We start from the raw sequence: 72,089 nt of genomic DNA, 5'->3' as shown, positions 1-72,089 counted from the left end.
ATACACAGGTACAGTATAGGTGGTACCTTGCTTAATAGTAGCAACTGTGAGAGGGATCTTGGAGTCCTAGTGGACAAGCATTTAAATATGAGCCAGCAGTGTGCAGCAGCTGCTAAAAAAGCCAACACAGTTCTAGGCTGCATCAACAGAGGGATAGAATCAAGATCACGTGAAGGGTTAATACCACTTTATAATGCCTTGGTAAGGCCACTCTTGGAATACTGCATTCAGTTTTGGTCGCCACGATGTAGAAAAAATGTGAAGACTCTAGAAAGAGTGCAGAGAAGAGCAACGATGTTTAGGGGACTGGAGACTAAAACATGTGAAGAACGGTAGCAGGAACTGGGTATGTCTAGTTTAATTAAAAGAAGGACGAGGGGAGACATGATAGCAATGTTCCAATATTTCAGGGGTTGCCACAAAGAAGAGGGAGTCAAACTATTCTCCAAGGCACCTGAGGGTAGAAGAAGAAGCAATGGGTGGAAACTAATCAAGGAGAGAAGCAACTTAGAACTGAGGAGAGATTTCCTGACAGTTAGAACAATTCATCAGTGGAACAGCTTGCCTCCAGAAGTTGTGAATGCCCCAACACTGGAAGTCTTTAATAAGATGTTGGATAGCCATTTGTATAGGTATAGGGTATCCTACCTAGGCAGGGGGTTGGACTAGAAGACCTCCAAAATCCCTTCCAACTCTACTATTGTATTTAGAGAGACATCACAACTATTTGTGGTATATTAGTATGGGTTATTTTTTGTTCAGAATCCCCAAATTATTCAGAGTGCAAAAAATAGGGGAGAATTTCACACCCTTAAAAGTGGGGTGGTGGTGGTTACCTCCCTACGGATTGTACCTCTTCCTCCAAGGTGATTCCTCACAATTATTTTCAGTGCTATGTTATACTGAGGTATCATGATGGAATCAATCTAATTCATTTACTAGATGATTGGTGTCATACAGTATTCAGAAGTAGACACCTTTCAATGGCCAGAGTGGGGTCAGCTGAGTATATAGATGCAATGGGAGTAAGATTAGGATTTTCTGGCTTTAGGGGGGCATTGGGAGGTATTCTTAAAAAAGACATTGTTAGGTTACATTACAGGTTCTGAGTATCTCAAAAATGAAAGGAAACTATGTCATCAGTTTTCGACAGTGGTGGCCAATGGTGACTGTCATGAGCAATGTGATTTTTAAAATTTGAGATGATTATATCATATAATAATTACTTTGCAATTTATAGAACAAATCATAACTAAAAAGTCCAAAATCTATGAATCTGAATGCAGAGCAAAGATTTAAACTTGGAACTTCCTAATTCTCATCTAATATCTAGTCATATATTTTTGCGTCGGGGAACACAAAGTGTCTTTTTCAAATCACACTTAAAATCTTTCTGATACTGCAAACTGTGGCAGCATAGACGTAATTCTTAACAGTAATACTGAAATTTTCCAAACCTGCGCAATATGCATGTATGAGACTTTGAAGACCATACAAACCACACCAGCAGAAATTATTAATTGCAAATTAATTTTTAGAGCCTTGTTTGGGAGATAAAAGGATAGATTCTGTTATTTAATTATTCATTTAAACAGAGTCGCTTGTTTCCTGATGATGTCTATATATGAATAAGCTGGTAATCATCCTGTATTATTGGTTCACTCAAAACAGGAAGCCTAAACTTTGGTTTTTTAAGTACAATTCCTAGGTTACACAACACACTAAAGAACATTATGGCTTAGCCACACTGTAAAACAGCCAGTAGCTAGATAGATATCATAGTTATGTCACATCACATAAGTTTACTTAACTGTGTTTTATTGAACAGACTAGAATAGATTGGATTAGTGTATAGTAAATCATAACTATGATTTACAAGCTATGGTGGTTATTTCTTTATTTATTTGCTATGGCTGTCCATTCCAGCATATCTTGCAACATTTTGAAAAATAATAAAAACAATAAAAGAGCACAGACAGCCTGGACTAAAATAATCATGACCAGGTTGGGATGACACCCATGGAAAGATATTTTATAATCCTCCATAATGGAGTTAGTGGTGTAAGAAAATAAGCATTGCAAAAGATGAAGGGAGACACAGAAGAGCTACTATATGAAAAACAATGATTTGTGCCCTTCAAAAGAGCACCATTTAGCTGACTTGGTAATACAAATTTCATCTTTCCCAGACACTAACCCTACTAGCTGGGTGAGGGGAATTAATGTCCCATATAGTTTGAGAACCCCAAGTTGGGGAAAGCTGAGCTAGATTCCCTGAAACATTTCATAATTGAGGCAGGATAACTCAAAAGTAAAATCTCCACTGGCTATATCCCCCAAAATGCATTCATGTTTTCTATATAGCCTGTCCAATTCATGAAATCTGTGTCAAAATTTTGGAGGAAGGCAAAAGATAATAATTTGTCCAAGCAAGAAAAGGGAAATTTTACCTGCTTTATTAGCCAAGTGTTCAGGCGTTTAATTTAAATAAACTGCTTCTGCTCCAGACTAAGATAAGGGGCAAAATCAATTAGCAACATATAAGTTCCCCTGAAATAAATGGGAGTATAATCCTAAAGTAAAATTGAATCAAGATAACAGGACTTGTGCTCAAACCCCATTTCAGTGGGATTATTTCTGCCTGATACGGTAAACATCCCTATCATCTGTGCCTATTGCTTGCAACACGAAAAAGGAAGAGAGAAAAAAGGGCTTACCAAAGCACAGACCACATTCAGAAAGGAGAAACAAAAAGCAACTCTTAGGAAGCTGCTTAGCTGGGTCATATCCTCCATCCTTCTCAGAATCCTGGTGCCATCCAAAGTGGGGAAAATATTTTTTTTTATTGTCCAGTTCGATGCTTTCTTGAAGGAAGGGGAAAGTATTCTTCAGTACGTAAATCCAAACTGAAGTTCCATGGATCTAGCAATGTTGGCACGCAAGTTCATTTCTTCATCCACAGATTAAACTTCTTCAGCAGCCTTCTTCAGCAACAAAACAGCCTGGTCTCCAAATTTCTGGGACATCAGCATTCATTTAACTGATAGATGGTGCTGAGGCTGCTGCTTAATTATGTTCAATGTTCCCTTTGCTTGGTGATTTAGCCTGCCCTCTCTGCTTATTTGGGGTGTATTTATGACTTCTCCTGTCAGCCACTCCTTTTCTGCACGAGAAAGAGACACAGAGTAGGTAAAGAGTTTCACTGTGCTGGAAAGGGAAAACCACCCACCCAAGCTGAATCCTCGGTCCTTCTTTCTTAGCCTTTGCAAGCGTTTGGCTGGCTAGCTGGCTTTTCCCTTTCCAATCCGATGAAGCTCTTTACTTACTCTCTACTCATATGCATATCTTACTCTTTCTCATATGCACTCAGGGGAAAAAAAAGAGTTGCTACGTGGGGTTTCCTGGTTTAGAATTAGAGGCAGAGATTTCTGCCTGTTGATATGTGAAATGCAATGGAGATGCGCTTCAGCTGAATGTCTATGGAGATTCTCAATCATCGGCGTCATGGTTATCCCAAAAGTGCTTTTCCCAAAAGCAATTGGACTTCCTTGGGGTTTTTTTTCTTTGAAAACGTTTTGCTTCTCATCTAAGAAGCTTCTTCCATTCCAGAAAATGAAGAAATTTCTTGGATGAGAAGTTAAATATATGAAAAAAACCAAGAAAGTCCAATTGTTGTTGGAAAAAGCACTTTTGGTGTGTACTTCAGCCTTTCCAAATTCCAGAAATCATCAGATTACAAAGCCTATATCTCCAGGCATCCCAGCCAGAATACAGTAATGATAGATGTAGTCCAGTAAACGCTCAGAAAAGGCAATATTAAATACAGTGTAACTGTAGCATTATGAAGCTATGGTCTGCCTAAATGTTAATACAATAATACAATAGTAGTGTTGGAAGGGACCTTGGAGGTCTTCTAGTCCAACCCCCTGCCTAGGCAGGAAACCCTATACCATTTCAGACAAATAGCTATCCAACATCTTCTTAAAGACTTCCAGTGTTGGGGCATTCACAACTTCTGGAGGCAAGCTGTTCCACTGATTAATTGTTCTCACTGTCAGGAAATTTCTCCTCAGTTCTAAGTTGCTTCTCTCCTTGATTAGTTTCCACCCATTGCTTCTTGTTCTACCCTCAGGTGCTTTGGAGAATAGTTTGACTCCCTCTTCTTTGTGGCAACCTCTGAGATATTGGAATAATGTATCATGTCTCCCCTAGTCCTTCTTTCTCTTAAGCTAAACATACCCAGTTCCTGCAACCGTTCTTCATATGTTTTAGTCTCCAGTCCCCTAATCATCTTTGTTGCTCTTCTCTGCACTCTTTCTAGAGTCTCCACATCTTTTTTACATCGTGGCGACCAGAACTGAATGCAGTATTCCAAGTGTGGCCTTACCAAGGCATTATAAAGTGGTATTAACACTTCACGTGATCTTGATTCTATCCCTCTGTTGATGCAGCCTAGAACTGTGTTGGCTTTTTTGGCAGCTGCTGCACACTGCTGGCTCATATTTAAATGGTTGTCCACTAGGACTCCAAGATCCCTTTCACAGTTACTACTACTGAGTAAGGTATCACCTATACTGTACCTGTGCATTCCGTTTTTGTTGCCTAAATGTAGAACCTTACTCTTTTCACCATTGAATTTCATTTTATTAGATAGTGCCCAATGTTCAAGTTTGTCAAGATCCTTCTGTATCTTAAGCCTATCTTCTGGAGTGTTGGCTATTCCTGCCAGCTTGGTATCATCTGCAAATTTGATGAGTTCCCCATTTATTCCCTCATCCAAATCATTGATGAAGATGTTGAAGAGTACTGGGCCTAAAACAGAGCCTTGGGGTACTCCACTGCATACTTCCCTCCATGTAGATGCAGTTCCATTGAGAACTACACGTTGAGTGCGGTTGGTCAGCCAGTTACCAATCCATCTGGTGGTGATGCTGTCTAACCCACATTCTTCTACTTTATCTAGTAGTAGGTTATGGTCTACCTTATCAAAAGCCTTACTGAAGTCCAAGTAAACTATATCAACGGCATTCCTCTGGTCCACTAATTTTGTCACATTATCAAAGAATGCAATAAGATTAGTCTGGCATGATCTGTTTTTGACAAATCCATGTTGGCTTTTGGCTATTACTTTGTTTGCTTCTAGGTGTTCGCAAATTCGTTGCTTGATTATTTTTTCCAGAATCTTTCCTGGTATTGAGGTTAGGCTGATAGGTCTGTAGTTTCCTGGATCTAATTTTTTCCCTTTTTTGAAGATGGGAACCACATCAGCTCTTTTCCAGTCCTCTGGTAGTTCCCCGGTGTTCCAGGATCTCTGAAAGATATAATTCAGTGGTTCTGAGATCTCGTCTGCTAGTTCCTTCAGAACTCTGGGGTGTAATCCATCCGGTCCTGGTGATTTGAACTCATCTAGGGTAGACAGGTGCTCACTTACCATTTTCTTCCCTATTTCAATTTGTGTTCCTAATTTTGTGGTGCTGCTTTTGATAGGTTGGACTGTTTTATCCCTTTGTGTAAAGACAGATGCAAAACATGAGTTAAATAGTTCTGCTTTCTCCCTGTTGCTTGTCACCTTCTTGCCACTTTCTCCTAGCAATGGACCAATTGTTTCCTTAACTTTTTTCTTGTTTTTAACATGTTGGAAGAAGCTTTTTTTGTTAATTTTTACTTTTGTGGCAAGCCTTTCTTCATTGTGAGCCTTAGCTTTCCTCACTTCATCTTTACAGGCTCGGGCTATTTGCTGATATTCTGCCTTAGTTATGTCCCCCTCCTTCCACTTTTTATACTTACTTTTTTTGTCTTTCAGTTTGTCAGATAGTTGTTTATGCAGCCATGCTGGTTTCTTTTGGGAGCTGTTGTTTTTCTTCTTCATTGGTATTGTGTTAGACTGGGCTTTTCTAATCTCATTTTTCAAAATTTCCCAAGCTTCTTGAGTTGTTTTCCCCTCGAGGATTCTCATCCATGGAATTTTTCCCAAGCTCTCTCTAAGTTTATTGAAATTAGCTTTCTTAAAGTCCAAGACTCTAGTTTGACTTTGTTCTACTACTTGTGTTTGGATAATGTTGAATTCCAATATTGCATGGTCACTTGCCCCCAGGGTTCCTATGGCTTCAACACCTTCTATCATTTCCTCTCTGTTAGTGAGAATTAAGTCCAGTATGGCTGATCCCCTTGTTTCCTTCTCTACTTTTTGGAAAACAAAGTTGTCTGCTAGGTTTGTTAGGAACCTGTTGGATCTTCCACTTGGTGCAGAGTTTGTTTCCCAGTTGATGTCAGGGTAGTTAAAATCTCCCATTACTATTGTGGTGTGCTTTAAAGATGTTAACTGAGGTCCTTCAATTATTCGTGTTCTAACAGTCACTCACACATGTGAACTATTGCAATGCACTCCAAAGCTGCAGCTGGTACCAAATGCAGCAATGCAGGGAATTATGGGCATGCCATAATATGCCTCTTTTTCGTGAGCTTCACTGGTTAGCATCTGGCTGCTGGATACAATTCAGGATCCTGGTTATCATCTATAAAGTTCACCATGATGTGGACCTGGCTCTCTGATGGACAGCTGCTCTCTATCATTTCTGCCCATCCTGTACAGTTGGACAGAAGTGCCATGCTTTGGACTGCATTAATTAAATGAAGTCATCTGAAGGAACACAGGAAGGGCACCTTCTCTTTTGCAGTGCCTTCTTCCTGGAACGGCATTGACCCACGCGGTCTGTGTCTTGTTTAAATGCAGTCTTGGCTAGTATGTGTGGTTGCATCTTATACGATTTTTTTCTGTTCAAATTATGTGTTTTATTGCTCTACCAGAACACTTACCATTCTTCTTTAACTGTTATATTGTTTTGAACAGTTTAATGTTGTATGCCTATTGTGGGAGTATTCAGTGGGCTTAGAAATGTGATAAATATTGTTTGAATAAGTTACAAGTAGTTGGACCATATTAACATTCTAAATCTGAAATAAATCTGATCATATTTCAGTGTGTTGTGCAAACACAACCTCAGAGTTACACCTGCTATCTTGACCCCAGAAATGTCTAATCTTTTTTTATCATTCTTGATGTCACTCAGTCCAATATCCCTGGTCTGAAAACAGTCCAATGAAAAATACCCATCTTTTCTGCCTTTTTACTGCTTCTAGCAAAAAGTAGCAGTAAATGTGTTGAATGTGTTCCCTATGGACCACTACTTATAAACAGGTTAGCCCTTCTTCATCTAAGGATCCATTTGTCCTGTTATGAACCTTCCTGGTTTTAAAGATTTGAAAACTCCAGAACTCCTTTATCCAACACCTCAGAAAAAATACACGCAACTCAGTGGAGAAATTCATTTTTTTTACTACTGGTTCTGTGAGCGTGGCTTGGTGGGCATGGCAGGGGAAGGATACTGCAAAATCCCCATTCCCTCCCCACTCCTGGGGGAAGGATATTGCAAAATCTTCATTCCCACCCCATTCTTAGGCCAGCCAGAGGTGGTATTTGCCGGTTCTCCTAACTACACAAAATTTCCGCTACAGAACCTGTTAGAACCTGCTGAATTCACCTGCTGATGCAACTCCCTTCTGAACTAAAATAATACATATGCATTATTTTGATCTCATATTTTACATTTTTGTTTTATGTGTTCCCTTGATCATATCTAGAATGATTTTGTTGTTGGGTTTGATTTCTTGCAATGTTGGTCTTCATTTTCTAACCAGTGCCTCTGTAGGAAGTTATCACCCAGCCCTCTCCCAGAAAAATGAAATATCCTAGGAAATATTGATTAGGCAGAATATTATATTTTCTTGGATGTGAAAAAGGGAGAAACACATTTTAAACACAAAGTAAATTCCTGCAGCTTCCTGTCCATCCTCACTTTATCAATGGGCCATTAAGAAGGCCAAGCTAGTCCACTTTACATAATAAAGAGTTCTCCCCTTCAGCTCCAGGGGGATGGGAATGAAGGCATGATAATATAAGCCTTTACTCAACTGACCACATGGCATCTGAGAATTCAACCAAACCTGGATTCAAAACTCAGCCTAGAGGGTTGCCCTTGCATGGGCCCATGTGAGTCTGACAACCAATCAGAATACATTTCTTACACAGGAACAGGAAACAGATAGGTGGGGCTGAACAGATTATAAAAAAGCCCTGCATGCCCTTCTTCAGCCCCTTTTCTCTTCCAACACCTCTTTATTTGTTACCTCAGAGTAACACTGAAAGCAATAATGATGATGATTATTATAATCGATTTCTAATACATTTTAATAACACTCTGATTTCTTCCATTTGCATGTACTTGGATCTTATAATATTCACCTACAGCCTTATTCTCACTAAGCTACTCTTCTACTGAATTCAGTGTGACTGTCTCTCCAGGGAAATATGCCCATTACTGAAATGCGCCATTCCAAAATGATTTGCTTGAGCTCTCTCTCCCTCCTCCAGCTTCCCTTTCTCAGATGCCCATGACCCTAGCTTAGAATCAGGCTGTTGGTTCTAATTGCAACCGCCTATTCCCAAGCATTTATTACCCCAAATCCAGGCTGCAAACTTTCCATCACCAAATTAAGTCAGGCCCACCAACACAAAACTGGATTTACGTCAATATAAACTAGTTTAAGCCAAAGCATAAATGCATATCTTAAAAAAAAAATAACAAAAGGAATTTGTGTAAGGGAACCGTCCCACTCTATTTTCTGTTTCCATTTAAAACAGGCAGCATGGTCTGTCTTGTTCTGGATTGGGATCCCAAGCCTGCTGTCTTCTAATTCTGTAGATATTGGAAGTCAGTTCACATGCCCCCTCTCCCCCCTCCCTCTCTATCCACTGAAGCAGACAGTCGCCCTCTTTGTTGGCTTGAAGAAAATGCATCTTTAGGAGTGAGGGCCTCTTGGTCTCACTCCTGCAGGTTAGACTAGCCCTGATTCAACCAGATTCATCCCTGATTTAAGCTTTTGATTTGAATTGAACTTTCAAAGGCGGCCTTTAAATATTACATTCTTCTTGATTCCTTGGAATCAAGTTATAAGGTTCATGCTGATACGTGAAATCTCGTGAATAATTAAAATGCCCCAGTGACCCTGGAAAAATCTAGCTATATGGTCGCTGAGAATCAGCACCAACTTAATGGCACATAATCAATTAATTAATCCCTTCCCAAACTGCTATTTGTAACCCTGAGATGCAATCATTTTAAGCAGCTTAACAAACTGGGGGAAAATAGAGTAAACACATTCCTCTCTTTCTCAATAGATTGCGTCTCTCCAAACAAATTTAAAAATCTTGTTAATTGTAATCAGAATGTGAATAACATGTAGCATAGTTTGAATAATAGAATCTGGGTCTCATCCATCTGATAAAACAAACGCTGGCAGAAGTAAAAAAAAAAACACTAGTTTAACACACCACATTGTTTGCTAACATTGTCAACATCTTACTTTTTATAAATAAAACGTAATTAACGTTGCAATCTTCAGACTAATTGTAGGTTTGTTTAAAATGCTTATTTGAGGAATTGCCAGATTTGAACCACAGATACGTTAAACTATTGTGAAAGGTTCTCTTACTGAGCCAAAACCTTTCCCTGTATTTTTTTTCTTTCATGAAGGATCTTTAATGTCTCCCATCATAATTCTAACACCGTTTGCTCAAAAAAATTGTGAGACAAAATGTTCCTTCCTAAACAAGGATAAATTGATTGTTTGTAAAATTAGCAAGATCTGAGAAGCAACAGGAATTGTTGACAATAATATATAAACAGTGCTGAATTGTAAGTTAAAGAAATAACAAGAAGTAGAATAGATCAAACCAGTTTTCCAAATTCAAGTAATATTAGTGCCTTCCTGCCTTCCTTCCTTTTTTCTATGTATATACAATACTTCTAAGAGAGAAATTAGAAAATCTACTTCTCAAAACTAATTTTATTATTATTATTAGGGACAATAGCCTGATTCATGTAACTCCTCAAACTATAATTTCTTTGGTTCTGGCTAAACCATTGCAATTTGGAGATCATGGTTTATGGCTAGTATTTGTAGTTTCTGACCTGGCTTCCTGGCAGCTGTTTGAGTTTTATATAGGATGTGGCCACTTTGCAGGTGTCCAACAATGCAGGCTTCCAGGCCAAGCTTTGTCTGTGAATGTACAAGTGGATAGCTTTCAAATTTATTGGCTCTATTTTCGTACACTGGAATAGTCCTAAAACCTATCAGTGTAAAATATAGCAGTGACAAAATGAGATGTCTCTGAAGACACATGGAGCCTAGTCATTTGAATTTGTTGTACATAGTTCCAAGGTGCTGCATATGCATAACTGTATCAGCTCCAATCTTCAGCCTTTTGGGTTGTAGAGTCCTTTAGATTCCCTAATGCAAGAACCCCCAGACTTCATTTCCCAGGCCCTTCCTTAGCTCTTTCCCTGTAATCATCCACGGGGGAAGAATGCACGGACCTCTTTTCCCTCTCCTGGGCTTGAGCAAGGAACAACTCAGATTTTCAAAGTTTGCACCTCTTCCTATTTGTATATATGTACAGGAAGAGGTGCAAACTTTGAAAATCTGACTTGTTCCTTGCTCAATAATTGGCTCATATATCATGCTACTACACCTAAACATAGTTTGTTGGGGGGGGGGGTTGGTTTAATATTGGAGCTTCACAAGGACCTTGTGTGACTTCAACCATTTGTAATTTATTTGATAAACCAATGAATAAGTAACCACCCTATATGTTGGATTACTGGATTCACTGAACCAATTATTTTTCACCCAGGCTTTAGCCTATTATATTGTGCAAACCCATATGATTTACTTGATGGTTCAATGCATCATGGACACCCGGAAAACTGACTTACTTAAATAAAGTACTGTTGAGATTACCATGAATTATGTGTCGTGCCTTTGCATTCTTAGCATGATGTATGTGGAATGAACAGTCACAGCCATTAGCAGTTAAATGAGCATAGGACAGCTTTTTGTAAAGCTTACAAGGTTATGTAATTTTATTGAATTATAGACTCCATTCTATTGTTTTCCTAACTGTCCTCAAGACAAGCATTTCTATGGAGATAATTTTTCTAGATAAAGCACCATACTCCGATGCATGTGTCTGTGCACGCATTACAAATTTTCTTTTGTGTCTGATTCATTTAAATACCATTTAATTGGTTTCATACCAACCAGTTTTTTTTTTTTTAGTGGGACTACATAATTTATTACTTTTGAAAGCAGCAGACACGTCTGTTTCCAGCCCTGAAGGAATGCTAGAATGTCTTGCTGGCCATAAAAACACTCCTGGCTTTCTGACTGTTTAAGAAATACATGTGTGTGTCTGTGTCCATGCACATGCCACAGACATATGCACACTGTTTTCACTATGGTACAAGTCTTGTGGAAGATATGCTCAGGAAATCTCAGAGGAATCCATTCTGAGTGGCTCCAGGAAAGCAGAGCTCCTATTTTTGCTTATTTGTCCAAAGCTGCTATAATCCTTTTCCCAGCTGGGCCAAACTGTCCAAGGGAGAAAATGCTAAACACATCAGGAAGGTAAATACCCCTTTTGCAACTCCATTAAGGAAGGTGCTAAAACCACCACTGGGAGGAGATGAGTGTGGGAGAGGGGTTTAAAACTGGATAAACATTCACACATTTATCTAAAAACATACACACTACCCAGCAACGGAATTTGCATTTCCATGGAACAGCTCATGAAATCCTGTTTCATAAAAATCCAATAATCTTTAAGGGATTTTGCTTGTTTATCGTGTTCACTATCAATAACAATATATCTAGAAATGGGGTCTGACAGGTTGCCAATAGCAGAATGCGAGATGATGATTGGTGGATCTCAGCTAAAGACATAAACTGATCATTTAAATTGCTGGCACAGAATAGGCAAGGAAATGAGTAAGTTTGATTAGTGATAACAATAACTTGTCTGCATAACTTGACAGCTCCCATAATTTGGGAATCCTGTGAGAACTGCCCTCCAATATACATGTTTGCCATCATCTTAGCCAACGAGGAATTAAATTACTGTAAAATCACTGAAAGACACTTAATAGAAAATATCTATAAATGAAAACAAAAATCCACCACTGTTTTGAATTTCCTCATCTTCCTTCTCTTGTGCATTTTTCATATATGAAAATTTTCTTGAGTACATATGTGGCAAATTGTCATCAGTTTTGTATAGTCCGAAAACATTTCCCATTGAAGTTTCCACACTATGAAACCCTATTAACTGCAGAAATAAATGGGCTGTGTGCAAGGTGATGTAGGAGACACATAGCTGGACTCATAGTTGCCTCACATAAGTTTAATGCAGTAGTCTGGAAGTCAATTATTTTTTCCCCTAAAGATGATTGTTTGAATTTTTTAATGGTGTTCTGCTTTTTCTCCAGGAATTCAAAGCAGCCTGCAAGCAGAGCAAACCCTCTTCCAATTTCTCACAATAAGCCTGAGGATAAGTTAGACTAGAAAAGAATGACGGGTTCAAAGTCAGCCAGGAATTTTTGTGGCTAATTGTAGATCTGAACCTGGGCCTTCTCATTCCTAGTCCAACTTCTTAAGACCCATGCTGTATATCTAGGAATTTGAGACATACTTAGCATAAGATCCAGGGATAAGTTCTATACATAAGAAGCCATATATTCAGCAGATAAGCATACATTCTGTGTTAGTTCCTAGCATTCCACCAACTAGTAATGGAAAGGATGCCGAAATTCATGGAAAACTATTGCTAGTCATATCATGAGTCCAAGAGGTCTGTCAAATTATGCATTGACTCTGACTGGAGATGTGCAGCCTTATGCAGACTTAAAGGTGGAAATCTTTGGATATGTCACATTTTAATGCCCACATCTGTGGTTCTTTGATCTTGCTAGGGTTCAGTTGAAAGCTATTCTCCCTCAGCCAAAGCCTAGGCACTAGGAAACAACTTCAACAGCCTCACTTAGTTGGTCCAGATGACAGATGTACAGCTGGGGAACAACAGATGGTGGCTTACTATGCATATCCCCATTCCCAGTGATTTCATGTAAATATAAAATAAAAATAGGGAGAAAATAGAACCCTGAGATACTCCATAAAATAGAGGTCTAGGGGCAAAGTTCTAGCACAGACCTGGCAAACTTTTGGTTTATCAGATTTGGAATAGAATTTGCTTTTACTGTATTGTATTATTCTATTGTACTGCATTTGAAACTTAGAATTTACCAATTGCAAATTATATATGTATATCTCCACTCCTGATTTAAAATAAGACTAAAGTGCCCCTAGAATATTCTGACCCAAGGAATTTATTTTTAATTTTCCAAATTAAACCAACAGTTTAAGAGAAGAAAATTTGATCTGCACCCTAGAAAAGTTGATCTCCATTTAGATCTGAAACTTGGACTTCCATAACCAATAGTCAGAAAACACACAATATATCACTAACTTATTTCTTCTTCAAATCCATGCATCCATCAGGCATCCCCCGTACCAGAACCAGAATGATTTCGAACTGTGGGCGTCTTTTGAAATCCTCTGAACCTTAATTAAAGAAGTGGTTACCAAATGCAATTGATAGGAATTTGGGGTGCAAGAAAGACAGTGGAATTGTTAACACTGAAGGCATAAAGTTTGCACGCCTCACCAAGATGTTGTTTATATTTTCATTAAAAAGGGTTTAAGAGTACCAGCATAGTTTGGAAAGAAGGAAGAATAATGTGTTTATGTGTGCCTGCATAGTATAAATTAACAAATAAAATGACATTATAAAATAGATGCCAACATTTCAGCTGTAAATTATAAGTCTGTCTGCTTCTCTTCGCCCCCCCCCCTTCCTCCTCGCCCCATTACTCTTGATTTAGGATGTTGACTCTCCTTTCCATATTTAATGCTGCTGATGGAATAGTTTCCAAAATGGAGATAGAAACTATTCCCTTTCCTCCAGGGAGCCATGGGGGTTTCTTTTGCTCCTGAAGTGGCACCCCCTAAGTCATTATGCTAAGCTCCTTACTCCTGATTACCACCACCTCCTCCTCCTACCCATTAGATTGGCAAACAGCTATCACAGCAGGGGTTGAGATAGGATAGGCTATATAAACTTTCCCAGACTTGCTTGAGAGTATCTCCATCCTTGCTGACTGCTTTAACCAAGGCTGCTGTAATGATGGAGTATCAGGTTTGCCTTCTTGCTTTTCTCTGCTTCTTGCCCACAACGCATAGCTACATATGGGCCTGGATATATACTTTGCCTGGCCACAGTGCCAATGAAGTCGCATCTCTTACGGATCCTGGACCTTCATCCAGCCTAGAGCTAATGGTAAGTAGAAGCCTGCATCTCATCCTGTCAGTGTTATTTTCCAGTCTCATGTCCTGAAGAAGCATTGCATTATGTCTTCCATCAGCTTAATCTCCAGGACTATTGGTAATGCTAGTAAGGAAATAGTATGGGATTGTAATCCAATTCATTGTTTGTTAATCATAGCAATTTTCAGATGTGTGGGTTTTAATTCCCAGAATTTATCAGCTAGCATGAGACTTAGAAACATTGCACTAAGAAGATATCAAGCTAGGAAGGGCTGCTCAAGTTCCTGTTTTTGTGCCACTTAGTCTAATGAATATTTCTGGAGTTCTCAAAAACTTCCACATGTTTTATAACTCTGTGGTCCCAACAGAGTTATAATCCAATTGTTTTCTCTCCTCAGGAACCAATCATTGTTTTTTATAGGAAATGCGACTTGATTTATGCACTTGCTAAACTTTAGCATAGTTTTCTTGGTTAGGCCTTACTGTATTGCAGGTACTCAGGTATTAGGACTTGTAAAACATGATTTGTGGTTTAGCATGGTGTTGGAATCTAAGCAATTACTACTTTCAACCAACAAATTATTTTAATTGAATTTGCTCTGGTTTTTCATAATTTGTTACTCTTAAGGGTTAGGATATACTATACTTCAAATCCCAGCCATCATTGCCTAATTGGAGGACTGTATATGAAGTAATTTTCGATTTTATTTGACGTTATTGATCTAAGTGTTTGTTCTAAGAACTACTTGAACTGAAACCAGTTTGAAACCACAGTTATGACAAAAATAGATTTCCTAAATCTGAGCGTTTTTTTTTTTTTTTTTTTTTGGGTGACTAGCTTTGGTCTCCTTACCGAATAATATTTCCTGTCCCAGTCATTCGTGACTTTGAAACTGATTCTAAAGCGGAGCAGTTCCATATTAGTGGCGCACCTAACTGAGTTTTTCTCCTCATCTTTTGTACATAGTCAAATGTGTGCAGTCTTGAAATTGAGTGTCCACTGGGGTTCTTCTGTGACCTCCACTTCGAGATCTGCAGGCCACTTAAGCAAGAAGGAGAATACTGTCGTCACGATACCCATTGTGCCAGCAATCTGACTTGTATGTTTGGAAAATGCCTCCAGAGTGCACCTAAAGGTCATGAAGGTAAGCCATAGTAGAGTGGAGTATTCACCAGAGGTAGAGGAAGTCTAAATAGCCTAGGCAAAAATGTTGTTACTGCAAATGTTAAAAGTGCTATCCTTACAACCATCCTCCTTTTTAAACTTTTCCTGACCTGGAACTTTCCAGAGCTATTGAGACTATAGTTCCCAAGTTTCCCTTTTCACGCATTTTAATGGTCACCTTGCTTTTGAAATCAGTTTGCTTTTCTTCTTCTGTCAGTCTGCCTATGGACTTCTGCCCTCATATAGGCATCATATAGTCATCATATGATGAGCCATCATATAGCCCACCTATTTATGCATCAGTAGTTGGGCCAGCTCAGTGTATTTCAGCACATCATATTTAGACAATTATTGCTTAGCCCAATGCACAATACAATATTGGATTAGGCTTTCAAACTGTTTTTTTCACCCCCTCAGAATGTACTTTATCTGATAAATTCTGTCCATGCTACTGTAATCAAGATGCTCCTTAAGGACTACCTAATTGTTCAGACTATGCTTTTTAATTTTCTTTTATGCTGTTTTCCTTAATCTCCCATGCCCAGCAGTCATAGACATCAGGTTAGAGAGACCTGACCTAAATATATCTTTTTATTATTTGAAGTGCTAAGCAGGCCTTTTATTTTGATTCTTATCCTGTATCCATACATATATATTATCAAGCCACAAACATTAAGGAATTGGATGTAAAAAAATTAAAAATTAAACTTAATTTAGGAAGGGGGATTCTCAGATTCTTACAAGCTTCCAAATATAGTGGAGAATGCTTGATAACGTGTGAATATTTGTTTCATTTTCTGATGAGAAACTTATCTTGACTATGGAAATTCTTACACTCTTTAGTTTTCACTTAAAAAAAATATTTTATCCATATCTAAATGGTGCCAATATTTATGCTAGTTTTAGTTTGAAACCATTGCTGAAGTCAACTTCACTGAATTTACAATGGTTTCAAAATTCTTTTCTCTCCCCCCACTCACTCCAGTTCAGCTGGATTCCCACATTTATGCTTCCTTGTTTGCCTCTTGTAGGTGCCCGCTGTCATCACAATGAAGACTGTTCTCCAGGCTTCTGCTGTGCCCGTATCCATGGGGAAATGGTTTGCAAGAAAAGGCTGATTTTAGATGAGATGTGCCATATCCCCCAAGGAGGGATTGCATTCAGCATGAACCAGGTGTGCCCCTGTTTAGAAGGACTCGTATGCAGACGGATGCAGCCCAAGAGAGAGTGAGTATTGGTGTCACCTGGGAATAGGTACATTTCCCCCCACACAAGCAAAGTGTCCCCATTTTCAGTTGGGATTGCTGACTCCCTGTTGCAAACCAGCAATATTGTTGCACAAAAACAGTGGGGAAGGGAGGTCAAAGCCCCATCCTACCTGCCATGATTGATTCATAGCTGAAATTGCCAGCAATGGGGAAACTGTCATTTTGGCTGCATGGTAGGATCAGGATGTTACTTTTACCTTCTTCCAGAAATCTTGATGCAGCTGAGATTACTAGCAATGGAAACAAATCTCGTAGCAATTGCAATGCAGTTGATTTTGGGTGTATCACTATTTTTGGGAGGAGAGCGGGAGACTGTCTTAATGCAACACAGTTTATTGGTCAGAAATAAACTCTGGGCTCTCACGATGGGCCACCCCAAAGACCTTTGTACTCCAATATCCACTGCATACATATTTCCCTTTAACAAACCTTACTGGCATGTGGCATTCAAACAAGGATGAGCAACTGCAGAACATCTTCCGCAGGTAGCATCGAGGCAAGGGAATGATGGGAAATGAAATATAAAACCAATGGCAAGCATACGTTTGCCCACACTGTATTGGTTGAAATCTTATTCCTCTTTTTTCTCTTTTTGCAGGAAATCATTTGAGTACGAGGTGAAAAAAGATGACTGGAGATGCAAAAAAAAATAGACAACTATGAAACAGTGTTTTTTTTAAATAGCTGTATTATTCCTTGTAAATAGCGTTGTACACAGTTGTTTACCATCTAATTTGATTGTATATTTGCGAATAAACATATCTGAGATGTGTAATTCATGAAAAGATGGAGCTACTCTTAAAATAATAAATGGATTGATGTAAACAACTTTTTTGGGGGATCACGGACTGTTTTTTCCTTGTAGATGTGAATTCATCTACAAGATAATATCTAAAGACATACTACTATCTGACTGTGTGTGTGTCTGTGTGTGCATGTGCATGTGTGTTTTATTTCATTCATCAAACAATACTGTAAACATTATACCTCTGAAAATCAGTGGTACAATCCATAGTATCTGGAGGAATGGACTGTACATAGCCTATTATGGGTTGCCCACCCTTGTCTGGCTGGCTGGGGAATTCTGGGAGTTGAAGTCCACACATCTTCAAGATTGAAAAACACTGGCCTGCCCTCTACCATATTAGGGCTTCTGACATTTTTTTGGAGAGCAAAAAGATCAGTTAACCCTAGCTTGGACACTAGATGTGACCTCTGCAGCTACAATTCATAATAAGTAAGTCTTCCACCACCACTATTTATGTATCAACCTCCATATACCTTCGTCTCCATGAAAATGACCTATTTTTAAGGAGATACAAGGTGATTTTTAATCTATTATATACTGGATATACTATCTTTCATTTAAGTGCTAGTTTATCATATACATTTTTGTGTGTTGTTTTAAATAGGTCTTTCAATCTGCTGACTTCCTATATCTTGGATTACCAATAATGTCCAGCTAATGTAGCTTTTTATTAGAGGAGTTAAATCCCATATCTGGAGAGGATGCAATTTATTATTTTAAAATATGAATAACCATTCTTAAGACCTAGTAACTTGAGAAAAAAATTAATGAAACACTTGTTATTTAGTTGCTCCTTTTAGAGAAAAACATTCTTACCTCACATAAAAAACTAACAGAATTCACAGAAAAATCTTCTTTCAATACAATGAACAAATACCACAAAGTGGTAGTGCCAGTAACAAAAATACTAGAGAGCTGGGGGTGTAGCTCAGTGGTAGAGCATTTGACTGCAGATCAAGAGGTCTCTGGTTCAACTCCAGATGCCCCCTTCTCATTTAAAAAAAAAGTCTCAGGTAGCAAATGGAACCGCTACTCAAAAATTAAACATTTTGCATACTACAAATAACATTGTTAACTCCCTTCAGAAACATGAGTCAGACAGGAGGTACCATTACTCAATTTTAAAAGCTTATATTGTAAGTAGCTGACTGAAAGATAGGATGATTTAAGTGGCATAATAGGGCTTAACCTTCCAACCCAAGATATATTACTTTTCAATAATATGTTCAATTTCCTGAAAAATGTATAATGCTGTCTTTAGGTAGCCATCACCTCACTGCAAAGCATTTGATCAGATAGCAAAAATATCTGCTGAAAATTATATTTCAAGAGCACCAGGAACAAAGAAGCAACGAGATTCAAATCCAGAATTTCAGCCATGCATGTCCACTGAATGGCAATCTTACATGGTAAACTAATCCCTCCCACTCTTTAAAAATCTATTTTTACAAGAAAAATAGATATAAACAATAGAATTAACCAAGTCTAAAGCAGCCAAATCAAAATGACTTGGTCTTTTCAGGTTTTAAAAACTGCAATGTAAGTTTTGGAAAATAAAAAGTTATGTTTCTTACAAGGACAAGGTGTTTATATCTTGTAACTTGGGCCTTAAATCAATATATGTGGGTTGTGTGAACATAGCCATTTGAGGGACCATGGTTAAACAAACTATATCTAGTGCATCTGCAATTACATTTCTCCACTGGATCACAGGGAATGGAATGCTGGTTTGCGATCATTTAGATCACTTCCCCTACTTTCAATAGCCCTCCTCAAAGTAGCACATGCTATTAGACAAGTGAAGGTGGTCATAAAACACTGGGAAAGGGCCAATATACTTCCCGCTACAATATTGGGAGAAAGTGTTAGATCTCCCCACTTTCCTGCCTCTTCCTCCCTCTTCTGCTTTAAGAGAAACAATTGCAGGGGAAGAAGTAATACAACAGGTCAAGGTAGGAAAATATTCCTGGATTTAACAGAAGCTATCTTGCCAATGCACTCAGCAATCTTCAGATCTGTTTTTGCTCAGAGATATTTCACAAATCCTTGACTGGAGCATTTAAATCCCTAACTCAAATCAACACCCTGACCTATAGCTTATATTTAGCCATGCTTTATTGAATTAGCCCTATTGCCTGGATCCAGACTGCAAAACACTGAACCATAAACTAACTACGTTGATGATTAGGACTCTTTCACATAGACATGTTAATGTCTCTTTCTCTGGTTTTCTCTGAGTCGGAAGAAAGATATGCAAGCCCAATTTGCACTTCCCTGATAGCCAAGAACAATTTGCCTCAGTAACTAGGCTTACAAGTGAACCTATCCTTACCAATTTACTGTGGGAAAATTTAAGCCACTACTAGGTTCCTGTGGCTTTGTTTTCCCACTCATCCTAAGTCACCAGCCATTGGGAGAAGAAATCATCACCAGTGGGCTGGTGAAGTGCTTGAAGTGCTGTGAGATACTGCAGACTTAGGTAAGTCTGAATGAGTGTGTGGGACCAAGAGTTTACCCATCTTCTAAGGTGACTGAGTAACAGGTTGCTGGAGCAAAGATGCTTCACATTGATAACTGTCACACATGTCATTTTTTAACATGGACTACTGATCACCCAGAAGACTAATACATCTGTGTAAAAAAACCGGCTCAGTTGACAAGTCAGTGAGGCAGACATGGATTGTGGGGTGAACTCATATGTGCCATTCAGAAAGTCCCCTCCATCTCAATCCCTAACCCCACAGTGTTTGGACAAACTTTCCTGTATTCATCTTGTAGAGAATTAGTTGACAGGTCTGCTAGTCTTCCAGTCACTTGCCTAGGGTGGGCAGGAGAACTGGCAGAGCTCTTATCAATTTTTTCCCCAGCTCCCAAATATTCAAATTTATATATCCTGCTGAAAACTGTAATGCACTAATCTGGGGCAAAATTAGCACTGCCTCTTTTTTCCCCTTTAAATATTTTTTCCCCACAGGCAAGTCTTGCAGTTCTGACAAACATTAAATACATGTTCAATAAGGTCTAGTAGCCTTAAAGCAGTATATAGCAACATTTGCAAGAAACCCCTTGATGTGATGCCTCTGTGGAAACCGAGCTCCTAGTTTCCCCAGCAACTCAAGTCAAATTGGACCTGGAGAGTAATCTGGAAGTCTTCCTAGATTCACATGCCTAAGGAGTGTTTTGCACAATTACACCTGGGCCCCCAGCTAGGCCAATTCTAGGGCTGCAAGGCCTTCCTTACAGCTTCCAGGGGCTTAATCGCCTCCTATTTGGATGCAACCTACAGTACACAACTGTCCTTGGAACTTCCATTAGTCCAGAATGCAGAGTTGTGATGGGAGTGTGGAAATTCTTCCCTGTAAAATACCTCTACTTTGAGCGCTGTTCTACTTGCCAGTTTGCTTCTGGTTGCAAATGAAGGTGCTGACTGTCACCTTCAAAACCTAATATGGTTCAGGATCTGGTCACGGAGAAGATCTCCAGTGGCAGCTGTCCATCCTAAAACTAGCCTCAAGAGCTGCTCCAGCATCCCTAAAGCAGCCCCTGCTGACCATTTACCCATGTCTCAAATACTGTAAGCTCTACACCCAGCTCCCAAGCCAGACAGCACCCCGCTTGTCCCCCTCAGCTCCTTTTCAATACAATAGCAGAGTTGGAAGGGATCTTGGTCCAACCCCCTGCCTAGGCAGGAAACCCTATACTGTTTCAGACAAATGGCTATCCAAAATCTTCTTAAAGACTTCCAGTGTTGGGGCATTCACAACTTCTGGAGGCAAGCTGTTCCACTGATTAATTGTTCTAACTGTCAGGAAATTTCTCCTCAGTTCTAAATTGCTTCTCTCCTTGATTAGTTTCCACCCATTGCTTCTTGTTCTACACTCAGTTGCTTTGGAGAATAGTTTGACTCCCTCTTCTTTGTGGCGACTCCTGAGATATTGGAACACTGCTATCAAGTCTCCCCATGATGCAACACATAGCTCCTCTGGAGTTTCTTGGAGGGAGAGAATGTGTCCTACAGTCCCAACCCTGTATTGTCCCCACGTCTTCCTGCCCAATTTCTACCCCCCGTTTCCACCACGTATTCTGACGTCACTCAAGGGTTCCGCGGAGTCCCTCATGTCCGCAGCGAGAGAGTTTTGCAGCGAGAGGGAGGAGCTCGGCGGGGGTGGACTTAGCTTCTGACGCGGCACCTGCGGAGTCTATAAAGAGGGGCGGGGGCGAAGGCGCTTGCTTCTGAAGCTGTGAAGCTCGGGATGGGTCAGTTTTTTGCTAAACTCCTGAATATTTTTGGAAGTCGCGGTAAGATGTCTTTGAGCGCGGCGCGCCCGCATTTCCTCCCTTTTTATGACACAATTCCCGGAATGCTAAGTGTGGATGTCAATCAGATCGTGTTTACCTTTTAGGAAGTTGTCCACCAACTTTCCCCTAGTTTTTTCGTCTCCTCTCTTTCTTTCTCTTTAAGTCCCAGTTTTACTTTGTTTCTTATTTTGCACGGATCATGCGTTCACGCACTGCATCTTTGTCTCTCCTTTCTTTTGTTTCTCGTTTGTCTCTCATTTTTAAATTTCATGTATTGTCTTTCTTTTCATATGCGATTCCTTTTTTCATTCCTCCCCCCCCCCTTTTCTTCCTCTCACCCGGCAGCATTTCCATTTGATTTCCAACCTTATTTTAATTTTTTTTTTCATTTTCATTTTTCTTTCTCTCCCTTCCTCTCTTTTTACATCTTTTCGGGTTTTTTTTTGTTCACTCTTGTGTTTCTAACCTTAACAATTTTCTACTTGTCCCTTTCCCCTTTTCTTCTTTTATTGTTTTATTTGGAATTCTTGGAATTTGTGCTTTCCTTGCTTTGTGTGATTTCACTCCCTGTTTTTCCTACTATTTTCCTGTTTCTATTTTCTTTTTCATTCTCTCTTTTCGTTTCCTTCCCCCCCCCCCCCCCAAGGACTTTAGTACCATGTTCTAGTGTTAAATTTTGGGTGTGGAGCCATGACCTTTTCAGCATATCAACTAGTAGCTGGTGAGGAAAGCTTTTGTTCAACTAACCAGAATTTGCAGTTGTTGTGCCAGCACTCAGCCTGTAGCATGTAGCATTTGAGTGCATGTGTGCTTTAGAATGACAGGGATGATGTGCCTGTTGAGGAGGACTGAAACAATGAGGGAAGGAAAATAATTGATTTTTCCTGAAAGTCTTTTAGAAAGGACTAAATCAGTTGTGAATTATAATGCTTCTTTTACTACAGAGTCTGTAATGTGATATTTGTGTTTTAATTTTAATGACCTTGCATTTTGTATTAGGGCATTGAAGATGATGTAAAAAGTCAGTCTGGAAAATGTCTTCTGTGTGCACTTGCTTGGTGAAGTGAGTGAACTGTCATTATTTGTTATTTCAAGGAGTCCTAATAAAGACAAAAGGGCATGGCTGGGTATCTGATGTTGAAGGGCTTCTTGTGGCAAGCGGTATGTGCTTGGGTGTGAGAACAAATGAACAAATGTGTGTGTGTTTGGAGTGGGAGAGTGGTGGAAGAGTTAGGTTGTAAAGCAGCAATGGATGAGAACAAAATGTTAAAAGCAGAGGAAATTAAAGTGGGCAATAGCAGAAAGCTTAAACTGCTATATTTAAAGGAATCGGCTAGCAGATAAATCTTCAAATCCTTGTGGGAAACTTTTTGTTTTCAGTTTCTCCTATATATTTGTATCTGAGACAGTGACAATTTAGTCAGAGCAAAGTTTTCTATAAGTTGGTCTAAATTTGTCCCTTCCATTGTTCTCTGGGAGTCTGGGAATAGCAAAAGTTTTTAAGTGGGTGAGAGTATTTGGGGTGTTTACATGGAAACTTCTGCCTTTCTTTGGCATGGTTTGTTAGCTTAGGCAAATGTTTGGCTAGAAGAATAGTTTCCATCTTTTTTTCTAACTCTTATATGTTGGCATGGCCTCCCCCCCCCCCCCCGCACCTTTTCTAAGCAAGATGGTTTACATTCCTTAAAGCCTGGAACTATAATGACCTATGGATATTTGTCCTCCTAGTTTATTGCCAGTTTTAGACTAACTTTTTCTCCTCGGCCTGCATGTTCAGAAGATGCTTATATATATAAACATGATTGAGAACCAATGCTGAAGCTATAAACATGTCTGCATGTTCAAATGAACATATTATATTCATGTGAGTTTCTTCCATTCTAGAGGCAAAACTCCCAAGACCAAGAAAGGAACCCCTATATTTCAACAATGTTATGTATCCTGATTTCAAACTCCTAAACATTGCTGAAATATATATTAGGAGTTTCTTGGTCTTGGAGTTTTGCCTCCAAGAAAGAAATAAAGTCACACGAATACAATATGTACATTTGACATGTACATAATGTCAGCACTGGTTCTCAATCATGTTTTCATGATAAGAAGTAAATACAATGAAAGTTGCCAATATATTATAAAGCCCCTGTTGAAATACCCTTTGCTCTATGCCCTATGATTTCAACATACCAAAATGCACAGGATGGTCTGCAAACATCCAGGAAATCACTTGGTGCCAGGCTAGATCTAGAGTTTTCTATACTTTGATGTTGCAATGTGAACCACATTCTTTAGATTTGTGCACCCTTGGCATTGCATCCCATGCCTGGGTTCCCAATAAGAGCTGTAGCTATAGACTGGGGAAGGAGAGAAAGGAGAAGAGAGGAGGAGGGGGAGGCAGGCACGCAGGAAGGAAGGAAGCCCAGGGAGTGATGGGTTCTTATTTACCATTCAGCAGTGATGCTTGGTGGGCAAGGAAATGAAGTTCAGGGAATCCACCAATAGGTTTCATTGTTTTGTCACATATTACAACAATCAGGACAACAGACCAGGCATATTACCCCAGTGGAGGGATTGGAAAATATTCTGTTAGCATGTTGGGTAATGTTGTGGTTCAGATTTAATGACCATGGTATACGTCAGGGGTCCCCAACCTCCAGTCCATGGATCAATCCATGGCACGCCACCAAATGTCACAAACAAGCAAAGCCCCATCTGTGGGATGCAATCAATACACAAAAACACACCCCCTCTGGTTCGCAGAAAAATTTCTGTCCAACAGAACTGGTCCCTGTTGCCAAAAGATTGGGGACCGCTGGTCTAGGCTACAGATGTCCTGACATTTCGCCCGCAACTGTGCATCTTCAAAGGCAACATATTATCAAGGATTGACTGAGCACCTGTCTTTACAACCAGGTGACTTGCTTGGGTTTTTCTTTAGCTGAATCGATTTCTGATTGGTGCAGGATCACTAAACCCTGAAGCTCAGTATTGCCCAACAGATACTGCCTGTGGAAACCTACATATTATGCCAGTGTGTTTTTCTGTCACACACAGAGGCTGTCGAAGAAAACTTTCATATGGACAACTGGCTATGACCTAAGATAGAAAGATTTTCAGAAAGCCAAAGGGGAAGTGATCTGAGAAGAGAGGATGCCATATGTAGGGACGATACAAGGAGTATGCCCACAATTGAGCCCAAAATTTATGTTGCAAAGTGAGAAATTTGCTCAGGGAATTTTGTTCCATTTTCTTGCCACATTTGTTAAGTGAATCATTGCAGTTGTTAAATTAGTAACACGGTTGTTAAGTGAATCTGGTTTCCTCGTTGACTTTCCTTGTCAGAAGGTCGCAAAAGGGGATCCCCTGACCATAGGATACTGCAATCATCGCAAATGTGAATCAGTTGTCAAGCATCCAAATGTAAATCATGTAACGATGAGGATGATGCCATAGTCATAAGTGTGAAAAATTGTCATAAAAATTGTCCCTTTCATTGCTGTGGTAACTTTGAACGGCCACTAAATGAATTGTTGTAAGTCGAGGACTACCTGAGTCCACTTGAATGCCCATTCTGACCGCTGCATGCAGTATGAAAAAACAGGTTTCAACTACAAGCAGGCTATTCCAAATACTGTCCCTTGTGGATTCTGATGTGACTGAGCTTGCATATTTAACTCTGTAATATATGGACATTCCTTCGTTACTTCCAAAGTTTTCTCATTATGTTTCAGTCTGGAATACAGCACCAAACCTCTGCATTTCCCAATACATATGCTATAAAAATGCCAAAAGTTTGGCAGATTTCCACAAAGAAATGATCATCCTTAAAAATTAGCTACCGTAAGTACCACGCAGGTGTGTTTTGTTGTTCATGTTGTTTTTTTGGTATGTTCATATGTGCTAAGATGAGGCTTAGTCCAATGAACACAAATGGGAACAAGGAAAATCAACTTTGAGTTCGTGTGTTTTTCTTCTCATCCTCCCGTTGGGCCTAGAAGAGAGCCTTGGAAGCCTTCATTTCTACATTTACAATGGACCAAAACTGTAATAACATTAATTATGGTTTGTTTAAATTAGCGATCTTCCAATTTCAATTTGAATGTTTTCACTAATTTAAAAATATGGCTACTTGTATCGAAAGTTGCTCCAGATAATAAACTAGGTTTCCACAAGTGAGGCTCTTCCCCAGTGTGTAGGTTTTTCCCCCAGTTGCAATGTATGGCTGTGAAAGTTGGACCATAAGAAAGTCTGAGCACCCAAAAATTGAGGCCTTTGAACGATGGTGCTGGAGAAGATTCCTGCGAGTCCCTTGGACTGCAAGGCAATCAAACCGATCAGTCCTAGAGGAGATCAACCCTGACTGCTCTTTAGAAGGCCAGGTCCTGAAGATGAAACTCAAATACTTTGGCCACCTAATGAGAAGGAAGGATTCACCGGAGAAGAGCTTAATGCTGGGAAAGATTGAGGGCAAAAGAAGAAGGACCACAGAGAATGAGGTGGCTGAATGGAGTCACAGAAGCAGTAGGCATGAGCTTAAATGGACTCCAGTGGTTGGTAGAGGACAGGAAGGCCTGGAGGAATGTTGTCCATGGGATTTCAATGAGTCGACACAATTTCACAACTAACAACAACAGGCTTTAACTCCCAGAACTCCAGACTATTATGGCTACTGACGACCATGGGTGAGAATCTGGCACCAATGGAAAGTGATAGAAATATTTACTTTTGAACAGGACTCACAATGAAGATTCATTGAGTCTTAGCGTTGTCTATCTTACAACATAAAATATAATATGTATGCAGTCAGAAGTTGTGTTTGGACATTGGTTGTAGGCGCTTCCTCACTAGAGGTTTTCAAAAAAAAAATACTGGACAACCATTTGACTGGGATGGTATGAAACTACTGGCTTAAGCTTGGTTGGATTAGAAGATCTTTGAGGTTCCTTCCCAGCCCTATGACTCTATGTTCTATGTGACTGGTTGGGCGTGGCCAACTTGTAAAATGTGGTGAAACTCACTTAACAACGCTCTTGCTTAGCAACCAAAATGTTGGCTCAGAAACTCTGGCATTTGAAGCACGCAAGTCTTAAAGCTGTCAAGTTACAAGACCCTTGCACCCCTAACCCTTTAGAAAAAAACCCCAGGGGTGTTCAAAGTTGACAGCTTTAAGACTTGTGGGCTTCAACTCCCAGAATTCCTCCTCTCGCTCTTCATCTTGATGATGTGCGGACGGGCGGGGAGAGGGAGCTGGAACCGGTTCTAAACGGCACTGTAGATTTGTGGAACCTCTTCTATAGAAGAGGTTAGAACCGACTGGAACCCACCCCTGGTAGGATCCCTTCCCATTTTTAAAAATTATGGCAGATCCCAAAAGAGCTTTTGTTTGTACTGGTTATATTTATCAATGTATACTGGATTAAAATTTTAAATTGTTGCATTCATTGAATATTTATTGAACGCTGTAAAAATAACAGTATTAAATCCATTAGATATTAAATATTTTCATGAAAAAATATTTTTAACAAATAGAACTATAATGAGAAGAGTGACATTGTTTTAAACTTTTGAAAATATTTTCAATATTGGGCAAGTAATTTTGATTTCGCAGACCCCTGAAATGGTCCTGGGGGAACTCCAAGGTCCTTGGACCACATTTTAAGAAACATGGTTCTAACAGAGAGATTAATGTCTCTATCTTATTCTAGGCAGAGGGCTGTAGCCCAGAAAGCAGAAGATAGAACTGGATGAAAATCCAACATGATTATATTTAATGTTGAATTTAAATTACATATAATTAATATAACTGCAATATTTGAAATGCAGCTGGATAGTTAACCATTTCTCCTTTTGTATCATGATACAAATTATAATTTGCACCAAAGTTTTCATCAGCCTCAGGCTGCATTTTTCTGTCATAAATTACACATTATAAATTACAAGACTTCATTCATATAGAATAAGGCAAAAATGATGCGTATCCACGCACACACACTATTTGAGTCCATGTATGGAATTTGAAACAATGCTTGCTAGAATATCTTGGGATTTGTCTGTATTTAGACAGAACAAATTATGCCATTGTGTTGTTTCTTTATGTTTAAGTAGTGCTTCCTTCCTACTCTGCAAAGCAAGTAAGTTTCATGTAATGTCGCTGCCAGTCTTGAAAAACAGATTATTTTTTAAAATAGGGCTGCTTGCCAATCGAAAAGGTAATCTTGTTATCTTGTTTTGCCATATATGGAATTCTTAGACTACCATAGAAAAGGAGGGGTTGTGATGTACAGCTTGCAATTTGAAACAGTTTTTCTGAACCTTTACATGAATTTAAACAACTATGTCTCAGAGGAAAAACGTCATTCATATGTCCTGGTTATAATCTGTGTTTAAATCAAGTCCGCTTATCAGCTTTTTGGTTTTTGATTTCTTCTATATACAAGTAAACCTCCATTTACTCTGGTTGTTTAATGACTGTTTCAAGTTGCAGTAGCACTGAAAAAAAGAGTAACTTTCAACTAGTCCTCGCACTTATGACTGCCGTATCATCCTCATGATCAAATGATCAAAATTCGGGCACTTGGCAGCTGGCATCTATTTACAGTGGTTGCAATGTGTGGGGATCTTGTGATTGCCATCTCAGCTTCCCAGTCAGCACCTGAGAAACAAAACCAGAAGGGGAAGTTGGAGTAACATGTTTCACTTAACAAATGCAGAGATTCTTTTAACAACCATGGCAATAAAGGTTGCAAAGTAGGTGCAATTCACTTAATAACCACTTGGTTCACCAATGGTAGCACTGGTCACAATTGTGGTTGTAAGTCAAGTATTGGGACAAAATTCCTCCAGGGAGAAGTGTAGGAGAAGGAAAGTCCCATTTCTTTAACATGAAATGAAACGGAAGAATGCTTCGTGATCTGTTGTTGTTTTTTCATTCCAAACTGCTCTCTATTCTTTGTTCTGTTGGCTTGAGGTCAGGGGGAATGCAAAAATAATAATAATGTTTGTTTGTGAATTTTGCTTTTATCTAGCTTTGAGGTGCTTTTTGTTTCAGATTCCTGATGTCTGTGCTCAAAGGGCATGCATCAGTATGGGAACAAATAGCACAATGAGCATAGCCATTCTCCATAGTGAGGGGAGGAGTATCCAGGGTTGACCTTGTCCTCTCATTGATTGGGCTGAGTCAAATAAACTCTTTGGGCCACGCCCTGGTCACCAGGTACCACCCAGTTATCGACTCAGCCCCTCAACGGGAGGCTGTGATCATCCCAAGCTCCTGGAAAATTTTAAAGAAAGGATTGAACTCGCTGTTTAATTGATTGCATTCACTGCCTCCCTGCCTGAGTGAGTAACTGGCTCTTGGCTGAGAAGGCTCTTCCCTTCTCCTGGCAGGGAAGAGAGAGAGAGAGCATGCGCAGCAAGCCCTACAAGGCAACGTGCAGCCCAAGTCATTAAGAGACACCTAGGGCACTAATCGGGACTGCGGGCAAGGGGACGCTCCCTGGAAGCCCCAGGAAGGCAGTCACATCGGAGATGCTCAGCCGACTCCGGAGCGTTCCGCCCCCCCCGGAGGTTGAGCGGCGAACCACAGTGTTTTTAAATGCAGCGGAGTGCCTCCACCTGCCAGCGAGTGCTGGAGAGAGATAGCAGCCCACAGGAGCTTGCAAAGCTCGGAAGAGAGCAGAGGAAGCGAGAGAGAGAGCTCTCCAGCGGCAGCGGAAGCCGCGTGACAGCCCTAAAGGCACGAGCTGTTTCCACATGTTCCCAGGAAGAGGAAGTTTTTGAATTTGGAGCCGGTGGCCATTTTGGAACCACATGATCCAAGATGGCGGCACCCAGTAGCACAGAGGATGCCGGCAGGACTCAAGCCTCCAGCCCAGCAGCCAGCAGCCCCACCGGAGGAGCGGAGGAGCGGAGGAGCAGCTAACCAGGTCAGAGATTGCTACAGAGGCTGCTAAGGGAAGAGGAGGAGGCAAATACGAAAGGTGGAGGCACCGAGCTTTGGAGCGCATTTGCCACAAGGCCAGCAGCAAGAGGGCTATCCAGGAACCTGGGGAAGGATTTCCAGGGATTCTTTCTCCTGGCAGGACTGCAGATGGGGAAACCCCCTCCCCCAGGTGAGGATTCCCTTTAATACTTCGGGCATCTGGGGGGCTGCACAAGGATGGCAATCACCCCCACGCCTCACAGCAGTGGGACCCTCGCCACAGCCCTTCCCGTCCACACCTGCTGGCGCAGCGGCAGGAATACCACCCACATCAGGGATGCCCAACTTCCAGGATATGATGATGCGGGCCTTCCAGCAGTGCATGGCAGCAACCTTTCAGCAGCCACAGATACAGACCTAGGCAGCCCCCATGCCTAGGGTCTCAGAAGGGCTAGAGACTTGGGAGGAAGATTTTCCAGAATCACCAGCCTCCTCCCAAGGGGACAGCGATTCGGATTCTGAAGAAGGCGAAATCAGAGAGGATAGACTTTCTGAGGATGAAGGCATGCCTCCTCCCAAACCTACCTTCTCCGGATTGTTCCAGCCCTCTTTGTACAAATCCCTTCTGTTCAAGGCCAAGACATCTGCCAAGCTTGGCAACAGGCCAACAGAAGCCCCGGTACAACCCCAGGGGTTTTCAGCGGAAAACATTTTTGAGGAGCAGGCCATCGAAGCAGATACAGTGCCCACACCCAAGTCTTTCCTAGACATGATCAAGCGGCAATGGGCCTCTCCCACGGCAGGCCCCATGCCCACTTCCATGGACAATACCTTCTTCAACGTGGACAGGGACATGGCCCAGGTGCTTTTGCAACCCACCATCAATGCGCCTGCATACACCGACTAACATGCCAGGGAAACCAGAGGATGCCCTGAAGGCGGAAGACCTCACCTTACAGAGGATGCATCAAGGAGCGGCCTGGGCAGTGAGAGCAGCCACCACCACCTCCTTCTTCAACCAGTCTTCTCTGCTGTGGCTGCAAGACCTGCAGCAGCAAATCCCCATTTCGGATGGCAGGGCCCACCAAGACATCAACAAGCTGGTGGCCACTATCCAATTGTCCTCAGATGCTATCTTAGCTGCACAGAGACCCACCTGCATATACCCATAGCCCCGGAACACCGTAAACATCTCAGGTTCTGCTACTAGGGCACCACTTCCAGTATCGAGCCCTGCCTTTCAGGTTGTCGGCCGCCCCTCGAGTTTTCATGAAGGTAATGGCGGCATTGGCAGCTCACCTGAGGCAGGTTCCTGTTCGAATTCAATGTTACTTAGATGACTTGCTGTTGCAGTCGTTCTCCTTCAAGGGTGTGCTACGGGATCTAGACACTACTATGGCAGTCCTGAGAGACCACGGGTTTCGGCAAACCTGGCCAAAAGCCACCTTCACCCCTCCACTAGTCTGGTCCACCTAGGAGCCCTGATAGATACAGAGGCAAGCATGGTTTCTCTGTCATCAGAAAGACAGCTCTCTCTTAAGCATCTAGCCACTCAGGTAGCCAGGGGGTGTAGGGTATCCTTAGCCACACTGCCCAAGCTGCTTGGCACCATGCTGTCTGTCATTGGCATTGTCCCTTGGGCTCGGTTCCACACCAGAGACCTCCAATGGTTCCTTTTGCCTTTCCAGCGAAGGCGCATGAGCTGTTCCCAGGCCAAGGTTCTTCTGCCCACAGAAGTATCCCGCTCACTGACTTGGTGGACGTCCCCGGCAACCTCCAAGGACAAGATCTTCAGAATGCCAGACAGGCTGACAGTAACAATGGACGCAAGCCTGTTCGGATGGGGCACCCATCTGCGGGCTCAGATGGCACAAGGACAATGGAACCAGCCGGAACTGACTCACAACATAAACTGGTTGGAGTTCAGGGCGGTCCGCTGGGCCCTGCTTCAATTTCATCACCTTGTCAGGGGCAGCCATATCTTAGTCCTCACAGACAACATCACCACCAAGGCTCATATAAACAGACAGGGCGGGACCAGATTGAAGGCCCTCATGAAGGAGGCCAAATGACTGGGGCAATGGGCCAAAAGGAACATTCTGTCATTGACTGCGGAACATATAGCGGGGGTGGACAACATCAGAACCAACTGGCTCAGCCGGACTGAGGTGGACAATTCAGAGTGGAGCCTGCAGCCGGCGATATTCAAAGCAGTGGCAAGGCACTTTGGACGGCCGGAGGTCGACCTATTCACCACCCCTCTCAACGCCCAGCTCCCAAGGTTTAATTCCAGCTATCAGACACGGGGGGCAGAGGGGGTGGACACTCTCTGATGCCCATGGCCCCAGGGGCTCCTCTATGCCTATCCACCATTACCCCTCATTCCCAAGGTGATATAGAAAATCCTGCGGGAGGGGGCGAAGGTGGTGGCGATTTCCCCACACTGGCTCCGGAGGCCTTGGTTTGCTGATCTCCAATCTCTCTTGGTGGACAGGCCCTGGAGGATCCCCCAGGAGAGGATCTCCCTCAGCCAGGGATCGCTGGAGCACCTGGACCCTCAGTGGCTTCAGTTGACTGCTTGGCACTTGAGTGGAGCATCCCGAGGGAAGGCCACTTCTCCCCCAGGGTGATACAGACTATTCAAGCAGCTCGTAGACCTTCCACAGAGCGTATTTACATGGAGTGCCTTTTCAACATCGTGCAGCTCCAGGGGCCACGATCCGGTTCGAGCCACAATCCCGCAGGTTCTGGACTTCCTTCAGGTGGGCCTGGACAGAGGGTTAGCTCCCAACACGATTAGAAGACAGATTTCGGGGATCATATAGGTACTTCTGTGCGATAGGTCTCAGATCTTGACTCACCACCCTGTGGTCAGGCAATTCTCAAGGATGCATCCAATCTTCAGCCACCTACGGTACACAGGTATCCCTCCTGGGACTTGCATAAGGTGTTGGACGCTCTGACAGGCCCTCTTTTCGAACCCTTGTGAACTGTGTCTCTTAGGTTTTTGACTCTTAAAGTGGCCTTTCACCTCAACCAGGCGGATATCTGAACTACAGGCTCTGTCGGCCAGGGTGGATCTCTGCGTGTTCCACCAGGACAGGGTGGTACTAAGGTTGGACCCCTCCTTCATCCCTAAGGTGTGCTCCTGCTTCCACTGCTCGCAGGAATTGATATCCTCCAATTTCTGCCCGGACCCCTCTCACCTGTTAGAGAGGAAGTGGCACACCCTAGATGTAAGGAGGGCTCTGAGAATTTACCTCAGAAGAACCCGGCCGAACAGGAAGTCTGAAGCCCTGTTTGTCTCTTTCCAGCCGGGATCCCTGAGGAACAAGGTGACATCCACCACCATAGGCAGGTGGTTAGAAGCCTGTATTGTTACCGCCTACTAAGCATGGGGTCTGCAAACACCAAGCTCTATTACAGCGCATTCCACATGAAGCGCAGCCACCTCAATGGCCTGGGCCATCCAGGCCTCATTGACTGAGATCTGTAGGGCAGCTATGTGGTCTTCCCCCTCACCATTCGTGAGGAACTACAAACTGGACTCCTTTGCCTCTGCAGAGGCTTCATTCGGGCATAGGGTGTTGCAGGTTGTGCACAGGGAGGAGGTGACACCTCACCAGGCATAAGGTTTGTGCGAGCTCTTAACATGGGTAACCCTTCCTAGGGACATGTAAGCTTTGGTACGTCCCATCCTGGATACTCCTCCCCTCACTATGGAGAAAGGGTATTGGTACTTATCTGATAAGCCTCTTCTCATAGTGGGGGAGGAGTATCCAGCCCCTCCCTGATATGGTTATGTAACATGAGCATTATGTTTGATGGTTGAGCTGTTCTGTTGAAGAAATAAATAAAGGTTGAAACTAAGATAAAGTCTGGAGTGGATGACACAGTGAGTTGGATAAGGTTGTTCACTGATAACTGGGTGGTACCTGGTGACAGGGCATGGCCCAAAGAGCTTATCTGACTCAGCCCAATCAATGAGAGGACAAGGTCAACCCATCCTGGATACTCCTCCCCCACTATGAGAAGAGGCATATCAGGTAAGTAGCAACGCCCTTTTCAGTCTGTACAACAGCAGTGGAGGAGCACAACTCGTAGTGGCCAACTTGGCATGGCCAGCTCACTGCCGCCAGCTTGTCACTGCAAAGTTGCCTTTGTTAACTCGAAGCCACCAAGTCATTGCAGGACAACTCAACATGGGCAGCCAGAGGGAGAACTGGTTGGCGGGCGAGAAACTGCTGGTTTGCTCGTGTGCGTGCTGTGCATGCTTGATGCACGCAGTGCGCGCATGCCCAATGCGACATGAGGGGGGACACACACTGGATCTTATTTTTGTCTCTGGCCAATGGAGGAGTGATCTGGGAGTAGGGGTTTTAGCTATCACCCCCCTGTCATGGTCTGATCACTCACTTCTCCGGCTCGACTTTCCAGCCGCTACTCCCCACCGCAGGGAGGCGGAACCGGATTGTCCAAGATGGTTCCGCCCCAGGCGCCTGATGGAACCTGACAGGTTCCAGATGGAGCTCGGGCCATTTCCTGTAGCCCTGACCCACACCCGGTTGGAGGACCTAGTGTCTGCATGGAACAGTGCGGCCACTGGGGCCTTGGACCGGGTGGCGCCTTTGTGGCCTCTCTTGCGGCAGCAAACCACCCAGGCCCCTTGGTTTACCGAGGAGCTGAGGGTGATGAAGTGCCCCAAGAGACGCCTAGAGAGCAGATGGAGATCGTCACGCTCTGAATCTGACCGAACTCAGGTGAGAGCCCATTTACGGACTTACCTTGTGGCGTTAAGAGTGGCCAAGCGTCAGTATTGTGCCACTCTTATTGCGTCCGCAGATAACCGCCCTGCCACCCTGTTTGGGGTGACCCGCTCCCTCCTCCAACAGAGGCCGCGGGAAGCCCCTCTGCAGGGCAGAGCAGAGGAATTTGGGGAGCATCTGCAGGACAAAATCGCTCAGATTCGAAGCGAGTTGGTCCCTGCTAGTGGTCTGGAAGGGACGTCGGAGGCGGGTCGTGAGGTTCCATTCTGGGATGAGTTTGACTTTGTTACTTCTGATGATATGGACAGGCTGCGTAAGTGACTGGGAGCCACCACATGTTTATTGGACCCGTGTCCCTCCTGGCTTGTACTGGCATCCTGGGAGGTCACACGAGGCTGGCTCCAGGAGTTAGTCAACGCTTCTTTGAGTGAAGGGTTCCTGCCGGCCGCCCTGAAAGAGGCGGTGGTGAGGCCCCTCCTCAAGAAGCCTTCCCTGGACCCAGCTTTATTAGCCAACTACCGTCCCATCTCCAACCTTTGCTTCCTTGCGAAGGTTGTAGAGAGTGTGGTGGTACAACAGTTTCCACGCCACCTGGAGGAAACTGATTATCTGGACCTGCACCAGTCCGGTTTCCAGCCTGGCCACAGCACGGAGACTGCATTGGTCGCATTGGTGGATGATCTCTGGAGGGCCAGAGATGGGGGCTGCTCCTCCATCCTGGTCCTATTAGACCTCTCGGCGGCTTTCGATACCATCGACCATGGTATCTTATTGCATCGATTGGAGGGGTTGGGGGTGAGGGGCACCTGGTTCCAGCGACCCAGGTCTCCAAATTACTGCTGGTTCAGTCAAACCAGTCTGAACTGGTAGGAACCCACCACTGGTGCAAATTAGCCTGAGGTTTACAATGGAGCGAGACTGAGAGGGTGAGCAAAGCATAGAGCAACAGCAGCCAGAAGTTTCACATTTTCACAATCTTGCTGCCACTGCTGCCGCCATTACATTGAACTCTGGTTCATTTGGAGTTTGGGTCATTTGACAGCAGTGGTGGTCTTCAGCCATCCGGTGGCAGTGCCAGTGGGCAGGGCAAGTGGCAAGGAGGCAGCAAAGAATGGATGCATCACATTTTCACATCCTCTACCCCTGTACTGAGCTTCCACTACTGCTGTTGCATGGCCCAAACCCTGCAGCCATCCCTGAATGGCCCACAGCAATGATGGCGGTAGGAGTATGAAAATGAGACGTGCATGGTCTCCACCGCCTGTCCTGCCCACTGCCACCACTGCTGAACTAGCAGTGAATTTGAATACTGCCAAATGGCCCAAACTCTAAATGGCCTGCAGCTCAGCACAGTGGCGACAATGGTGGCAGCAGTGTGTGTGAAAATGGGAATCCTCCAGCTGCCACTGCTGTGCACTCTACCTACCCAACTGGCTCTCATTCCAGTGTGAGTTGGCAGAGGTGAGCTAGCTGTGCCAAAATGGCCGTTCTAAGTTGTCCTAGACCAGGGGTGTCCAAACTTGGGAACTTTAAGACTTGTGGACTTCAACTCCCAGAATTCCCCAGCCAGCATGGGAGTTGAAAAGTTTCCAAGTTTGGACTATGCTGGCTGGGGAATTCTGGGAGTTGAAGTCCACAAGTCTTATAGTTCCCAAGTTTGGACACCCCTGTCCTAGACCCTACAATGTTTGATGTCTGTCTGTCTCTCTTTCTCCCTCCCTCCATCCCACCCACCCCACTGGCTTTTAGATATTTGACAGCAATCATTGTGCATTCCTGGGGTCTCCCAGTGCACACCCAGCAATGGTGCCTTTTTCACCTGCAACATAAATCTTTCATTGGTAATTCCTGCTGAATACTTTTATTAAGATATTTTCATTAAGAATTTTAATCACAATAGTAAAACCTGAACTTAGATAAAGAGGAGAGTAGGAAAAAAAGAATAAAAAGTAAGAGGAAAAAAAAATAAAAGTACATAAAGAAGAGATTTCTAATCTTCGTGACAAGTATAAGTGCATAGAACTCCGGAGCCTGGGGAAGGCGAAAACGTCCCCCCCCTGCTGTGGTGCAGGAGGGGACTAGACCACGCCCACCCAGCAACTGGGCAGAGAACCCGTTGCTAAAAATTTTGAAGCTCAACCCTGCTGTCCACCCTACCTTCCCCAGGAGTCAGCAATTCCTTTGGTATTCCGAAGCAAAGTTCAGTAAGCATACTAGGAAAAATTAGAACGAGTCCAGTGATAGCTTCAGACGAGAAATTTCAAGGCTGTTGTTAGAATCAGAGAGTATTGTCAGCTCTGATGTGATGCCAGGTTTAATTTTGAATGGGATAAATTGAAATGGAAAGTACCAGCAGCTATATCTCAGGGGTGTCCAAACTTGGCAACTTTAAGACTTGTGGACTTCAACTCCCAGAATTCCCCAGCCAGCTCTGCTGGCTGGGGAATTCTGGGAATTGAAGTCCACAAGTCTTAAAGTTGTCAAGTTTGGACACCCCTGCTATATGTATTAATTATGATGGTTGTAAAGTGGGTCATTATGTGACCAACCCAATTTTATAGTCTATTTTGTGGCCATAGTCATTAATTGAACATGATGGTTGTTTTAAAAAATCCATTGCTTGTTGTGGTGTTTTTGCCCCAAAAAACGGAAGTTAATGCTAGGTTTTAGCAAAAGCATCATAAATTGTGGTCATGTGACCATTGGATATGCAAATGGCCCTAAATGCAGGGGGTGTTGCCAAATGCCCGAAATGCAGTCACATGACCCTCAGAACCAGTCTTAAGCATCTTTTCAGATAACTTTTCTAATTTTGAATGATTGCTGATAACAGTCTATATATGTATGTATATATCTGTGTCTCTACTTTCTTAAAATCTGGACTGAGTCTTAACTCCTATTACTTTGTAAATTTACTTATGGTAATAAAGGAGTTCTATGTGAAGCATGGAGTACTTTTCACTTAAGTACTGAGTATGAAAAATGAAAATTCAAAATTCCCTAAAGCAATGCGGCAGATTGGTATTTAGGATATTTAATCAAGAACCTAAGTAGCAATATTTTATTTTTTATTTATTTTTATTTATTTGTTTTGTCAAGAGTGTGTAAGACAATAGATATAAGTATAAGCATGATTATGAATACATGAAATGGGGACAGTAGGACAGGGACGGTAGGCACGTTGGTGTGCTTATGCACGCTTCTTACAGACCTCGTAGGAATGGGGTGAGGTCAACAGTAGACAGTCTAAGGTTAAAGTTTTGGGGGTTTGGGGAAGAAACCACAGAGTCAGATAGTGCATTCCAGGCATTGACCACTCTGTTGCTGAAGTCGTATTTTCTGCAATCGAGTTTGGTACGGTTTACCTTTAAGTTTGTATCTATAGTGTGCTCGTGTATTGTTATGGTTGAAGCTGAAATAGTCATTGACAGGTAGAACATTGTAGTAGATAATTTTATGTACTTACGTTTAAGGTGAGACCGAAGGCGGCTTAGTTCTAAATTGTCTAAGGCCAAAATTTCAAGTCTGGTGGCATAAGGTATTCTGTTGCAAGCAGTGCAGTAGAGGACTCTCCTCATGAAATATGTCTGGCCTCGCTCAATTATGTTTTTTTTTTAACAAAGTTTTATTGGTTTTTTTAAAATTTACAGGGAAAAAGGTAGTGGAAAAAGTATACAAATTTTGGCAGTTGCGAAGTGCGGTAGGTGCCCCCTCCCTCCATACTCATAATATACATCTAAACAAAAATCATTAATACAGAGTAGTATATAGACAGTATATTAATTCAATTGGTAATTTCGATCAGTTTATGTCAAAAAGATTTTCTTATTCATTTTTGTGATCTGAGCTTTCTTGGTATTGCCCCATCTCCCCCCGCCGACAGATCTCCGGCCCCTCCCGTGTCCTGCGTGTCTGTTGTAGGATCATCTGATTTTTCTAGGTGTGCTTTGTTTTTTTCCATAAAGGCCTGCACCTCTATGGGTGTATTAATTCGAACTCTTGTCTCCTCCCAGAATATTAACAAACCTTCAGGCATCAACCATCTGAACCACACCCCCTTCTGGTATAATTTATTCGCTAATTGCGAATAACTTTTTCTTTTTCCCCTCACTTTCTTGGGGATCTGCTTCAGAATGGTTATTTCCCTATCTTGGTATGTCAAGGCTTGCCCCCTTTGTGCACTCAGAATTTCATCTCTTGTACTTTTTCTGAGAAATTTAATGTGTACCTCCCTGGGTGCGTTGTGTGTTCTAGCATAGGCTGAATTCACTCTATAAACCAGGTCTATCTCCCACCCCATCTGTTGTTTTTCTTTCTGAATGTATTCAGCCAGAATACTTGTCATGATGTCCCTTATGTTTTCATCATCAGCCTCCATCACGTTTTGGAATCTAAGGTAAAAGGACATTCTCTCAAACTCTATTTTCATCTGCTGGGTATCAAGTTCCTTGTTTCCCTTCTGCACCCCTTCCACCCCCTCCCTCATCTCAGTCGTCCCACCATCCAAAAGATCCAGTCTCTGTGAGTTCTTATTGATTTGAGCCTGATTCTCTTTAATTTCTTCTTTCATCTCCTTTAGTTGTTTCTTTATTTCCTCTTGTCCCTGTAAAAGTTGCTGGAACATTTGTTGAAACTCCGTCTCTGTACTTTTAGGTTGCATCAAAGCTGTTATTGTTGATTGTGTACTAGGACTGGAGGTTGCAGATGTCGGGGCAGAGGTAGCAAAGCCAGGCTTTCCAGGAGGTGGTCTTTTAGGAGACATTGTTTATAGAATAAAGAGTTCAGTCAGTGTAGAGAATGGTCAGTCAGAGCGGCAGAGCAGCCAGAAGAGTCCAGAGGGCAGAGGGTCCAGGCAGAAGAGAGTTTCTCTAATCACCCTGGCAATAGAGCAAAGTTTTTCACTCCAGGGAGTTCAAAAGGTAGCAATCAACAAGAGATTTGTCTGAGTAGCACGGAGACAAAGACCGGAAGCCTGAAGTTTTAAAGGTGGAGTCAGGTTTCACCGTTCATAAAGACAACGGAAGTGTGCCATCTTGCCCTGCCAGCTTCGGATTTAGAGGCATAACAAAGTTTTCAAAAGTTCAAAGTTCCCAAAGTTCCCAGATCATCAATATATTATGGGGTTAAGTCCGAGAAAATCACTTTTAGTAAGGGCGTGACATCATTGGTTGGCTCTCCCCCCTCCTCCTTCCCCTGGGGCTGAGAGCAGAATTGTTCCAAGCCGCCTGTCCGAGGGAGGGGGGGAAATCCCCCTCCCTCCAGCCGCACCTCTCCAAATCAGCCGAAAGGAAAAGTTTTGAGCTGCTGGCAGTTTCTCCAAGTTAGTAAGGGGAATGGAAAGGAGTCTACGCCTCACCGCACCACAGCCGTGTCCTTCTGCTTGCTCATTCTCCGCACAGCCTTGCAGCAAAGACGCCGGGGCGTCTCCCCATCATACTCCCCAGTGCCTGGAGCGAGGAGGGGGGGCCCCCACCGGCCGCAGATCCCGGGGATCCTCCACAGTGCCGCCCCTCCAGCAGGAGCCTCTACGGGGTGTCCTGTGCCCCCCAAGGAGTGGGGAGCCCACCGGGGAAGCGCGGGGCAAGCAAAGCTTGCCCGTCGCCGTCAGCCGCCGGAACCGGAAGCCTCGCTCAATTATGTTAATGTCTGATATGCAGTGCGGGTTCCAGACAGATGAGCTGTATTCGAGAATTGGTCTAGCAAATGTTTTGCACTGGTTAATAGTACAGTGTTACCAGAGAAGAAGCTACACAGGATTAGGTTAACAACTCTTAATGCCTTTTTGGCAATGTTGTTAGGGTGGGCTCTGGCACTTAGATCATTAGAGATGAGTACTCCAAGGTCCTTGACAGGGTGGAGATCGTCTACAAGGTCATATCTGCAGGAGTATATGCTGGATGCTTAACAGGTTTCTTCAAATAGGGATAAAGAAGAATATGAGTAACATTATCTTTTTCTTCTTTCCTCTCCCAATACCACTTATAGATGATAAGGGGGTTAATTTTCCTTCTCTGACAATTGTCTCTTTGCCAAATCATAGATACCATTTTAAACAACAGTAGCATACAATGCAACATTATTTTTGGTCTACGTATATTACACTTTGAGAAAAAAATAGCCAAAATAGCAGCAAGCAATTACTCCTCCAAACGTCAGTGTCAGCGTCTTCTCCATCCACATGAAATACGGTAATATGTTCAAAACAGGATCTAAAAATGTAGATTTTGCAACTTGCCATTTTCTGCTACCTTTGAATCAGCAATAAGAAGAAAACCGCTGACAAGAATTGGGAGGAAGTAATTATCTGCTTTGTAATATAAAAGTTTTAGGAACTCTTTAAAACTTGTATAATACAATATGAATATAACATTTCCAATCAGTATTTATACAAAAATTTAAGCATCTTTTATAGACTTAAAATTATGAAGTGCAACATCAGAAACAATTGAAATAGGACTTGACCAGTGACATTTCTCAATATCGGGATAGTCTCATCATTGTTTCCGTTTATTGAAAAGATCATATTAGGATTAGTAAAGCTCACTTCAAAATCCTACTCAATAATGAAGCCACACATGAAGTAGTCATATTATTTCAGCATCATTTATCTAACAGTATATGTTGGGTGAAACAGAGGAGGATGGACACCACAGGCGTCAAATTCAGCATGTCACGTAGCTGTCATGTGACATATTGCGATGGTTTTTTCCCCTTTGTGGAGCTGGGGTGGGCATGGCCTGTGTGTGATGCATCTGGCCTGAGGGCCACCAATTTGGTACCCCTAGTGTACCCCATTCCTGAGTTCCTCAGAGAAATGTATTCTCTTCTACAGTGAAGTCATCAAACTCAGATGTAGTCAGACCTCAGTTCTTGCAACAAAGGCCAGCTAGGATAAGCTTGAAGCATAGTCCAAAAATTAAAAACTAGACAATCAAGAAAAAGGAAATAATACAAATCTTGCTCCAACACTGGTCTGTGAACAAAAATGTTTAGTATTCCCTTTTCTTTCTTTTTGATGCCTTCAAATCAGTCATGACTCCTGGCACTTGCCTGGGCTAGTTCCTGTAGTTTTCTTGACTAGATTTCTGGAAGTGGTTTACCATTTCCTTCTAGAGCTAAAAGAGAGTGACTGGCTCAAGGTCACCCAGATGGCTTTATAATCCAAGGCAGGACTAGAACTCCCAGTCTCCAGTTTCTAGCCTGGTGTCTTAACCACACCACAAGTAAGTTGTCTTCTCTACCTTAGAATCTTAACAATGCTCAACCCTGGATTAAGTATTAAGAAATTACAAAAAGGGGATAATATGGATATGTTACTATCAAGGATATTTTCTCTGTGTTTTATACAAAGCTAGCATAGTGGCTTTGAACCTTCACCTGCCTAGATCTAGGTAGTACCAAATAAGACATGGAAACCTTAATCACATGGATATTTGATTCTAGATTTGCAGATTTTAAAAATCCTAATTGCCTCATCTTGAGTTTGGAGCCTCTAGCCACAGAATTGTTCTTCTAGGACCGTGATGGCGACCATTTGGCATATATGTCACAGGTGGCATGCAGACCCCTTTCTGTGGGCATGCAAGCTGTCACCCCAGCTCAGCTCTACCGCACATGCACGCAAGCCTCCCGCCAGCCAGCTGGTTTTCGTGTCTCTGCTACTAGAGCAGGACGCCCTTCGCACAGTCACTCAGGCCCTGGTGACTTCCCGTCTTGATTACTGCAATGCTCTCTACATGGGGCCCCCCTTGAGATGCACCCGAAGGCTCCAGTTGGTTCAGAATGCAGCCGCGCGGACAATTATGGGGAGTACTAGGTACTCCCATGTAACAACACTTCTGCGCGAGCTGCACTGGCTGCCTGTGGCTTTTCGGGTGCATTTCAAGGTGTTGATTGTCATCTTTAAAGCGCTTCATGGCTTGGGACCTAGTTATTTGCGGGATCGCATTCTACCCCATACATCCCTATGACCAATCCGCTCACACAGGGAGGGACTCCTCCGGGTACCTTCCACTAGGCAATGCGGGCGGGCGGTGCCCAGGAGTAGGGCCTTCTCTGTGATGGGCCCAACCCTCTGGAACGAACTCCCTCCTGATATTAGAACTACCATTGATCTCCGCTCCTTCCGTAAGAAACTCAAGACCCACCTGTTCCGATCAGCCGGCCTGGCCTAATTGTAATCACAAGTACAACCTATTACGGACCCTCCTGGATGGCTTTTTAAATTGTAAATTTTGGGGTTTTAATTTGGTTTTAGATTGTTTTTAACTATAATTTAGTTTGGGTATTATACAGACTGTATGTGTACGTGGTTTGTCAATTGTTTCGTGTTTTGCCTTGTTGTTTTTATATATGTACTGTCTGTACACTGCCCCGAGTCCCTGCGGGGAGAGGGGGCGGTATATAAATTTAATAAACTCAACCTCAAACTCAAACTCTGCTGCGCATGCACAGGAAGTGGGGCGGATGCGGGAGATGCGCACCCATGCATGGGGTGCATGTGGAGGTTACATGGGGTCATGCATGCGTGGGGTGGGGTGCATGTGGGGGTTACATGCGTATGTGCAGGGGGATGAGGGTTTATGCACCCATTGCATTATGGGTACACGTATACACTATATTGCCAAAAGTATTCGCTCACAACTGCTGATTATGTGGATGGGTGAGCAAATACTTTTGGCAATATAATATGTGCGCCATGTCACAAATGCGCACGCACACTTTTGGCACGCAACTGCAAAAAGGTTAGCTACCACTGTTTTGGGGCATCTATGCCAGGGATGTGTGGTATACTTGTTAATGAAGACACCTCTAGTGGGGGTAAGATGAAAGGTGAGATAAAAATATTAAGCGGTAATTAAATCAACTGAATTGATTTCAGACTGGTAGGATTATGATTTATTATGGTTTGATAATAGCAAGCCTTGAGTTGTGTTCATAATGCATGGTAAGTTTTAAACCAGGCCAAATCATTATTCCTACATTACTCAGGAATCCCTAATAAATCCACAGGCCAACCAAAAGATTTGAAAAGTGTTAGAGAGACAGAAGGTACATGAGTTGCATACATATTTGTTTAAGTATGGATGGAAATAAGAGATTCAAGCTATTTTTCTTACGTGTTCGCCGGTTAGTCTTGAGCAAACCTTCCTTCAGTCTATTCCTCAATTGCATTGTTGCAACAGTAATTCAGTTCATGGGTGAATTAAAGAAGTAACAATTACATTTTACCACATTAACTCTGAAATATTGTAACTTTGTCTTCTTCTAGAGCATAAGGTGATAATTATTGGATTGGACAATGCTGGAAAAACCACCATCCTTTACCAGTTGTGAGTGTCTCCTTGTCTTTCTCCTTTTTCAGTATCCAATGTCTCGTTTAAATAAATCTCTTGGTCTGTTCCCTTTGCAACAGTTTAATCCAGAGGTAGGCAAACTCCTACATATCCTGTGAGTTGCATACATTTTCAATCTTTTTTTCTTTGCAGTTCCCAAATTTACCAGAGTCATGCCATCAGAAAGTTGTAGCAAATCTCTAAATTATTACAGTGCAACAAACTTAATAGCGAATCAATTAAAAAGTTAAGAAACTTCCACCTCTATGTGTCTCTAGTGATATCGTTGTGTCACTACTGCATATCCCTTTCCTGAAATTCTCAGGAGAACTCATGTTAAAGAAAAGAGTGACTTTGGCCACAAAAAGACTGATTACCTTGCTTTAATCTGTAGTTGGACTTCTAAACTGGAACAGTGCTTTTTAAATTCTGGTTTGGGGGATTCTGAGAATTGAAGTCCACACATTTTAAAGCTGGGGGTAAAAATCCAGAAAAAAAGAAAAGACTACTTTTTTTCCGTTTAAAATAATAGTAACATCCCAAATATTTGGCTGATGGATAAAAATGTCAAATTTAGTTTAAACATCTGGCTGTAGAGGAAGGAATGGCAGAGGCAGGGAGAGAGGTAAAAAAAAAGAATAAGTTTAGAGTTCTTACGTAGCTATGAATGGGGCAGGTCCAGCTCCCCTTGATTACTATTGAACCTGATCTAGCTCTAACCAGATGCTGACTGTTAGCTGAGAAGATTCCTGGGTGTAGGCTTCTAGCAATAAATCAGTTGCATTAAACCTGTACATGTGGATCTGTTTTTTTCCACATCTGACATGGCTTGGCTGTGTAACAAAGAAGAATCATAATATTATTTAGTATTATATATGGTACATTTCAGTGTTCAATATTAATAAATTAATAATTTAAGCAACCATGACTCCCTATCTCAGGCTCTTGGGAAGGACAATAGGTGGACAAAAATGCCAAATCTAGGTTAAAAATCTGTCTGGCTGTTATAGAGAACAAGCTACCATACTTGGGGTATTCTAAAGGTACAGATATAGGAATGCGGTGGCTCAGTGGCTAAGACACTGAGCTTGTCAATCAGAAAGGGCGGCAGTTTGGTGGTTTGAATTGATAGCACCGCGTAACAGAGTGTTACTTGTCCCAGCTTCTGCCAACCTAGCAGTTTGAAAGCATGTAAAAATGCAAGTAGAAAAATAGGAACCACCTTTGGTGGGAAGGTAACAGAGTTCTCGTGCGCCTTTGGCGTTTAGTCATGACCACAGAGACGTCTTCAGACAGCGCTGGCCCTTTGGCTTAGAAACAGAGGTGAGCACCGCCCCCTAGAGTCGGGAATGACTAGCACATATGTGCAAGGGGAACCTTTACCTACCTTTTTAAAGGGACAGAGCAGGGCCACATAATGTCTATTTCAACTGTTGCTCAAGGGACATGAGAGATTTATAGCATCCCTGTTCTGTTTCTTACTATCCCCAGAACAAGAATCAAGATTATTATATTAGTCACTGTGTGTACTTTTTTTTACTATTTTTTTTTCAATTTTTCCAAATCCTATGGAACATAAATATTTTGAAGGCTTAACTGTCTCAAATATCTTGGCCTTTTCTTTTTTTAAGATAAAATTGTATGGGGAGGATGGGATACTAACAAAGCACCTTATGATTTTGGTCTTCCATCAGCCTAATGAATGAAGTTGTGCATACGTCGCCTACAATTGGGAGCAATGTGGAAGAAATCATCCAGCACAAGACACATTTCCTCATGTGGGACATTGGTGGTCAGGAAAATTTGCGGTCTACTTGGAACACCTACTACTCCAACACAGAGGTAAGTTGGGTAAACATTAGTAAATAAATTAAGGAAGTAAAATAGTTATAGAATAGGGGGGAGGATAATGATCCAGAGTTGTGTTTCTTGAGCTCTCACCAATGGTGGGTTGCCAAATTTTTTACTATCGGTTTAGGCACGTGTGTGTGCGCACATGCAACATTTGCAGCACATGCGCAGAAACATCCGGATGGGTGGGCGGAGCCTCCCATCACTGCTACTATTGGTTCACCTGATTCGGGCCAAACCGGGAGCAACCCATCTCTGGCTCTCACGTTACAATTATTCCATAATCTACATTTATCACTCTTTAAAGCTTTTTGCTCTTTGGTCATCGGTTAGTGGGACACCATACACTAAATATTCATGCGCTATTGCTATTCAGATACGAGCTATACTTACTCATAGAAAGGGGGAAAAGTCTGAACCAGAAAAGATAAACATGTCATTATATATGTACAGCCCACTTATAATTGCTTTAAGTTTTTGTTCGAAATAAAGGGAGTCCTTGACTTACAAACATTCATTTAAGTAGCCGTTTGAAGTTACAACAGCACTGAAAAAGAGACGTATGACCAGTCTTTGCACTTACAACTGTTGCAACATTCCAAGGTCACATGATCAAAATTTAGGCATTTGGCAACCAGAATTGACAGTTGCCGCATCTTAGAATCATGTGATCACAGTTTGCAACCTTCCCAGGTGGCTTCTGATAAGCAAAGTCAATGGGGGGAGCTTAATTTGCAACTATAAATTCTTTTAACAACTGCAGTGATGTTGTGGCCCAGCAGCGGCCAGCTGAGCTGTTGGTGGACTCTGACAGCTCAGACCATTATGGGACTGCTCTGGAGGATGAGGAAGACTCTGGAGGGTGTTTGGAGTCAGAGCAGGAACTAGAGAAGCCTGTTGGCCACCAGGTGGCATCTGAGTCAGAGAGTAGTGAGGAGGAACAAGGGGAGGTTGTCCCTGATGTGCGTAGGCGTCGAGTGGATTGGAGAAGGGAACAGCTGTGGAGAAGACATCATAGAAGAAAGTAAGGACAGCTGGTTAAGGGTGTGGCCCCTCCCAAAGAGTTTATAAGTGGAGCGAGGGGAGGGGAATCTTCGCAGGAAACAACAGTCCATATTCGAGTCATTGCGAAAGCCTTCTGTAAGTTTTATCTTGTGTTTGTGAAGAGAACTTTCTAGGCTCCCAGCCAAAGGGTGGCTTTATCTATGTAATTAGTTGTGGCAGACAGCCAAACCTGGGTCTGCATATTCATTGGAATCACGGGACAGAACAAGTGATTTACTTAACAATTGTGGCAAAAAATGTTGAAAACCAGACACAACTCACTTAACTGCCTTGCTTAGAAATGGAAATTCTCGTCTCAATTATGATCACAAGTGGAGGGTTACCTGGATATGGTTTCAGAAATGCTCATTTTACATCCATTGTTTCTTCTCCTGTTTACACTTAGCTTCATAAGCAGCACATAAGGTTGTAAAATTTTGGCAATAATTCTTGGGGTCACAAAATTGTATAAGCATAAACCACGTATGCTAAGTTTAAACAAATGAAATTACAGTTTTGCACAAGGGCAGAGTATTTTTTTTAAAAAACTTAAATGCCAATGATCATAAATACATATAATTAACATAATCTTGATTGATGCTTTATATTGGTTAAATAAGGACCCGATGGCTCAATGGCTAAGACGCTGAGCTTGTCGATCAGAAAGGTCGGCAGTTCGATGGTTCAAATTCCTAGCGCCACATAACAAAGTGAGCTCCCGTTACTTGTCCCAGCTTCTGCCAATCTAGCAGTTCGATAGCATGTAAAAATGCAAGTAGAAAAAAATGGGGACCACTTTGGTGGAAAGGTAACAGCATTCCGTGCACCTTCACTGTTTAGTCATGCTGGCCACATGACCATAGAGATGTCTTTGGACAGTGCTGGCTCTTCGGCTTTGAAACGGAGATGAGTACCACCCCCTAGTCAAGAACGACTAGCACATATGTGCGAGGGGAAACTTTATAGGTTAAATCTGAATTCATACTAGGATGTTATTAATTCTGAGTTAAGTTTATGTGGGTATGATACTTACCCAAAATATTAATCAATATTGAAATGTCAAAAGGCTTTTGGCTATGCTAGTCCCCCTTATAAATCGATAACAGAGGCAAAGTCAAAGGTCTCAAAAGACATCAGCTTAGACAGGGTTTTTCAGTCTTGCTAACTTTAAGATGTGTAGATTTCCCCAGCTTGTTGGCTGGAGAATTCTGGGAGTTGAAGTCCATACATCCAAACATTGCCGCGGTTGAGAAATGCTGATTCAGAGGCACCATTTGGTGAAAGCTAGCATGAAATTATGGTATTCAGAAATACTGTTCAAGCCACTTCCACCCAATGTTTCTGTGTTTAGTGGACATGCTTTTGAACAATATTTTTTTAGTTTTCAAACACCATTTGGGTGGCACAAGTTGCCTTGATATAAAAGGAGGTTTTGTGTATCTGTTCTCATGTTTGTTTTCAACTGTGAAAACCAGACAACTAAAATGTAAATTTGCCACTGAATTTCAGGGCAATGATGTGGGAAGGATGTTCCAGATACCTCTTAGATCTTATGTTTGGTTTCCTCTAGTAGCTGTTTTCTGTCACTCTACTTCCTCTTGTATATTGATGTGGTGCGATCGCACGCAGAGTTATTGCTTAGGTATGCATTTTGTGGGGGATGGGAATTACCCGTGAATCTTGATTATATTATGGTTTCTGTTTTGTAGAAAAAAGGCAAGCTGAGACTCATTCTGCTTATGTCAAAACTGAATTCTTGACATTTTTAGATATGAAATGTCATTTTCTTCTCTTTCCTTTCCCTATATGCTTTCCAGACAGTACACTATTTGCCACGTAGAAATCTATTCCTACCTTTCGAATCTCTTTTTAAAAATCTCCCTGGAGAAGATGTCTAAAAAGCTCCATGTCTCTTTCGGTTAGATCTGCTTCCCTCTGCAGACATGCCCTGAAATTATTTTATTCTCTGGCTTCCATGAATTATGTTCTGATGTTAAAAATGTATTTTGATTATTTAACTCTGTTGTTCCTGGAATGAAGGCAAGCTTAGTTTTTGTGCAAAATAATGAACCTGGTTTAGCAAACACACCCAAACCTCTGAACTTCCTGACCAATATATTTAAGCTATAATACTAACTTAAACCTTAGATGTGAGCAAATGAGACATGCATAGAGGCTGCTGTTGTTAGATTTCTAGTTCTAAATATTCCTGTTTAATTTTACTTGCATTTTGTCTTCTATTTCCTCCCATCAGACAGGTAGTTTTTTACAGCCATCAAAAATGTTTACTTTTCATTCTTTTGAAGTTTTCCTGTGTGATAGGATCTTTCTTCATGTCTTCTTATATTTCCTTCTTCTCCTAAACAATGCTGTTTGGGGCACACAAGGACTGGCACTTGAAAACTAGGTTCACAGGAATGGTTTGCTTAATAGTATCTTATTGAGTAAGATAAAATTGCTAAGCTCATCCAATGTGCTATATCACAAACATGGTTTATAGATCACAATTTCTGCAATATATTGTGCTTGTAGTGGGTTGTATGAACCCAGCCACTGCTCCAATTCTGTTCACTTAGTCTTAATCAAGTTTATAAATGTGTTTTTTTCCCCTTTGATCAGTTTGTCATCCTTGTGATCGATAGCACAGATCGTGAGAGGTTGACAGTGACAAAAGAGGAACTGTACAAGATGTTAGCTCACGAGGTGAGTTTGCCTGCTACCACAAGCAGAGATATATGTTGTGTGTGATTTCAGATATTACTCCACAGCTGTTGCATACGTTTTATATTCCTGGGTGTCTTTTACATTTGCTGTTACAATGCTTCTTGTACCAATTACCTTTTAAACACTAGAATTGCACCTTCCTGCCGCTGCAGCAACTGGCCCTCAGTCCTGATCAGCTGATCATTGGCAGACTTGAGTAGACACTTGTCGGTTGGTCTGCAGGCCCGTGACAACCACGACCTGGATGATTGAGAACCTCTACAGACTTTTAAATTATAGCTACATTATTCATAATTCACAGCAGTTTATTTCAATGATGGTTTGTAGAATAATTATGAGTGAATGTACTCATGCTGGTAGGCCATAATTAATGGTTTATTAAGCCACAGTTGCTGGGTTCCATATCATGCTTTTCTTTGTTATTTCTATATTAAATTTATATGGCCGCCCATCACACTTGCACGTGACACTGAGTGGCATATATGGTTAAAAGAAAGCTAACAATTACAACTTACCATTATTAAATCAGTTAAAACTAGTTATAAAGTACAAAAGGACAAGGAGTGCAGTCTAAATTAGTGCAGTGCAATTACTTACAGGATCAATACCTCCTTGGGATCCTCAGCCCAACGACACATCCAGGTTTTGAGATTGGTCCACAAATTGCTTCCACAAATAAACAAATCATTTTGGATCCACACCTCATGCTAAGCCACAAACACACTTTTGTGACTGTCTTCTGTTCTGATCTTTATGTGATAGTTTTATGTATTATTTCTCTCATTTTGAATGAATCATGATAGAAACTGGAGGCAAACACCTATTCTAATCACTGCGCCATGGGGGTGCAGTGGTTAGAATGCAGTACTGCAAGCTACATCTGCTGTCTGCCGGCTGCCAGTAGTTCAGCAGTTTGATTCTCACTGGCTCAATATTGACTCAGCCTTCCATCCTTCTGTAGGTAAAATGAGGATCCAGATTGTTGGGGGCAATATGCTGACTCTGTAAACTGCTTAGAGAGGGCAGTAAAAGCACTGTAAAGTGGTATATAAGTCTAAATGCTAGTGCTATTCTCTCTTCCTTTCCACAGGATCTGCGTAATGCAGCTGTGTTGATATTTGCCAACAAGCAAGATATAAAAAATTCCATGTCTACCTCTGAAATTTCTAAGTTCCTCACCCTGAGCTCCATCAGAGACCACCCGTGGCATATTCAAGGTTGCTGTGCACTCACAGGAGAGGGGTCGGTAAACCAGAATTCTGTGCCCTAGGACAGCTGAAGTCTTCTCTCTCTAGAACAGGGGTGTCACACTCAATTTCACTGAGGGCCGCATCAGGGTTGTGTTTGATCTTGGTGGGGGAGTGGGGTGTGTGTGGGGAGGATGGGTGTGGCCAGTTCAACATAGCTCACGAAGGGGTGCCTGTAGTGGCCTGAGCGCTCTGCCAGGGAAAATGGGTTCCTGAGCATCATTTTCTGCTACGACAGTCTCCTGCAACCCTCTGCCAGAGAAATCAGGCCCCCAAGCTCTGTTTTGGGCTACAACGGCCTCCTGCAACTCTCTGCCCAGCAAAAACGGAACTCAGAGGGCTGGGTGTGGCCCTCCAGAGCTCTGATTTCGCTGGCAGAGGCACCACGTGCCATTCCTTTGCTGTTTCCAGGGAGGCCCCGCAAGCCAGATCTAAGCACCCCATGGGCCTTGATTTTCACACCCCTTCTCTAGAATGAGCGTCTTAATCTCAGATCGGGCGGGGGGGCACATGACATTAAGGCTGCAGATCAATGCCTCGCATTCAAATATGCAACAAATATTAAATGCAAATAGTTATCACTTATGTCAATTTCATCAATAATAGTAAAATGATTTATTATTTATAATTAATAATTTATAGATTAAATGCAAATGATGCTATTGATGTCACATGAAAGCAAAAATATGCTGTCTGCCATAACAGTAAAATATTTTACCCCTGTGGCTGCAATTGTTATCCCCCGTATCATATCATACATTCCTGAAGTCAACTAACATTGACAAATGGTTATTTCAGCAGCAACGGTCTCTGCACACCTGCAGGGCAATTACATGCCAGCACAGCACCTGCAAAAGTTCAAAACCTTCAAAATCCCACCAGGGCAGCTCTGCAGCTCCTCATTCTTTGCTGCTGCCTTGCCAGGTGGACTTTGTTGTGGGACAGCAGTGCAGTGCCATTGGTTTTTGAGGCATTCACAAACCATCTATTTAACATCCCTGCTGTAGAACCTGTTACTGTGTGAAATGAGCAAAGAGCAGATGGAAGTGCCAATCTTAAAAGGCATCAAGTTTCTCTTGATAAAAAAAAAAGTTCCTTCTATGGGCTAGGAACATAACGGGTATAGTTATATTGGGCATAGAAAGCAAAACAGTTCTGGCTTAAGCCAATAAATTCAATATTGCACAATGCAGCTTTCCTATCTCCTTGCCAAGCCTGGATTGAAACCCTGGAACACTATTAAACAGATTAGGTGTATTTTCTATTGTTGAAATACATCATGGGTGGAAATGTTTGTGGTTAATAACTCATCTAATGTGAATTGATAGATTTTTAATAACGGTTCTTAGAAACATTGAAGGTGGCCAATGCTACAATGTATGAATGTGGGAGGGGTGTGGGAAAAAGGAAAGTATTTCCTTAAGATATATTTATTTAATACATCCATATATAATTTCTCTAAAGAAAAATGTATGTTTCCTTATACAAAGTATCGTAAGGATTGGCCAATCAATTAGAATTAATTGAAAAAATCATTTTCACTGTGGATAGCATTAATCGTGCCCTATTTGAAAGACTGGTTTCTGGCTGTTTCTGCATAATATGGTTTTATCCAGTGGTGGGATTCAGCCAGTTCACACCTATTTGGGAGAACCGGTTGTTAACTTTCTAAGCTGTTTGGAGAACCGGTTGTTGGAAGAAATCTCATTTTGGTTTTTTCCACTTTACAGAGCTAATCCTGTAAGGAAGGCAGGAAGGAAACATTCTGGTGTTGGTTTTATCCTTTGGACTCAACTCAAGTTTAAAATTAAGAAAAGCAAAAGCACATCCTTTTGAAAGTGAAGAACACATCTGGAACCCTTAGCCTGTATCTTGGGTATAATTGTTGCTTGGGGTAGATGGGGCTGGTCAGAAAACACCCATTTACCAGCAGGCAAAACAGTAAAGTTACTACATTAAATTTTCAGATGCTGTCCATTACTTCAGTTTACCTTTTCTTAAAAAATAACCTGAGCATTTAGTTCAAGAGTCTCCAAATGTGGAACTTTAAAACTTGTAGACTTCAACTCCCAGAATTCCCCAGCCAGCATAGAGTTGCCAGGTTTGGAGACTCCAATCTAGTTTAAACCATCTACATTTTTTTCTTAGCTGGTATCTTTCTTAGAATGCATGTGGAGATTCAAGCAAAACCTAGATTTTTTTTTTAAAAAAATAAGGAGGTTAGAACCTGGAACAGTATGTCATGTGCCTTCCAAGACAATTCTTTAAAGAAATCAATTGATGCTACCTGTCTAATAAGCATTGGAGGGAGGTCTTGGACTTTTCTCTGATAAAGAGAAGAAAATGATTTCTCCCTTGAAAGGATCCAAGTTAATATCAGTTTTCTTCTAGGAATTGTGAATTTTGGGTTTTCTACCGTAGTATTAATCATTTCTTTTTCTCCACTCAGCCTTCCTGCTGGTTTGGAATGGATGATATCTCAAGTTGCTGCCAAGTAATCAGCCAAAACTACTTTGGGACTAGGGGGAAACAAACCAAAGCTTATATTTATTTCCACTTTGCAAAACTCAGGATCTGTTGGACCTTGGATGGCTTTCTTCCCTTCGTGAAAGGCATCAGTATTTTATTAAAATACTTTCTTAGCAGATGTCATATTGTAGGAGGAGTTGCATTCATCCTGTGGAGAGATTCTTCCTGGACTTCGGATCTAAGCGTATCACATTGGAAAATCTGTTTACATCACACCACTTGTGGCTTTGATTTTATACTTTTCCAATCAGAATGGGAGACTGCATTGAGAAGTGTTAAGTCCTATGAACCAAAAAAAATTATGGAACGCTGTTGAGCGAAAAAGACAGCATTCCTTTCCCCGGTGCTAAAATGTTTTGCATTATCATTGTGAAAACAACAACAAAGAGGGTGGAATGTTATTTTGGGAAATGTTATTTCATGGATTTCACTCTGCCTTGTGAGATTCCTGGACTGCTTCCCAAATGAAGAAGTAGCCAAAGAAATTTTGAAACAGATGTCCTCATTTCTTCATCTTCTCCTAGGATTGCTGTCATTTCATCTGTCCTATAGGTAATTCTTGACTTATGACCATTCCTTCAAAATCACGTGATTTTGGGGGGAACACTTGCAGTGTTCTATTGGTCACGTGATTGCAATATGTGACCCTTTTTTTGCTGTTTTTCTGATTTTTGCTGGTTTCTGGCAAAAAGTGGCCATGTGAGTGAATAGATTTGTTTAACTGCAGGATTCACTGAACAACTATGTGACTCACTTAACGATTGCAGTGATTTGCTTTACAATCGCAAAATTGACTGGCCATGTGCACTATTTTATGACCACAGTCACTTATGACTGAAATTCTAAAATCCATTGTGGTCATGTGTCAAGGATTACCTATACATCCAATAAATAATTTGAATGTTGTGTTGTTTTAGAATTTTCCAAGTCTCTTTTTTGTATTTTTCTGAATGTGTGTGTGTGTGTGTGTGTGTGTGTGTGTGTGTGTGGCTGCCAGTGAGAGAGAGACATATCAGGAAAGAGTTCTTTCAGCTGCTGTTTTGAAGTATTTCTTTCAAACAGGTCAAGGCAAGTTTGGGAGTTCAAGTAAAACAGGTAATATGAAAGTGTGAAAATCCATAAAGAAGAAAGGTCTTCCTTTCAATCTATCTTTTCTTCTTTTAAGAGGAACAATGTTAGGTTCTGATATTATAATAGCTTAGTCTCAAATATAACCTAAATAAAATTATACATGCTACTTCTGGTTTTAGAAATGCTTGCTATCCATCTGTAGGACAGACTGACCTGGGCACAAGGGAGAACTGTGGCTACCAGTCTTGCCAAAACAATTCCTCCTTGTACAGTTTATTATGTATAAATGTAGTTAATGCCATATTTAGTCTGATCTTTCATGCAGCAGACTCAATATAAGATAGCTGCCTCTATAGCTTCAGACTACAGAGAGGAGACCTTCCAAAAGTAATTTCATCCAAGATTTTTTTTAAAAAAAAGCATTCTACAAACAAAGAAAAAAGTAACTGTTAAGGGGGTAAGATATTTTCATTTTGCATGCTTCTAATATAAAACAATGTTTCTGAAGCTTGGCAAATTTTAAGATATATGGACTTCAACTCCCAGAATTCCCTAGCCAGCCATATTTGAGGAACACAGATGTAAATGAGTATTCAGAAATGTGATTCCTGATATAAATTTTTCTGAGCAGTGTTTTCCCCCCATCTCATTATGCAGTCAAGTCATCCCCTTACATGTATAGACCAAGACACATGAAGGATGGTGGCAAAAATGTAATATAGTCTTCCTGAACATAATGCAAATTATCTGTTTTTAAATGGTCAATACCAGGCTTGGAACTGTGGATAATCAGTATTAAACGTATCTGGGAAACTTTAATTTATTCAGCAAAATGATCAGAGATCTCACTTGAAGGTGGTATGCTAATTCATGGAAGTTACAGAAATATCTGCTTTTAGCATTAGAAGGTTTGGTGCTGTGTAAACAAATGTTATTTGTCTTTTCTATGTCCAAATGTATTCTTATAATGGTGGAATTTTTAAAAATATTTCTAGATATGGTCTCTTTGAACTTAAAAAAAAAATAAAGTATTTCTTCATTAAATGTCATTTATTTTGCACCTCTTCCTGTGTGGTGCCCTTGTGGTCAAATATTGCAAAGTCAAGGGTGTGATGAATTTCACCCAAAGGCTGTAACTGGGTCTGGTGCCGCAAATCTTGATAAGAATCTAGAAAATGGGTGTCAAATTTGATAGCGTCGTGATGTATCATGACTTTTTTTTTTTGGCTTTGTGGGGCTAGAGTGAGCATGGCCTGCGCATGACACATCTGGCTCACGGGCTGCCAGTTTGACATCCCTGATCTAGAAAATCCAAGAATCCCTTTGCAATTCCCTAAGTTTTCACATCATTCAATATCAAGTTTCATCAATAACTTGCACTGTATAGTAAAGATTTCCTTAACATCTCCTGTCTACTACTTCACACTTAATTATCACAACAGCTAGATTGCAGAACTGAAATAGAGCACATCTGGGGGATATCAGATTTCAGAAGTTTGGGGAGACAAGCTTTTGAAGCTTGGCTCGTGGCTCATGATTTAATTAGGTCATCGGTCGGAACCCTGACATTTACACTGGCCATAAAAACCAGGTCCAAAACGTTGTGGGAAAACAAGATGACTGCCTGCATTTCTAATGTTCCAGCACTGTGAATGTTAACAAGTACCCTGTTTTCCTGAAAATAAGACCTCCACGGATAATATGCCCAGTCGGGCTTTTGAGCTCATGGGCTAAAATAAGCCCTCCCATGAAAAAAAGCCCTCCCCCAAAATATTGCAACACAATAGTAGCCATGAGTTGAGCACGCTCTCCGCCTCCTGCACCTCAAAAATAACAAGACCTCCCCAAAAATAAGGCCAAGTGCTTATTTCGGGGGTCAAAAGAAAATAAGACCCTGTCTTATAGACTTTCTTGAATACCAGTAAGCAACATTAAGTTTCCGCAAAACTTCAAATAAGTGCCTTACAAGAAGCCAATGGCAAACTACTGTTTTGTTTTGTTTTATTGTTATATTTATATTCCAACTTTCCCCCTGTTGCTTAGTTCAATATGATAACACCGCCTCTAACCTTCCCTTGTTAGAATAATTGAGCTGAAATCTCTCTAGTGTTATTAAGAAAACTATACAGATGCATAGATGCAGCAGAGTTTAGATCAACTTATATATGATTTTATCTTGTTCTTTTCCATCTAAGTACCAAGCAGGTCTAATCCTGCTTAGTTTTTTGAGGCTGGATAATATTGACTAGGTGCCACTGGAATCATTAATCACATGGGCAAGTTCACACAACACTTTAGGCTTAAAAATGGAGCAGGCAGATTAGATTATTGGGGATACACAGGGAAAGTGCAACTGATCTAAGAATAAAAGGACAACCACATGGTAGGAATCACCAAGGAAGTAAACCAGCAAGTGAATGTCTTCAGAAATACAGTTAGAAAGTCAAAAGCAGCTTAGGTCCACAAAGGAAGCTAAATGTCAGGGGACCTTTTTCATTAAGTCAGGGGAGAAATGGAAAGGCTAGACAATTGGATAATGGTGGAGATCTGGATCAGCTTTATACTAAAAAAGGGCAACACTTTTAAACAGATTATTGAGCATTTGGTTTAGGAACATTTAGAAAGGAATGTATTGCTTGGCAGAAACCAGCATAATTTATCAAGAATAAATCAATCCAGGTCAGCCCAATTTCCTTCTTTGGCAGAGGACTCATTTAACTGCCCATGGGAATGTGGTGAACATAATTTATCTTGATTTCAACAAAACCAAATTCTAATGAAGAAGGTGGCAAAATATCCATTGGGTTATGCTACTATTCCATCAATACAGAGTTCATTTAGGGATCAAAACCAACAAAAGTGCATCAATAACAACACATTGTTGGAACTGCCAAGAGACGTACCCAAACAAGACAATAGGCTCTTTGCTGTTCAACCTATTAACAAAGTGGGTGAGAGATTAGAAAATATGATTGTCACATTTTAAAATAACAAAAGTTGGGAACAGAGGCAAAGCTTAGATTGAAGACTGAATCAAAATTCAGAGGAATTCTGAGAAGGTAGAAAAAGATTGAAACCAGCAAAATGAATTTCAACAGGGATAAATGCAAAGTCTTACAATTAAGTAAGCTTAATGTAAAATGTGAGTACAGGGTGGGGGTGAACCATGTTGAGTAGTTCATAGTCAAAGGATCTGAATATCTTGATGGATCAAATGATGAACATGAGCAAGAAGTATATGTCTGGCAGAAGAGAGGGAGGGAGGGAAGAAGGAAGGAAGGAAGGAAGGAAGGAAGGAAGGAAGGAAGGAAGGAAGGAAGGAAGGAAGGAAGGAAGGAAGGACCTAAGATCAGCAGTCCCCAACTTTTGAATTGGAGGGAGGGAAGTGGGGCATGTGAATGGAGCTGCGAGCCCATGTGTATGCCAGCTCAACACTCATGCTGCCCAGTTCCGAATAAGTCAGGGCCTGGTAGTTTGCCACAGCCCGAGAGTTGGAGACCCCTGCCCTAGATTTCACAAACAGAAGTAGCAAAAAGATAAGTCAGATTTTTTTCTATCCTTTACTCATTTGATCAGATTTACATCCAATTACATATTTTAGGAAGGACATTTATAAAATGAAGCCTGTCCAGAGGGCAACGAGCAAGATATTATCGGACCTGGAAGAATAAATATATGCAGGAGATGAAGTCCCTATGATGAATGGTTGGAGGTATTGATTGTATTTAGCCTGGAGAAAACTGTTGGAAGTCATGAAAATTGCTTTCAAGTACCAAATGGGGCAGATTTGTTCAGAGATGTTCCAGAAAACAAGACAAAATAGAATAAGGAAGTAATTGAACATCTAAAAAATATCACTGTGAGAATTCAAAAGGTGTGATTTAATGTAATGATTAAAAAATGAAATCTTTTTTTAATTAAAAATGAGAAAGAAGAATGACAATTATAAGAAAAACCCATAGACATATAAAAAAATCATTCAAGTAGCTTTCTTTTCTTCTCCTTTCTTTTTCTTTCTTTATCAAATCTATATGACTGCACATCTCGCAAATATGAATGTGGGCAATATACAATAAAATCAACAATTTAAACATTTTTTAAAAAACAATTGCTAACTTCCACTTAACTATCTTCATACTCTATTCATACTCTATTTTAAACTTCTATTATTTACTTATTTCTGTTTAGACCATTTTAATTATTTTTTAAACTCTCTTTTTCTTCAAAAGCCATATTATAAGTGTATTAACATGCCTTGCTTTGTGACAACTTTTTAAGGGAGCCATTCTTGTTTGAATTTGATTAGACTTCTCCTATGTAGATATATACCCAATTTTTTCATTGCTATATAATCTCCAATTTTACTCTTTGAATCTTATATCGTCAGCAAGATTTGCTTCTTCCAGGGTTGTGCCCAGTTATTTCTTGACTCCATCAGCATAATTCTTAATAAGTTATGATACTTTTAATTTGCATTCTCTGGAATCACACCTAAAGCAAATAGAATTTCATTTCAAATTTTATTTTCAGATTTTTCTGGTTGTTTTGGTGTACTTCTTTCCAAAAACGTTTAAGTCTTTTTGATTACAACATGTGATTGAGAGTTCATCTTTTTTATGACATGTCCAACATTTATCACTGATTAATATGTCCATTTGGCAATAATTAATGGAGTTATATACTATACCATGTATAAAACATTTTGTATCAAATTTCCCTCAGACTGTGACTTCATGTAAATTTTATTGATTCCCTCCCACCCAATAGTTCTTCCCAATGTCCCACAGCTACCACTTCTTTAAAATTTGCAACAATTTTATCCTTTTTTGTTCTGCTCTATATTGTATTTCAATAACAAGTTGTAATATGGCCTCATAACTGATCTTGATTTTATGCAAGTATTTCAAATGCTGCAAACTTTCTCAAAGTCCCCCTTTCTTTCTGAGATCATGCTTTCGTTTTCCAACTATTTACAAATACATTAACCACAGTAGATTCCTAGTTTTGTTAAGCAAACAGAAGAAAAATATCCTGATGCTAACAGCTGTTCAAATATGAGATTCGTTGGAACTGGTGGAGTTCCCTTTACTAGAGGTTTTGTAGAAAAGCAGGGTGGAGACATCAGCAATAGGGAAATAATAGATTGCCATGCTGGTAAAAGGTACGAATTTATCACCTATCAAGTCCTTTCCAACCCTGATGTTGCATAATTCTAGGAAGTTTAGAACCCCACGTTTGCAAATCGTTTCCCATGTTTTTGAGTAGCTCCACCAAAGTAACTTTTTACTTTATTTGCAAAGTAAGGCCAGGATGGGTGGAACACACATCCCGCTTCTGGATACTGTGTATCAAATTCTACCAATGGCCACCAGAGGGCAGGCCGGCTCCCCGGTTACTCTCCATCCTTCCCAGCCCCCTTGCTCCTGCCTCTCTCGCCCACCCTCACCCCCCGCCCTCCGCTCAGCTGAGCTTTGACAGTTCCGTGCTGCACCAGCAACCTCCAAATGCTGGGTTTTGAAGCAGACAAGTTTCCGCCACCGAGCAGGAATCTTCCGGGAGCCACTCATCCCACGCCGTCTGCAGCCGAACGGAGGTGGTGGCTGCAGAGGAGAGAGAGAAACGGCCCGGGTGGAAACTGCTCGCCAGAAAGTTCGTGCCAAGGAAAAGTGGTGCAGTGGAGTGATGGGGTACCCCGAATCGCGGAAGCTTTCCTGGGGAGCATTGGTGCTGCTCTGGCTTCTGCAGGAGGAGGCGATGGGATCGTCCTTCCCGAAAAGGAAAGGAGCAGGTACCGTCCGCATCTTCCACGGGGCGAGTGAGGAGGGAATGGACGAAAAGGGGGCGGCGGATTGGAAGTGCCTGTTGTCCAGCGAACCTGAGGAAAGGCAGCTGTGAGAAGTACCCACTCACAGGAATTGGGGTGTGAGACGAAGGGGGCAAGGAGGGAAGGTGAAGACAGATGTAGATACATGAATCAAGTGTGAGCCAGCCCAAACAACAGTGGGAATAAGGTACAACATGTGCAGAATGGTGTGTAAAATACACTGTAACTCTGCTAGGGCACCAAGATTACAAAAATTAAATGGTATTTTCATAGAAAAGCACAAAGAGATACCTGTCAAAGAGCAGCATTATATATAGATTTCTGTATGCATCAAAGTATTGGTCCATAAAACCCTCCAGTCACTTACAAATGCATGGAAGACTGTTGGAAAAGAATGATTCATTGTGGCAATGAAAATACACAAATGCCTGGCGAATGTGAAGAGTTGTGGGTGACAATTCATATAGTGCTTCTAGTTACTGTTTATATTTGTCAGTATGGAATTAACCCAACTTTCTGGGTTCACATGAACCAGAAGTAACATTTGGACTATGTCACAAAGCAGCCAGTCAATTTCTGACATAATCTTGGGTAAATTTAGTTATTGTGCTTATGGTTTATGTTTGTGTGTACATATATATATATCATATTACACAACCAGATGCATCCAGTGAGCATACATCCGAACATGTGTTCCTTGTGAACTTAGTTCACCACACTGTAATGATACACTTCATATAATCTTCTCTTTAGAATAGATCACGTGTTTGTGAGAAACTGTTTCCATATATTTAACAGAGTTGCTGATTTTGTATTATGCCAACTGGCTTGCAAAATCACTGATCTACTTTCCCAGTGGTTGTGTTGTGTCTCGTTTTTAAACAAGGCTCCAACATTAAATCCAATGAGTCCAAGCAGAAATGAATTGGGTAGATAGATGCTCATATGGATGAGAGCGTGCATAGAGACTGAGGATCTTCTCCTATGTTGCTTCCAAATTATGAAATCCATTCCGTTTAAAAAGGTTTTGTTTTTAGGGAAGAAGCCGTATGTACCACTTTGGCTGGTTATTTCGGTTGTTTGTTTAGATCCATTTTATATGCCAATTATCTCACGGTGCAAGGTGATATTAAGTAGCTGTATATTTCAGTTTCATTTTATTATAATCTATCACTTGCCTTGAGCAAACTATGGGTTAATGCATATGATAACAATTAGGAAGATAATGAATTTCAATGGCTTTAAAACTGAACTGTAGATGATAACTGTGAGAGGGATCTTAGAGTCCTAGTGGACAACCATTTAAATATGAGCCAGCAGTGTGCTGCAGTTGCCAAAAAAAGCCAACACAGTCCTAGGCTGCATCAACAGAGGGATAGAAACATAGATCACGTGAAGTGTTAATACCACTTTATAATGCCTTGGTAAAGCCACACTTGGAATACTGCATCCAGTTTTGGTTGCCAAGATGTAAAAAATATGTTGAGACTCCAGAACTGGGGTATCAAACTCGTGTTCTCAGGCAGCGTCATGTGATGTATCAGGACTTTCCCCCCCCTTCATTAAAGGGTGTGGCCAGCAGGTGACACATCCCACCTGCAGGCCGCACAGCCCTGCTCTAGAAAGAGTGCCAAGAAGAACAACAAAGATGATTAGAGAACTGAAGGCTAAAATATATAAAGAACAGTTGCTGAAACTGGGTATGTTTAGTTTAATGAAAAGAAGGACTAGGGGAGACATGATAACATTGTTCCAATATCTCAGGGGCTGCCACAAAGAAGAGAGAGTCTAGCTATTCTCCACCTGAAGGCAGGACAAGAAGCAATGGAGTGGAAACTAATCAAGGAGAGAAGCAACCTAGAACTAAGGAGAAGTTTCCTGACAGTTAGAACAATTAATTAGTGGAACAACTTGCCTCCAGCAGTTGTGAATGCTCCAACACTGGAAGTTTTTAAGAAGAGATTGGACAATCGTTTGTCTGAAGTGGTATGGGATTTCCTGCTAAGGAGGGAGTTGGACTAGAAGACCTCCAAGGTCCCTTCCAACTCTGTTATTCAATTTTATTCATTCTATTTTATTCAATTAGATGCAATCTTGAAGGCTATCTAATCCAATGAAAGAAATTCATAGATAGAATATTCATAACAGATAGCTACCCAGTCTATGTTTGAAAACCTCTATCAAGGGAGGACCAATTACCTCTTCCTTTTAGGTCAATGCATCCTTTCATGAATTTCTCTTACTATCGTAAACTTTTGCGCAAAATACAAGTTTATCCTTCTTGTTAAGCCTTGGGAACTCATCCCGTGACTTGTTCTTATCTATAGTTCATAAGTCTCACTAGGTACTTGGCTCAACTGCACTTGTTTTAGTTATTCTAATCCAAGATCATCCTTTCCCCACCCAAGAGTGCATGAATGCTAAAGGTACAGGATATGATGTCTCTGGAAAAGGAATGGTTGTTTTGGCAAAGTGAAATTGTTAGGTCAGCTACAGAATTCCTCTAAATCAGTCTTTTATTAACTTGGTGTACTCCAGATGTGTTGGCTAGGCATTCTGGGAATGTAACACATCTGGAAGCAGCTGATACAAATATCAGTTGCAGAAGATAGGGAGAAACAAGTATTTTGGAAAAAAAGCCAAGCAACCCACAGCCACTTCAACATTGCTAAACTACTTTCCCGGAATCCCTCATGGCTGGCCATGCTTTGTAGGAATATTGGGAATTGTCATCCAGTAGCTTTAGAAGTACCACAAGTTGCCTAGCACTGGTTCAGACCTTAAGAATGGGATTATGTCATCCACATCATCAGGCAGGGAAATCTTATCTTCAATGGGTGTAAGCAATAAGACTAAAAAGGCTCTGAATTTTTTGCATCATGTTGATGAGAATCAAACTGATGTATAGGATATAAGAATATCGAAGAACATCGGTCATGAATAAGGAGCCTTGTTTTTTTATGTATTAAGTCAAGATGGTTAAATAGCTATATTGAGAATCCCGAAATTTTAGAATTTGAAAAAGCTTTGGAGATTATCCGGTTCCCCTTCTTGCTTAACAGTGACTTTCAAAGACAAGATGAAATTGCAGCACAGGTGGAAAACCAGATCCTACCCAAAGCAGAATGGTCCCCAGGCTTCCTTCTACAAGTTAAAGGATTTTATTGCATCAGGACCAAACCCCACCCCTTGCCCTTCATTCTGATGCTGTTCATTCCTTATGCAGGAGCTGTAAAGGAGGATAGACTTAGCCTATCCTTTCCTTTCCTGAAGGAAAGGAAATTTGGTTCCTGAACATCCTTGGGAACAGTGCCTACCCTGAGCTTCTCTCTGGAATTAACACGGCCTGTTCCATTCCTTAATCAAAGGGATGATAGCAGAAGTGGTATTCAGCAGGTTCTGACCAGTTCTGGAGAACCAGTAGGTGAAATTTTGAGTAGTTCAGAGAACCAGTACATACCACCTCTGACTGCCCCCCCCCCCGCCCCCACACCTATTCTCTGCCTCCTGAGTCCCAGCTGATTGGGAGGGAATGGGGATTTTGCAGTAACCTTACCCTGGAATGGGGAGGGAATGGAGATTTTACAGTATTCTTCTCCTACCATGCCCATCAAGCCAAGCCACACCCACCAAGCCATGCCCACAAAACTAGTAGTAAAAAAATTTGAATCCTACCACTGGATGATAGGGGCAGGGATTGCTTGGGGGAAACAGCTACTGACCAGAAGATGGAAACCTCTGGGGGAAGCAGTTTGGGAAAGGATCTTAAATCAGCCTTATGGTGGGACTGGGATGAGATTACTAAAATGAAACACTTGGGCAGATTTGGGCCACTCCTGAATTATAGTTTACCTGACAGAGGAGACTATTCTCTTCAGGTGTTTCCAAAAAATGAGAGCCTGCTACTTTCAGAGAAAGTCTTTATCCCATGATCAAACACTTTTATTATTAGGAAGTAGTCTGTCTATGTGTTGCTAAATTTGCTCTCTTTGTATTTTCATCACTTAATTGTCTTGAATGGGAATGGATGATTGATGATGTATTGGGAAATTTTTCATTTAGAGCCCTAGGTGACAGCTGACAAGTATCTTGTCACTTTCTCTTCTCGGCCTGTCCAGTTGAAGTTCTGGCCTCATTTTGTCCATCTGTTTCTTCATTTCACTTCAATGGAAACTGTAAAGATTTTAGAATATTTTATGTAAATCATCGGGTGTGAATTCCCCTTGAAGGAATTGGAACAAATAAGATTGGCATGTAATATTTGGCTGAAGAATTAGCTGGGTGGTATATTCTTGCAAGAATGTATTCTACTTGCAAGAGTCCTTCAGTTCAATTCCTCTTGTTTGGGATGTTACCTGTGGTAGGTAATCATAAAAAACAAAACTCAAATCAGATACATGCAGAATATAGTCACCAGATTGGCATAGTTGATAAGATATGATATAAGAAGGCTCAATTCTAAGAAAGCCAGTTATGCATTACCCTCAAATAACTTAATTTGTAGATTTAAAAATATGGTTATGATATAACACATAAGATGAAAGTTCATTCTGCTATTGTCCCTCAAGCAACAGAGATTTAGAGAATGGTTTTCTTGGATTCTTGTTCTCAAAGAGATCCATCAAAATTAGTAGCTATTTCTAAGCAAGCCCTCCATGAATTTCTCTAATGTAATTTTTATAGTAGCTGTAATAAAGATTATAATTACAACAATAAAAACTAATACAAAAAAAGTGTAGAAGGTGCAGAAAACAATGAAAAAATGGGGAAAATAGAAATAGAAAAGCAAGGAAAAAATAAACATATAGTAAACAAAAAGCAAAAAATATATAGAGAGAAGCAACTTCCCACCTTCATCACAATGTCTAAATAAATTAGGAACCTATTACCTTTTCTTATAATACAACAAAATGATCCCTTTTTCCCATATCCAATCTTTTACCTATAAACAATTGACAAGCACTATCATCTTAGTTCTAATGTTCGTGAAAGCCCATTAATGTCTACCAGAAATAACACATATCTATTTTAAGCTTGATTAAATAAACCAACTTTATATGCTTCCCTTTACTTCTAACAATACCAGTCTTTACTTCCTTCAAATACTGCAATGTTGTAAAATCTGGTTTGTTTTTATTTTGTCTTTCTCCCTTTTCACAAAATTCTTCAAAACTTTAGCTCACCCCTTTGGTAAATCCAATATAGGAAAATGATCCAGGTTGCTCTCTTGGTTTACTATTTGTAATTCTTTTTAATTATTAAGAAATCAACCAGTTTCTTTTCAAGTCTCAGTGTAATATCTTTTTCCATGTTATTCTTGTACAAATCCACTTTCAACTCAGTCAAAATGTTTTGAGGTAGAACTTTCTGCTCATCCATAATATCTTATAAACACAGTATATTTATGGAGGCAGACGTTTTAAAATTAACTTCTGGGTCCATTGTTCAAAAATATTGTTCAATATGTCCAGTGTTAAATGATAAAAACTGTGCTTAATTCAACGTTCTCCTAGTAATTTTTAGCTACTTCTAATTTCCTCTAGGCTCTAATTTTTTAGAATGTTATCATTGTTATTTTTTTAAGTTACAACAGTAACATTTTCCCATGGAAAGAATTCTTTATAATTAATTCCAAAATGTTATTCATCTGCACTTTTAGTCCATTTGTAATTTTCTAAAATCAAAGTTTTAATCATAATTTATTATTTATTTTTTAAAAAGTTCTTAAAGCTTCTTTTAGTGAAGTTTTAAGGAAAATACCAATGCTATACAATGTGTGGATCCAAAGTTTCCTAATTATGGAAAAACAGTTAACTGACAATTCCCAAAACTGATAAGAAAAAGAAATATGCAAACTAATGTCCTTTCAAAGATGCTGATCATTGTTTGAGCAAGATAGCAATAGCAACAGCACTTAGACTTATATACTGCTTCACAGTGCTTTACAGCCCTCTTTAAGTGGTTTACACAGTCAGCATATTGCCCCCAACAATTTAGGTCATCATTTTACCCAGCTCAGAAGGATGGAAGACTGAGTCAATCTTGAGCTGGTGAGAATCGAACTGTCGAATTGCTGGCAGCCAGTAGTCAACAGAAGTATCCTGCAGTACTGCATTCTAACCACTGTGCTACCATGACTCTTTAGCTCATGATTATTCCCTGAGCTCTAAACCTGCCAAAGGAGCAGCTGTCTGGACTGCTTATAGCAATCTCAAGTCCTCTCCTTGTCCAGAGTGGAATGATCAAGAAGCTGGTTTACTCACTACCTCTTTGTTTCACTGTGGACACCATGTCTACTTTTTATGGAGCTATTTTCAGTCTGCCATCTCTTTCCTAGAAGTCCAGATTTCTATAGTCTAAATCAGGAGTCTCCAACCTTGTCAACTTTAAGAGTTGCGGAGGAAAGCTGGCTGAGGAATTCTGGGAGTTGAAGTCCACAAGTCTTAAAGTTGAAAAGGTTGGCGATCCCTGGTCTAAATTGATGCTACTTTCTACAATAGTAGCAGCAAATTCCATTGTATGGGGAAAAAAGACATTTGTGCAATATTGAGCATCATGGAAAAGTTTAATGTAGAAATAGGAAATATATAAATTCCCTAAGACCCTCATCAAATCTCATGACAATAAATTTACTTTAAAAAGCACTTCTCTTTGATGGTACCAAATCTCCCTGTGTTTAATTTCACTGACTCTCCCCACCCACATTTTAATAGCATTAACAATGGAAAATGTCTATCCATGTTTTCTATGGCATGCACATGTAATATAAGAATTCTTACCCTTTTTAAGCTGAAAAGCTTCCAAAAGCTGTGCCTATATGAGCATATTCTACTTCCTTAAATTCCCTAAAGGATTTTTAAACTCTTTTTTCTAGTTGGCATTTGATTTCTTTTCAAATCAATTGTAATGCAGCCCGATACAAGATTGGTATTTTTCCTGACTTATACATTTGTTTTCAACTAACCTCATTGATATTAGAACAAGGCCAATGCAAGAAGAGAGGAAGAAAGCACTATTTTAAAACCAAAACAGAGTGTCAACTTTAATATGTCTCATCCATGGGCTGAGGATGAGATGAAGGCTACATCATGAGAATATGGAGTTAGAGAGCATATTTATACTGCACTGAGGGTGTGTGTCAGGATGAGCCTAGACATCATTTCCCCCTCTATCTAGTTGTGCTACAAGTCTGCCCTGACAATTTCTTTTTCCTCTCCATGACACAGAATTCATCTTTTTCATAGTTTAATGAAAAGAAGGACTAGGGATGACATGATAGCAGTGTTCCACTATCTCAGGGGTTGCCACAGAAAAGAGGGAGTCAAACTATTCTCCAAAGCACCTGAGGGCAGGACAAGAAGCAATGGGTGGAAACTAATCAAGAAGAGAACTAAGACTAATGTAAAACTAAGGAGAAACTTAGTTAAAACAATGAATCAATGGAACGACTTGCTTCTCGAAGTTGTGATTGCTCCAACTCTGGAAGTTTTTAAGAAGAGTTTGGGCAACTATTTGTCTGACATAGTTATTGTTAGTTACCCCCCCCCCCCGGGTGTTGCAGCAAGACAATAGTAGTTTCCACTCAGGTCCTCTCTTTTCCTGCAGGAACAGAGAGGCCCCTGATTGGCTGGAGCGCTGGACAGCTCCCCTTTAAAAAGGGAGCTGCCCAACCATGCATTCAGTGGATGCCTGTCCTTATACCAATAAAGAACTGTTGTTATCGCTAGCCTTTTGTGCCTTTCATTACCCGATCTAACACTGGCGATGAAGGTGGGGTTGGAAGGCAATTAGGGGGACAAAAGAGCGAAACTCACTGACAAAAGAGCTTGATCACAAGGCAACATTCCACCTGGAGCGCAAGAAGGCAACAGGAGGGCCATTACGAACCCAGAGAGAATCACGATGGCCACCTATGTCCAACCACCTCCGTTCAACCCAGCCACGGACGAATGGGTCATGTATCTATGGCATTTTGAGGTCTTCCTGGAGGCGAACGATCTTGGCGGCATCCCAGAGGCCCAGAAAAACAACCTATTCCTGGGTTACTGTGGCCCCGAAGTTTTGGAGACCGCCAAGAACCTCTCCAAGTTGATGCCGCTGCACGCTGTCTCCTGGTCCGCATTGCAACAGATGTTGAAGACCCACTATGCCCCGAAGCCGTCCAAGTACGTTTGGCGATACCACTTCAACATGCGGAACCAGATGGAAGGCGAGTCGATAAATGAGTACATAGCAGCACTCCGGAAAGCCGCAGCCCATCGCGAATTCTGTGAGCTGGACGATGTTCTCTTAGATTGAATCATAATGGGAGTCCGAGACCAGGCTCTACAGGCGAGGCTGCTGGCGAGATCCAACCTTTCCCTCCAAATCGCTCTCGACGAGGCAAGGGCTGCCGAATCAGCGAACAAGTCCATGGAGACCCTCCAATGCCTCCATGCACCCACGGAGGCACCCAAGAGCGCCCATGTCCACCGTGAGGCCATTGAGTCCGAGAGCTCCAAGAGCGATGAGGAAAGCAGTTACCGCATGGGCAGTAGCCCCGAAACACTGGCATGGAAACTCAAGTCGCCCGCCCTGCCCTGTGCCAGGTGTGGAGGCGATTACGCTAGAGCAGTGATGGTGAACCTATGGCACGCGTGCCACAGGTGGCACGTGGAGCCATTTGTCGGGGCACGCGAGGCGCTGCCCTGTTAGCTGGCCAGCGCGCATGTGTGTGCTGGCCAGCTGAGTTCACCATTTTTAAAAGCCATTTTTTGCCCTCCCCAGGCTCCAGAGGCATTATAGGAGCCTGGGGAGGGCAAAAAGTGCCCCCCGCCCCTCCTGGAGGCTTCAGGGACCATCTGGAGGCTTCCCTGATGCCTTCGGAACGCTTAAAACGACCCTCCGAGCAAACCGGAAGTGACTTCCGGTTTGCTCAGAGGGTCGTTTCGAGCGCTCCGAAGGCGTCAGGGAAGCCTACGAACGGTCCCTGAAGCCTTCGGAATGCTTAAAACGACCCTCTGAGCAAAGCGGAAGTCACTTCCGGTTTGCTCGGAGGGGCATTTTAAGCGTTCCGAAGGCTTCAGGGAAGCCTCTGGATGATCCCTGAAGCCTCCGGAGGGCCTCCGGGGGGGCGGGGGAGGCTCTTTTCGCCCTCCCCAGGCTCCTATAAAGCCTCTGGAGCCTGGGGAGGGTGAAAAAACCATGTAAAAATGGGGGGGGGGAAGTGCTGTAGTGCATGCATGTGCACTGGGGGGGGGTCGCGCATTGCATTATGGGTGCGGCACGCCCACACACAAACCCCCTGCGTTCCCCCCACTTCTGGCACGCGAGCCAAAAAAGGTTCGCCATCGCTGCGCTAGAGCAACCTGCCATTTCCGAGATGCAACGTGCAGGCGGTGTGAGCGAAGGGGACACATCACCAGAGTGTGCCACAGCGAGTTCCCTGCAACCACTATTCACCCCAAAAGAGCAGAGAAGGGACCGAACCGGAGACAGTGACCCAACCAGAGGCCCCCCAGGAGGACAGAAACCTGCAATCAGATAGCCAACCTCACGGCGACGGCCCGGGGATGCCAGGGTCGCATCGGGAAGCCGAAAATCATGGTTCCTGTGTGCCACATCCGAACCAGCCGCCCCAAAAAACTAAAGGTCACCGTTTTCTTCGAAGGCGGCCCTTGCGAAATGGAGATCGACACCAGATCGTCTCTGACAATCATCTCATGGTCGGTCCTGAAACAGACGGTCCCAACCATACAGAAGAAGGACCTCAGATGCCCAGACGTCCTGCAGGATTACCAGGGGAACCTGGTTCCCCTCATGGGCAAAGGCGCATTCTAAGTGCGCTACAAAGAGATCACCAAGGAACTACAGGCAATCGTGGTCCGGGACGATCTCCAAAGCCTTTTTGGACTGGACTGGTTTCATGCATTGGGGATGGTCGTAGCCGAAGTAAACACCCTGAACGAGATGGGAAAAGCACCAGCTGCTACTGCCATTGGGAACACCGCGGAAACTATATTTAAGGAGTTCGAGGACGTCTTTGCCTCCGGTCTGGGTGAGTACAAGGGGGACCCTATTTCCTTTAGCCTAGACCCAAACGTGGCACTAATTCGGCTAAAGCCTAGGAGACTGCCTTTTGCCCTCTGACCAAAAATCGATAAAGAAATTGACAAATTGGTGAGCCAGGGGATCCTCAAACCAGTCGATCACGCCTGGTGGGAAACGCCGATCTTGACCCCAGTTAAGCCCGACGGGTCTATCAGATTGTGCGCCGACTATAAATGCACAATCAACAAGGGGTTACAACAAAGCGCGTACCCCCTACCCGTATTCCAGCATTTGTTGCATTCCCTCGGCCCGGGAAAAATATTCGCAAAACTAGACTTGGCGCAGGCGTACCAGCAGCTGCCAGTAGATGGCGCCATTGTGGAGGCCAAATCATGATGCACAGGGGGGCGTTCAAATGTAACCACCTGCAATTCGGCGTTAGTATCGCCCCTGGGCTGTTCCAAAGTATTATGGAGCGACTTTTGCAGGGGATACCAGGAGTCAGCCCCTATTTCGACGACATATTGGTATCTGCCACAAACAAAACACAACTTTTAAAACGAGTTCGCACTGTACTAGGCAGAATCAGGAACAAGGGCCTCCGCCTAAAAAAGGAAAAGTGCAGAATAAATGTACCCAGGGTAGAATTTCTGGGCTACATGATCGATGGCTCTGGGATCCACCCAACTAACCAGAAAAATCAGAGCTATTAGGGAAGCCCCTACTCTGAGGAATCAGACCGAACTCCAGGCTTTCCTAGGGCTCCTTAACTTTTATAGCATGTTCCTCAAGCAGAAAGTGATAGTTGCTGAACCGCTCCACCGCCTGCTAGCGAAGAACGCAGAGTGGACATGGGGGAGGACCGAGGCCGAGGCATTCGCTGCCGTGAAGGGACTGTTGTCGGCGGACTCTTTCTTAGTGCAATACAGCCAGACCCTCCCCCTGGGGCTGACCTGCGACACCTCTCCTTTCGGGGTTGGTGCAGTCCTGAGCCACCGGATGCCGAATGGCACAGAAGCCCCCATCACATTTTACTTGCGGATGTTGTCCGCCGCAGAACAGAACTACAGCCAGTTGGACCGTGAAGCCCTGGCTGCAGTGGCAGGAGTCAAGCGGTTCCACGAGTACTTGTATGGCAGGGATTTTGAATTGGTGACTGACTATTAGGACTATTGGCTGGGGACCGCCCGACACCAGTATCACTTTCCCCCCACATGACCCGATGGACTATCTTCCTGGTGGCCTATTCCTACTGGCTCATCCACCGTCCAGGCACCACACTGGGACACGTTGACACACTAAGCCGATGCCCATTACCAGACCTGCTTGCCGACCCCACCCCCGAGGCCGTGGTACTCCTGCTCGACTGCCTAGACTAGTGCCCCATCTCCTCCAGCGATGTTGCACACCACTCCTCAAAGGACCCCATCGTCAGACAAATGTTGAACTGGGTGTTGAGGGGGTGGCCCAAGGGGCCGGCTGGAGCTGAATTCAAACCATATTTTGCAAAGTGGGATGAACTGTCAGCCATCAGGAGTTGTCTATTGTGGGGGGACAGGGTAGTCATTCCCAAGCAACTACGAGTAGCTGTGTTAGAGGCTCTGCACATGGGTCATCCGGGAATTGTGAGGATAAAAGCATTGGCAAGGAGTTATGTGTGGTGGCCCAATTTGGACAGTGACATACAGGAGTGGGTAGTCAAATGCACACCCTGCCAAGAGTCCAGACCGGCTCCCCCAGAGGCCCCTGCAAAAGAATGGGAGCGACCCCAAGCACTGTGGTCCAGGGTCCACATAGATTTCACTGGCCCAGTTCACGGTCAGACATTCTTCATAATCATGGATGCTTTCTCAAAGTGGCTGGAGGTAGCCCTGATGACATCCACCACCACGGTCATCAAGACGCTATGCAGGCTATTTGCAACCCACAGATTT

General features: G+C 42.0%; 4 protein-coding genes across 5 annotated transcripts in view; 3 read left to right on the top strand and 1 right to left on the bottom strand.

The window, feature by feature from the left end:
- LOC309381577 (parathyroid hormone/parathyroid hormone-related peptide receptor-like) overlaps window positions 1-2,795 on the bottom strand; it is a gene marked incomplete at both ends in the record, with an annotated part of 38,298 nt that extends 35,503 nt beyond the window's left edge. Inside the window, one exon of the mRNA XM_081932736.1 lies at window positions 2,718-2,795. Coding sequence (XP_081788862.1) covers window positions 2,718-2,795 — 78 coding nt within the window. The remainder of the gene's footprint in view (window positions 1-2,717) is intronic.
- Window positions 2,796-14,137: 11,342 nt separating this feature from the next.
- LOC309401553 (dickkopf-related protein 3-like) lies at window positions 14,138-17,421 on the top strand (the record flags this gene model as incomplete). Its single annotated transcript, XM_081970623.1, has 4 exons — window positions 14,138-14,290; window positions 15,245-15,422; window positions 16,474-16,669; window positions 17,309-17,421. The coding sequence occupies 4 exons, from the start codon at window positions 14,138-14,140 to the stop codon at window positions 17,361-17,363; spliced, it is 582 nt and encodes a 193-aa protein (XP_081826749.1). The 3' UTR covers window positions 17,364-17,421.
- A 4,316-nt stretch (window positions 17,422-21,737) lies between these two features.
- ARL5C (ARF like GTPase 5C) lies at window positions 21,738-55,351 on the top strand. The gene is made up of 6 exons (XM_081969937.1): window positions 21,738-21,817; window positions 43,773-43,833; window positions 45,531-45,678; window positions 49,351-49,434; window positions 50,546-50,697; window positions 53,152-55,351. Exons 1-6 carry the CDS (start codon window positions 21,772-21,774, stop codon window positions 53,198-53,200), a joined length of 540 nt encoding a protein of 179 aa, XP_081826063.1. The 5' UTR covers window positions 21,738-21,771; the 3' UTR covers window positions 53,201-55,351.
- Window positions 55,352-59,848: 4,497 nt separating this feature from the next.
- PLXDC1 (plexin domain containing 1) overlaps window positions 59,849-72,089 on the top strand; it is an 85,268-nt gene continuing 73,027 nt past the window's right edge. For both annotated transcript variants that reach the window (XM_081970063.1, XM_081970062.1), the window contains exon 1: window positions 59,849-60,090. In XM_081970063.1, the coding sequence (XP_081826189.1) occupies window positions 59,985-60,090 (106 nt within the window). In that variant the 5' untranslated portion in view covers window positions 59,849-59,984. The remainder of the gene's footprint in view (window positions 60,091-72,089) is intronic.

This window comes from Natrix helvetica, assembly GCF_964273705.1.
Source record: "Natrix helvetica genome assembly, chromosome: Z".
Lineage (NCBI taxonomy): Eukaryota > Metazoa > Chordata > Lepidosauria > Squamata > Natricidae > Natrix > Natrix helvetica.
This window is presented reverse-complemented; position numbering and strand designations above follow the sequence as displayed.

Coding starts and splice junctions, on each gene's coding strand:
- ARL5C (XM_081969937.1), top strand. CDS start 21,772: ATGGGTCAGTTTTTTGCTAAACTCCTGAATATTTTTGGAAGTCGCG. Junction 43,834..45,530: donor ACCACCATCCTTTACCAGTT/GTGAGTGTCTCC, acceptor GTCTTCCATCAG/CCTAATGAATGAAGTTGTGC. Junction 49,435..50,545: donor ACAAGATGTTAGCTCACGAG/GTGAGTTTGCCT, acceptor TCCTTTCCACAG/GATCTGCGTAATGCAGCTGT.